The sequence below is a fragment of the Calidris pugnax genome, unplaced genomic scaffold, assembly GCF_001431845.1.
Source record: "Calidris pugnax isolate Ruff unplaced genomic scaffold, ASM143184v1 scaffold49, whole genome shotgun sequence".
Lineage (NCBI taxonomy): Eukaryota > Metazoa > Chordata > Aves > Charadriiformes > Scolopacidae > Calidris > Calidris pugnax.
The window spans coordinates 2,153,572-2,225,660 of record NW_015090798.1 but is presented as its reverse complement, the minus strand read 5'-3'; the positions used below and the strand labels follow the sequence as shown (position 1 = coordinate 2,225,660).

The window sequence follows — 72,089 nt, the reverse complement described above, 5'->3', positions numbered from 1 at the left end:
CCTGTTTCTTTTTCCCATCCTCAGCTAAAAGGTCCTCCCATCTTCCTCACTGCCCTTCATCCGATAAATGGTGGGTGGGGGATCAGAATTTATTCACTTGGGGGGGAAGGAGGGAGGGAATAGTGTTTCTTTACTGATAGCTTAATTAGTTCACTGTGGTGAAAGAGAAGTGGCCTCACTGACAGAAGGCAAATAGGCATGAATGGTGGGAAGGAGTTGCAGAGGGGAGGACAGAAATCTGTTCTGACAGCAGAAAGCAAGAAACTCACCTTTAGTGTCTGGTCCGCAGCTTGCTGGGTTAAATACAAATGTTCCCATTGGGTGGCAATCCCAGTGAATTCTGAACCACATTCTTATTGATTTTTATGGTGCCCTCATAGATATTACTCATATAACTCATAGCTGAATGTCCCACATATGTGTGAAAATCCATTAATACACAATATTATACTGCTTATTCTGCTTTTAGTTCAGCATGGTCCAGGCGAATTATCACTAAATCTGGTTCTTCTGCCTGTAAAATCAAAAAGACAATCAAATTATGGTGCTACAGAAGTGGGTTGAGGAAAATATCAGAGTAGTGGTTCTTGGCTGGATCATACCACCTTGGATATAGATAAGGATGGGGTGACACAGTAATGAAGAGCCACTCAGCTCCTTTTTCCTTTCTGTTTGGAAGTTTCTAGACCAAATGAGTTGCTTGTAGTCCAGAAAAGCTATTCTCTGCTCAAAGTCTCCATTCAAAACAAGAAAAAAAAAAAAAAAACAACTCTAAACCAAACTCAATGCTTATATTTCCTTCATATCTTCTGTGAACAGTTTTCTGTTCCTCAGAATCAAACTGCACCCTGATCAAAGAAGTTAAAGGCTCCACTAGATTTAGTTGCATTAGTTTACGATATCAGTACCTTTGGCTTTGTGCCTTGCCTTTCTGCTCATGCTGAATATGCTGGAACAGATGTATGCCCACCCCTCATCCGTCTTTCTTCATAGGTTTGTTTTTTACCATAAATCCACCGCTTTTCACTACTGGAATTAATATGTTGAGCTGTGAACTTGAGTGAGTCAGGTAACAAAGCATGTTTCCTTCTACCTCTCCTGCTATGGGCCAGTAAATTCTGGTAGAACAGATAAGTGAATATCATGTTTTATCCCATTAAATTCATTGGCAAACGCCTGTCAGAGCACTAAGAAAAAGAATAAGAAACCATATACTCAGCATAGTTTGGAGGAAAGAGGTAATTCTGAGGCCAAATCTTAGCCTTAGAACACAGAAAAATGCATCTATTTCAGATACTTTCTCTCATCTCCTTTCTCCAAAGTTCATCAAAACTATTTTTTTACATACAAAAGCACAATGTATTTGAAGAAAAAAGTCCATTATCCATTTATCTATGTAAGGCCATGAACTTTAGCTTTTAGGTCAAAGAAAGATACCAAAGATTTGTTTCCATAAAAGGCAGCATGAGACTGACAGGCACACTGACATAGGATTTATTTTTTATTCAATCCTATCTAATTATATGTGATTATATCTATTTCAATACATCACATAAAAACAAGCAGAAGGAAAGTTTTATAGTATGGCAATCATTATCTAATGCAGTATCTTTTGTCATGCACAATTCACATTCTTTGTACAGTATGACTAATACATGTGAAGAGTTGGGATGTTTCAATACGTTCCTTTAGAAACTGGGTTAAAAATAAAAGCTATGCAGTCAGATAAAAGTGAGAAATAGAACACACCAAATTTTCCAATACATTGGCTTTGCTCTGAGCTATCAGTGCCATCTGGTTTGAAGGCCAAATAATTCAAGAGAGGAAGAAGTATCTAAGAGTGATCTAAGACTAAGAGTGATCTCCTCTTGGAATAGAAGTTCTTAATACATTTGGTGTCTCTACTGCTGACAGGGGAAATAGAGTGAAGATGAAAAACAGGGTGTATGGCTGAAACAGAAGCACTTTGATCTTAGGCTGTGCTTTTAAACAGCTCTGCATCCTTCAGAGCCTGGCATACGTTAAATCAGCTCTTATGTCTCTCCATCTGAGTCCAGGGAGAATTGCTGCTACAGAGGAGAACAGGGTTAAAAAGGCTCAATGGTGAGTTTCAAAAGTTACCTACAGAGCACCCTTCAATCCAATTATGTTCATAACTAAATATCTGGCCCTGTACATCTTTATTATTCTTAATAAGCAATAGTTTCAATGATTACAAAACTGCAAGTGCACACTGAAGCCTCCCCAGCCCACAGATATATATTTATCTCAAAGATCAATCAGAGAATTATACTAAAAGTTTCTGGTGACTAAATTAATAGATTTTAATTTTTATGGATAATAGTTTGTCAGATTTATAAAACAACTATGGATTGTTATTTTTTCAAACAAGTAACTTATGGCAGTTATATACAACAGACACTGGGACACTGGAATGGGATTCCTCCCGCCTGAAAATTAGAAACATTGTTAAAATTTTTGTCATTCTATCTACATAGCATCTTTCAGTGGCAGCATAACCCAATGGTGGAAAGATGTAAGAAAGAGGTAACAATCAATAATGAAGACACTGTAGGACAAATTTCTGTACCTTTTTTTTTTTCTTTCTAGTGCTTGAAGGCATTACAGACTGTTACAAGGTTTTCTCCTGAGATCCTCACCAGCTAAAAAATGTTAGAGCTGCCTTGATCCTTCAGTTTAATTTTCTAAATCCTTGAGTGAAAGTGCCAGCTACTCTGCTCTACCTAGATCATGTGGGGTATGTGGGCGACTGAAACAAGTTTGTAATTCTGTAGCCAAGTTTATTGCAGCTTAGAGAAGCCAAACTACATTCTTCAGCTGAACTCACTCCTGAACTCTTGTACTGCCGCTATGTTTTAGCATGGCCAAGCACATTTTCCTTCTGCTTTTCCATATTTGACTATGCTCAAAGTGTTGCACGAGGAGGGCACAGCAGCAGTTATTCCACCTCTCTGCCTGCTGGCAGATCCATCCCTGTGTAGCTCCCAGGCTGACCCACATTCCTCCCTGCCTCCTGTGCTCTGCAGGAAGGCAGAAAGCCTGTCCCTGTAAACGATTGGTACAGAACTGGCACAGATTTTCCTCTTTGGAGTATTTTGCATACTTTTCTATGTACTTTCATTCTTACTTCTTTTCTTGTCGAAGAGATTGCCTGCATAAACTGTTAAGCGATAATACTTCCTGTTAGGAAGGGCTGGAGTTCAATCCAAATGTCTGTTCTGGTTCTGTTTTCTGTGTCTATTTTTGGAGAGCTAAGTTGCAGTCATGAAAGGAACCTAATCCACATGTACCTGTCTTCCCGATTCACATTCAATTGTTTAATTTCACCAATAGCTCCATGCCTAATTGCTCTCAATACTACTGAAAAATCCCAGTAATACAAATTCAGGTATTCCATATACTGATGGTTTTTTACATTTTCTTAGCTAAGAAGATTGGTTTCAAAATAAGACTGTATTTAACATATTGTACCTTCTCCCTGTTTGCTTACATATTAGTCGGGTCAGCAGTTTTGAAATAACTGCAGCCTTGTTCATTAATGTGTTTGTTGTCATTTTGGCTACACTAAACTTGGCATCGAATTACTCATCAGCATACTGAAAAGCTTGCTCTGGTGGTAGGAGGATAATCGAATTGTCAGCAAAGATCAGTAAATTAATGTTAGCGTTTCCTGTTTGAATTCTCTAGTTCTTCAAATCCTGTTCATAAAACAAGGAGAACGACTTAATGGAAAATGCACTAGAAGCCTGATTGGAATTTAAATACATGAAAAGTGCTCTTCATTGTAGCAGACTTAGGAAAGTGGTTGCTAAAATGAATCCATAAATGTTTTTACATATTCCTGTACCTAGTAACATGTTACCAGAGACTCAGTCATTGTCCAGAAAAAGTATTCTGTCTCATGTTTTTATCTGCTTTTTCCTGCCTTTCTTTTCCTTTCCTTGTTTTCTGTTTTATTTTAATCTTTTCTGTATACTTAGAGGCATTAGTAAAATAACTTTCAGTGCTTGTGCTTTGGCATGATATCCCCAGATAAGATTTTCTTTTGCCATTGTTATATACATTTTCAGGGGTAGAAAAAGTAGAGGCAGTCACAATTTTTGTGAAAATATTGAGTTCAGAGAATGTACCAGAAAAGCCCTAAACCCCTGATATTTCTTGTGTGCCAAAAATTTTCTTGTCTGGAAATTTTGCTTCCCTTAATATGCCCACCTACCCCACAATCCTTAAGTATATTTGTGCAGTATGCACTGGTTTTGAAACAATATGCCTAAGACAAGACCAATGACTAACTCTGCAGTCAAATCAAAGATATAGCTGCAATACAAGGTAACTGAGTCTTCACAAGACAAATGGCTCAGACATGAATACTGAAAATATTAGCATCCATCCATCTTTTCCCTGTCTTCCTTTGACCTCTATTGAAAAATGGACTCCCTTCAAAGGAGTATGCATTCTCTTAGCATGATGCTGCACCTGGAACTGAACATGGACTGGAGGGACAGTAAGTAGGAACAAGATGGTTATTCATGACCTTCCTGAAAATAAGAGTTTCTTACAAGTTACATAGATGCAGTTACACAGATGCCTATCTGTCCTTTAGTCAGATGGGTATTGGTGGCATAAAATTCTAAAACAAAAGTCTAAAAAATTGGTACCTCTGAAAAGAAACTACAAGATTTTATTAAAAGAAAGAAATAAATTTCATTGTGGAGGTGTTTTTCATGACCATGGTTAATTATTTTCCTTGCTGATTCTTCTTTTAAAGAGTTTTTTCTACAGTGTACTGCTTTTTTTTTTTGGAAGGGGGTGGGTGTGTCACGGGGTGATTGTTGTTGTTAACTACTTACAGCAGAGGTAAAGCCGCTACTGGTACTTCACCTCCTGTGTACACAAGGACAGAGTCTGGAGGCTGCTGTAGGATCCCTGCAGGATCTCAAACTCAGTTTGAGAACTGTTGCCTGCCAAGTGGAGTTTGGTTGGCTCTTGTCACTGAAGAGGAAGAAAGGAGTAGAGAGGGAATGTTAGTATTTGCAAATAATCCTAATATGATAAACTCATAATGCTGTATGCTCAAGGTCTCTGTAGGTATCTTCCTAGCATATCACACACTTGACACATTTGCCTTTTCTGGACGAGTGCTGTGATACAAAGGATGGAGTGGATGGGGCAGACTGGCAAGGGGTCTTCGACCAAGCATTTTTCTGCCTGTTGAGGGTATGTTTTTATGTATGGTTTACAATAGTATTTACTTAAAAAGAAATTCTGTCAGCTGGATTTGGACTTTCAAGCTCTTATGTCTGTTTTTTACTACTCTATGGATGTTTTTTCCTAAATGCAACCACAATGGTATAGAGCTGTAGAGATTTCTCTGTACCAAGAAACAGTGTGCCTTGAGTTCATTTGTGCTGAATAAGAACAACTAAGTCCTGTGGCTGTAACTGTTGTGTTTTCTGCTTCTTCCATTCAGGAAGAAATCTGTGTTTTCTGCTTCTTCCATTCAGGAAGAAGTCTGAAGATGCTGTGAAAAATAATATTCCAGAGGTGAGGGTGATTATGCAAGGAAGGAAGAAAGGAATGAGGGGCATTTGGAGGCAATATGGAAGTCAACGTCTTGTTAGAGCTCTGCCTCAAGCAGCATCGTCCACAGAAAAACTGATGTTCAGCAGAATCTCAACAGCTAATGCTAAAGAACATTATTCCTTAGAGCATCTGGAAGAATATAATAAATGTGCCATTTAGAAAGCAGGGAGATATATTGTAAATCTTACCCAGGGATCTCTGTCAAATAATGCTGTTTAGACTGAACTGCTCTGACCTTGAATTTGCATTCACACATTGGCTGCATAATGCCTTTTTCAGTTAGCAAGATGGCTAATGCCAAACTTGATCAATAAGATGATCAATTCTACTTCAGGTAGATATTTGTTTTGTCAAACAGCATTCAGTGTGTAACATTTGTTACAAAAATGGGGGGAAGAAGGTACTTGGTGGTCATAAAATTTGCTACATACCAATGGCTCAGGAAAAACTGAGTTACATAGAAGTGGAGCATTAAATGCAGTATACTCCATATAGACCAAATAATATTATTATTATCTTTTAAAAGCACCAATGATCTACATGAAAACTGAGTTACATAGAAGTGGAGCATTAAATGCGGTATACCCCATATAGACCAAATAATATTGTTATTATCTTTTAAAAGCACCAATGAAACAAACAGCAGCCTAAATTAAAGAATAAAATACAGGAGTAGCTGATTTTCCACAGGGTTATTCCAGTTTTAAATCAACGTATTTCACACCAAAACCTGATATAACATTACAGGCAATTTGACCATTAAAAGCACAAGAAAGGAAAGATGGGAAAGTCGTCTTTGGAAAGTCTCTAGAATTTGCCATGTTTAGTTCTTTCAGATATGTGCTGACAAAAGTCAATATTTTTACCAAATATTAGTTGAAAAATGCCTGATGATTCCAGTAAACAAATATTATTTTGTCTATTTGAAGTGAGCAGAATTTGAGCTCGCATTTCAATCTGAAAAGGATGTGATCAACGTTGAAAAGAGTACTTGTTTTTTCATTTTTACTTTCCAGCGTTCACAAGGAATACACCATCTCACCCCCATGTGAAACATGTGATTTATAGCTCCATAGATCATTGTGGGATACTTTCCTGAAGATTCAGGTTAATGGCTTCTTTGGTTGACAAGGTAACTGTTCTCTGTATGATGAGAGATGTCTGCATAAAGCAAGCACAAGAAGGTAAGTAGGTAGTTTGCTTACTTTCTAATTTGAGAATGCTTGCTAATTTTTAGGTTTGTGAAAACTAGGCAGACAATGTATAACAATGAAACCAGTTCTGGTTTCTCATTTGAGTAACTTAAAGAATAGATGTGAAATATTGTTTGTTCTTACCATACACATCTTTGAGTCATCAGTTGAGCTATTTTATACATTATTAAATACATTTAATTAAAATCTGAATCTTCAGCTGAAAATAATTTTAATTGCAACACGTGAAGGGGAGGAGGTGCTGAGATTTTACAAAGAGGTTGAGACAGTTCACTCTGACTAACCACAAGGTCCAGCCTGATATCTCAAGCAATTCCTAATCTGGTGCTATTGTCAAATGAAGGGAAAAAATGGGGGTTTTGTTCAAACAACAATTATTTCAATAGATTTAAATGAATGAACATGATGAATGTTACACCATGTTTGAATCTGTAAATACACACTTTACATAGCATACAGATGCCTGCAATTTTCCCTTACTGCAAAAAATGAATAGTTTTCAATCTATAAAGAAAGACATAATGAGTAATGTGGTTCATGGCAATACATCAGCTTAAAAACAAATTTTAAAATATATCATTTTGTTTGACTTACTGTCAAAAGAAACACGGTAATGTTATGAAGTTCAAGTGTTGTCTCGTAAGATGCCTGGGGTGAAATCTTGAACCCACTGAGATCAAAGTTCAAGTGTTGTCTCGTAAGATGCCTGGGGTGAAATCTTGAACTGAGATCTACAGGAATTTTGTCGTTAACTTCAGTGGCTTAAGTGTATATGTGTTTATGTGTCAGAACAGTGATCGGAAGCATAAAATCTCAGTCCCACTTGGGAGTCATTTCTGATAGGACAAACCTAAGAAATGACTCAATTAAATGCAGAAAAAAAAACCTTTACCAGAAGACATGTAAACTGCAAAACCCAGCAATTTAAACACTAATGATTTTGCTTAGATTTTTGCAGTCATTATGAAATGTTCACGTAGCAGAAATACAATTAATTTATTTCTAAATAGATCCAGAGAGAAAAATATTCTCTTATGGCTACAATTCCAGTAGATGTTGATTGTCTGCACTGGTACTGTGTTGAAATTTTCTTTTCAGCATTCGAAATGTACTATATTAATGTGAACCAAAGTCTCAACTTTTCACAACAGTCTTTATAAAAAACAACAGGCAGGTCCCTGAAGGCATAGCTTTAATTTACTTGTGGATTGGAGGTTATGACTGGTACTTACATTATCTGAACACTTCCAATAGTACTGCCTCCTAAACTCTATGCAAATACCTGTTTAGTTAAGACTGTATAGATTTAAAAATTGTAAACCTAGGTTATATTTTTCTGCATTTAAAGATTAGTTCTCATGTTCTGTGAATGGAAAATAATGTTGAAAAGCTGGAAAAAAAAATCAGCTCCATGTGAAACACATTTTTCTGCAGCAATAGACATACCATAAGTAATGGATTTATGTCCGATGCCTTGCACTATGAAGCAATTCTTGACAGAGATAAATCAGCCTGAGAAAACTGAAAAAAACATGAATCAAAAGAAAGGGGCGAAAGGAAAAGGTATTAAGACCAGATAAGTATAAAAATAACTAAGTTAACTGAATAAACATTATGAAAACAAAATATAGCCAAGGGAATAGTAAGGAAGTAGCATAAATACTTCAAAGCAAGTTTTATTTTCATGAAAAACAATACTATGATTAGTCTCAGTTTTCTAGCCTAAAGGTATTTTTCTAAAATTCTTTTGTACATTATTCATATTCTTAGTATAAAGAGCCATGTTGGCTCTGTTACGATTGGTAGTAGGGTAGCAACAGAAAGAGCTGTTTTGCTTTCTGCTTTGCATTCTTTCATTAAAGTGGGCTCGAATGGTAAAGTGGCAATGGAATTTGGCACTCAAGTGTCTACCTTCGGTCTCACAGCTAGAATTTGATTCCCAGCATTCACACTATCTTTTGAAAATGATGAGTCAGACAGATGCTGGCAGACTTCCAGATCTTGGTTACATGTGTGAAAGGACACTGTTTTTCTTTTAAAGAAGGGAAAGAAAGAAAGAAAAAAATCCCAGATGAGCAGTCATAGTTTTGTGCATAGAGAGAAGAAGGATGAACTGAATTTGCATTAGAAACCCTTGCACCCAATTAGGGAGCAGAGGAATGTACAGTAGTCATAAAAAGACATCTCTTGCATTTCCAATTCTCAACAGCAGGAGAGGAAACAAAGTTCATACAGATTATTTTTATTTTAAATACAAGTTATTTTAAGGTTGAAAAGAAACCTCTTTTTTTTTAATATTAAATAATAGAAGAAATATATAACTTGAAAGATATGAGCTCACTTTTCACCTTTGATCAACTACCAGTTAACATAACTATGTTGATCTCAGATATTCCTCATTTAAACTTGTGTGAGCTAGAGATATGATGTGAATATTGTCCAGGAAGAAACAAGTGCTGGTACCATCATCAGAATCATTTTGCTTGGTAAACAAAGGATTGAGGTGTGGAATGCACATCCAATCTGGATACCAAAACTCCCCCAAATTCTGGAAAGGTTGGATATGATATTTTTCATTTAAATCAAAGTCACTAATTTTCAATGAACTAGTGAAAGGGTGAAAGGGTTCAGATTCACTTTATGCCACACACAAGGGTGACCTCTCCTGGCCGAGGACAAAACTGTTAAATGTTCTCCCCTGACTTTTCGCTTAATTCAAATTATTCCCCTCTGAAAGGAAATTCTTCCGACTCCATTTCCTAACACTGTGGCTTTATTCATCAAAAAGAGGAAAATTCCAAATGCGGATGGTATTTAATCTGTCTATTGTTTTGATCTGGAGTATGCTGTGATTTATTGGTATTTATGGTACGTTCTAAGTTACCCCAGCAACAGACTGTCTGTCTCTATGATTGCCACTTTTAAGAATGAAAAAGTCCAGAGTGAAAATCTGCAAGCAAAAATTAGCGTTGAATTGTCAGTATTTGCAGATGCAACTGACACAATTGCAAACACAACTATGGATTCCCTACTGTATTTCCAAAGTAGGTGGTTTTCTCAGTAACCATTGCTGAATGTGGCTGGAAGCAACTTCAGGACCATCTGCAAAGGGTATCATAGACTAAATAGTGTTGGATGAGAGACCAGAAGAGTAAAACACAGAAAAGTGAAATCCTGACCAGCAGAGATATCAATGGGAGTTTTGCAATCAGGCTCAGCAACAGCACAGGTCATCCCTGAGTCTTCAAACAATTTACTTTTATTTTGAACTATTTTAAAAGTACAGTATCACATAAAATGGGAAATTATTTCATGTAAAACATTAAAGCAATAATACTTATTATTTTTCTAGTAATAATTTACTCATTCATCCCTGAGTCTTCAAACAATTTACTTTTATTTTGAACTATTTTAAAAATACAGTATCACATAAGATGGGAAATTATTTCATGTAAAAGATTAAAGCAATAATACTTATTATTTTATAGTAATAATTTACTCAGATTTTCCCAGCAGAAGTGTTTTAAAAATTTCTGCAAAACAGAAATGTAGATAAACTTGTAAATGATCAGTTTCCAATAATTTTGAAAACTATTTTCTTTTGCTGTTCAGATGAGAATACAGATGTAAAGTCTTAGTTATGGTTGGTGGTTACCATAAGACAAACATAAAATGCTGCTTAAATATTTTCAGTGCAATGGCTGAGGCTTCTTAAATATTGTAGCTGTTACAACAGATGAAGTTCCATCTGTGGTTGGTAGTAATGCAACTTTAATTCAATATCATGTTAAAGTCATTCTCTGGTTGCTGGAGTTTCAATCTATCAGGCGCTAAAAGGGGCCCTCTTCCAAAGCAAGGTTAGAAATTTTGTCCTGGGTATGACAAAACCTGTGAATACCATTGCTGAAAGCTGATGCTTTATGACATCAGTTCTCAAATTCAGAATTCCTGAGACATAGAAGCAGCACATGGCTAAATTGATTCTTTATTCTCAATTGCTTTCTGAAGTATTCTTTGCAAAGGACACCTGTCCTTATGTCTGAGGAGCTAATCCAGCATCATTGTACTTCCTGAATAAACATCCTGATTATTTTTAGAATTTTATCTACTACCCCATTGTTTTAAGCTTGAAATTTAACTGGATAGGATAATAAATCCTTTGGAAATATCTATGCTGTGATGTTAACTGAGGGCCTGAAATTGTACTTGAGGCAAAACATTCTATCTTCCCCTAGATTGAAGACTGATTTGAGAAGCCACAAAAGGATGAAGATATCTGAATTTCCAACAGGTACAAAGGGGACAGGTTTGAGTTTAGATCCCATCCGGGAATAGGTTTGAGTTTAACAGACTTAGACTATGCCGTGCTGTGAACTCCAGCCCAGCTTGGACACAGATAACAGAGTTGTCTAACTGTAATTTTATTGGCTCAATTCATCTAGGATTTCTCTTTGTGGCTGAAAAGGAGCTTTGAATACATAGGGAAGATTTGGTCACTGGGAGCCGAAATGCTTTACTTTATTGAGGAAACATCTGGAAAACTTAGATACTTTCATATACGATGTTGGCAACATCAAAGCAGCACTCCAATCATATTCAGATATAATTGGGAAGTCATTGAAAATCTTTCCATTGTAACTTCTAAAGTTCCCCAGCTGCTAAGAAAAACACTGCCACACCGCCACTGGCAGCCACACACAGACCTGTTCGAGGGCTCTGCCTCATACAATTCAAGTGGCTGGGAATCTTGCCGCTACCACAGGAAACGGGCAATTTCCAGGATACCTCTATTCAGGAGGAGAGCCTTTGTTAAACACTTGGCTTTTTGATTGAAAATATGGAGCATGGTGGGATTAAAGAAAATTAATTCAGCCCCTGAAATGAACTCTTGCAAATTTGAAGCTCGTTGCGTGGTTCCCCCTGTTTCTCTAGAGGAAAGAGAGACGGGGGGAGCGTCATTGTTGATAGCTTTCGGTTTAATTTTCTCACGTAAATTAATTCATCACGTCTAACACTGAGAAATAACTAACGGGTGAGATGAGTGTATATGTGTGGGTTTGAAAAGGAAATACTGGCTTGAAATACTGCTTTCTTTTTTGGTACTCAACTGCAGAAATCCCAGGAACCATTTGAGAAATGCTGCTCCACGCTGAAGGGCTAAATTTTTGGTATGTACTACTAGAAGTGTTTCTTAGTGCTATCATACAGTCTTTTGTCTGGCTTTGGTGTGTAGGTGTAGATTTATTTCTTCTGAGTGTTTCTATTCAGAGTTGAAATTTCAATTGTGCACTCAGACACAGGAAAAAGGAAAGAATGGATAAATTGTATGGAGGAAATATGATATGAAATCTGAGACATTACAGAATTCACTAACCTTCTGGCAACCTTACTTTATTTCAGATTTTACTATCCTGCATCTGAATTTGTGTTACATTTTGCAATGCAAGCAAAAAGTCACATTTAATAAAATATTTTAATTTTAAAAGACCAAATGCACATATAAAAGAGGGCAGTATGCAATAACAATTTCAAAACTCAGTGTTTGTATCACAATATGTACACCTTAACAGTGACAATTTATCGATTTAGAAGAACTTTCACTGAAAATTAAGAACTTTCACTGAGAATTTTACAAGAAAAGGAGTCAGGCATTCCAGGTTTCACTTTTCATCAATACAGAGGAAAAAATGATGTTGGGGATTGGGTAAAGGGCAATGTCAGAAAATTGTTTCTTTACTAATTTTTTTTTCCTGCAATTTATGTGTTAATTGGTCTCACTTTTAGCTACTCTTAGCAATAAAAAATTGCTTTGTTGTTAACTCTATAGGGAGAAAAAGACTACACTCCTCTTTTGAATCAGGCAGCATTGCCCTTCAGTCCCTTTAGGTGAGATATTAAGCCTTCTTTTTTCAAGAACCTGCCTTTTGAGCAATATAATCTGGTCTTTTTTTCCTTCCTTTAGACTGGACTGTGCTAAAGCCAATGCCAAGATCTCTTGCAGTATGCAAAGGGTCCAGGCAGACGTTAATCTACAGTGTGCCTCTGTTTTGTTCGCAGGGTATAACATTAAAAATACACTCAATGTATAAAACTTACTTCTTACTTGCAAATAGGTAGCTTTTTCCTGTTCTTGCACTAGGTCTTCCTTAGGAAATACTGGAAAAGATGCCTAATACTTCCAAATTTCTGTTGGAGTCAATCTACTTGAGAAATGAGGTTTTGGTGAAGGCTGGCTTTGGAGTTGCATGTCTGCCATTACAGACAGATTTTATATTATCCTTTTTAAATACTGTAGCTGTTTGTAACTTCTAGGATAGAAGATTTACTAGAATTGAGACAAGTGGGCTACAATAATTGAAAATCAGAGGTAAAATTTTTCCTAGATTTTTCTTAACTCAATGGAAGAAACAGGTCACTTGATCTACATATTTTAATTTTCCATCCCTCTACAATAAATGGCAAATGTTATTTCAAAATATCCAATAGAGCACTTACCTTTTTTATTTGTGATACACACTGCTGTGAGGCACTCTTGAATTTTTTCTATCTTCTTTGAGTGTTCCATTTTAATTTGGTAATTATCAACACGTGCATGCCTATAGCACAATTTAGTCCCATGAATTAGTCTTTAAATGATCCTATGGTCAGTGTAGATTGTATAGAAAACAGCAAAATTGAAAATATCAAAACTGAAGCAGTCTATAAGAGGAAGAAGAGAAGTCAGTTCTCAGGACTTTACCTATTTAAAATAAGGATATTTAGGTAGTACCACCTCAGGCAGTGATGGGACACATTAAACTTAAATACTGCATTTGACTTTCATACATTAGTTTGTTGGATATTCTGAGCACTTTTGTTCAAAACATCACTAATATCATTTGTCCATATAATGCAAATCTACCATCCTTTATTTCCTATATTTCCCATGCTTCAGACTTTTTCACTGAATTGCATAACCACAATGGTTCTAGAAAATAAGTACTTACAGGCTTCTATCAAGAGGTGTTGAAACAAACTCGTAAAAAACTTTGCCTGTCTAGTGTCTTCCCAAAATTCAGAGCAAGGTAATCCCTAGAATTACCTAAGAGTCCTCCAGAGTGTTAGATCCCTGGAGATCTGAAGACAACAGCAGTGGTACCATGTGGCTGAAGCACATCCCTTGAGCCTTGTGTGGTTTTAAACTAATCAGCACAATAAGAAAATGGCTCAGATATCTAGTTCATCAGAACAACTTTCATCAAGCTTGCAGTCTGACCTCCAAACCAGTCTCATAACCTCAGCCACTTCCCAATTTATTTCCATGGTTGAATCAAAGTAATTTCTCATTCATAGATGCATGGGCATTTGTTCCTATCCTAGGAACCCTGTGGTGGGTAGAATCTTCTTTGACAAAGTTAACCAGATCTAAGTTCACAGCTAGGTCTGTCCTTAAAGCTAGGACATACTAGATCTTCTTATAGTTTGTTCTTTGTGGTGGGTCTGTTGAAAGAATTTTAGCTTTTCATAAAGTAAATCAAGTGTCTAGAAGCCAATAAATATCTGTAATATCTCCTTAATCACAAACAAGAGATAAAGTAATATACTGTCCCATATCCAAGATTCCATAACTGTAAATTTTGAAAGCTTTCCCAGCACACACAACTGAGCAGTTTTACTAATCTGTCAGGAGAGGATCTTACCAGACAATCCTTTAACTGGGGTCAGGGTTTCTGCTTCAGACAAGATGGGACTGTGGAGCTTTTGAGTTCCTCCACTAACACACTGTTAAATCATAACCTCAATATATCAGATGGGTCAATCAATACTATACAGCTAAAAGTGCCTACTCATAGTGGCTTTGAGAAAACTGTGAGCTCTGCCTGAACCTTTCAGATAAGTTATATGCTAGAATGAAGAGGCCTGTGGGTTTAGGTCATCACCTGACATTCTGGGCAACAGATTTCAGGTCAGAAGCCAGGTCAGCATCCACTTCTCAGATCTGCGCTCCCACAGATGGTCAGATCTCACATGTCATAAATCAGGTAAAAGAACAAATTCTAATACATTCAGGAAACCAAGAGGTATATTTAAAAGTCCTATATCATCCTGTCCAGGATTTCCCTTACCAAAAGAAAGGCTTAACCTCTAACTTCAGATCTGGAAGCTATATTGTCAATTTAACACCTCCAACTTCGGCGATCTATTCATACAACAAGGTTAGTCTAGCCACAGACATGGATTTTTCAGTATACATAGTTTCATACATAGTCACCATCCACCTTTCAAAATTGTCTTCTAAAGTCCTTTTAGAAGTAAGCCTTCTAGTAGTATACTGCTTCTTTGATTCTTACAGAGTATTTTCATTTTTGTTGTCTCCCTGCCTGTTGTTAGCAAGGCCAGCCACAGACACAATTTGCTGATACAGCTACAGAGGGTACATCTTGAATGCCATACTTCAGACGTGGCAGACTGCTGAGTGTAAAAGATGAATGATAATTGGTAACTACTTCCTAAAGTTCAGATAGCACTACTCTGACATGGGAAGGGAGCCTCTCCCATCCTACTGGCATCCCCAGTCTTTCCCTTTATCAGCACTAACCTGCTTCAACCTCCACCCTCTCAAGGGAACAGAAAAAACCCAAAACCTTCCCCAGCCACAAACAGATATGTAAATTTCTATGACTTTTAGGGCTGGAAACTCACCAGCTCTGGATGATTCCCAGCACCTGTGCATGATTTCCTTACAAAATGGGACCAGCTGCCTTTTTAAGGGCCCCAGAACTCCCATGCTCTGTAATACTGGAGTGGGGGAGAAACAAATTTCTTAAATTTTACTTAAGCAAGCACTAGAGCGGAAGATAAATTAGAGCTTATGGACTCATGAACAGGAGGTTAAGCTGAAGGCAGAAATAGAGTAAGGGCAAAGTTGGGAGGGAGTAATGGGATCTGCTGTAAATCAGGAAGGAAGAGTGAAAAAAAGAACAATAACGCTGAAGGAAAACAAGTATTCTGAAGAAGATGTAAAACATAGGCTAGGAAGAAAAATAAGACTAACTGGGCACAAGTAAGGGAAGGGGCATGAGATACAGTAGAAAAAGGGAGACTAGAATTAATATAAATATGAGCAGAGAAAAACGTAGAAACGTAGAAAGTCACTTCTCCACATAAACAAGGAAAACAAAAGCACAACTGTTGAATAAATGTGTTATAATTACTCGTTTCAGAGTGAAAACTGGAAAAATTTGCTTGTAAAGAGGAACGACTTTAGAAGTTATTTGAAAAGTAGAGTTTGGACATGGTAGACCAGAACAGCTGTTCAGAAGCCATTACAGTCCATTGTGCAAATTTTTCTTAGTTCAGTGCTTATTGGCTTAATAGAGTGCTCAGCAGGAATCCTTACGGTCCCCTCTATTAATCTTGCTGTCAGCCCTGCACAAATTCCACACTTAAAAAAAAAAATATCCCCAGCCCCCCCTACACTTACAGCATGACAGGAATGCAGAGGGAGTCAGGCCCACTCTTCCAAAAAGAGAAGGGGGCTGCACAGTGAAGATATTGTGCACTGGAGAGGTAACAGGGGAAAAGGAGGCGCGTTGCTGTGCCTGGCTTCCTCTCATTCCCTTTCCCTTTATCTAAACACCTTATTTTTTCTGAGTCTGTGTTGCTCTTCACAGAACCAGTGTTTTCATCTCTTCTAAAGTGAAACAGGTCTGTCCCTTGTCACATCCCAAAACACAAGGGACAGGGACTTCTACTCTTCACTCGCCAGCCTCTTCCCCTCAAAATGATCATATAAGCAGAGCTGCTAGCCCAAGGACTGTCAAAAATCTTCATGTTTGTTTGCACAAAAGGATTACTGTGAGAGGGGACATAATTTTTCCCTCTGTGGTCAAAGCAGAGTGTAGTAGCTTGTTTTTTAAATTCACTCCAGTGCCCTCACACAGTTTTCGAAATGGTAATTCATAGGCAATGTCCATCCACAAGGCAATGAGTAGAGATGCATCAAACAGCTAGAGGAAAGGCTGCATTGAAATTGCACGGGATATTTTCTAAAAATAGCTTCATTACCCAGTATATGCAAAGTAGATCCTGAAACATCATTAATTTTATGTTCTCCTTCATTCCAGTGCATGATAAATTGTCAGACAGTTTTTCTTCCAAATTAGGTAAGCTTTGATTTATCTTTGAACTAGACTTCGGGCTGGGGTAAATTTTTTCTAATTGAACTGTAGTCCCTAGAAAAACTGCAGAGAGGTGTTGACATAACCTTAACTGCTGTGGTTCTGATGGTTTGTTTAGCATAGCCGTTTGCTATGGAATAGCGAGTTTAGAGAAAAATCTGTGCATATTGCACTCCACGAAGCATATGAAGATCTGTAACTTCATGCAGTAGTTATTGCAAAATTCTTGAACTTTCATCTGGTGCTGGTTGATCCTCTTTACATCATACATATCGAAGACTGCAATCTAGCTCATCCCACTATGCACCCAGAACTTTGGTATCACGGCAGAGCTTTGTCCTGGATCCTGCCCTGCAGTTCATCCTCCTTTGAGATTACTCTATGAAGAATGGTTAAGATTACATTAATTTCTTCTATCAATTTTGGAAAGGCTTTTACTTACCAGAATCTTTCATGATGCATCCTAGTTGTGCATCTGAAGATGAGGCTGAATTTTCCATGTGTTGTAAATGGGATGAATAAAGCAACAGACTACAGAATGCTATGTAAATTATTCACAGGATTTAGGATGTTTGGTTATGTCTTGCATTAATCAGTATGGTTTTAATCACACTTGGCACAAATGGAACACATTTTTTACTAAAGGATCAAGGAGCCAAATTTGAAGATAACAGACTTTTCGCATGTTTTGTACCTTCTGTCATGACAGATCAAGCTATCATTCACTGCACGATGTGTATTACTCTTTTAACAGTAATGTTAGTTTTCTTCAGGGCAATGTCATAACAAATAAATATAAAGCATAAATGTGATGTCTTTATATCCTTAGCATCTGAGGTGTGAGATCGCCTACATTAGCAACTGCCCTTGAGCTAAACAAGATAGCTTGAAAATTCAAATCTGTGGAAGATTTTACTGTTGTTCTTGTGGCTAAGAATTTATAGATAAACTGGTGCCAACTTTTACTATGTATGTAGCTTGGGTTTTTTGGATTTTGTTCAACTTCTAAAAGCCTGTTTTGACAGCACAGATTTGTCTATGGGTAAAATAGCTTAAAGACAGGCAGAATGCAGCTTCCCATGTATTTGAAAAGAACCTAAGCATTTGAAAGGCTTTCTTGAAAGAATGATTTAAAAAACATTATGGGACAGAAGTGGAGTTACTGGGAGTAAATCAGCACAGCTCTTTCAAATTCAAAGTAGCCACACTGATTTATACCAGATGAGGATCTGCCCATAATAAAATCAGTTTAAAATTTAAATATTTATACAACTGAGGTATTACAGAAAGTTTAAAAGTAAAAGACTTTTCTTAATCTTTCCAGTCAAAGTCCCATGACTTTTTGTGGTTACTGGTATGTTTCCACCATGCTATATTTTTAACTGAATTACTGGCTCTTAATTTGCTGCAGGCCATCATGTATCTGTATCTGTGTGCAATTCTGAGCTGAACAAATTAAGCTGAATAAAAATAAAGTTATTTCTTCTTCTAAAAGAGCTTTAAAATTAACAAAATATAATTGCTCTTGGATTACAAATACAACGTGATAAGTAGAAAGGCAAGGTTTGTTAACATCTAACCAGAGAAAAGAATTCTCTACAAAAAACCTAAGGAAATTTCAGCACACTTATGTCCAACTGAAGGCTCCCCATAAATTTAATGTCGTCACCCTTTGAGTTCTCCCTCTGGATGGTGCTAGGGGCCCAAATTCTGTAGACTGCTTTTCCCAGACATGTTCTTGTATTTATTGGCAGCTCCCCTGAAGTCAAAGTCTTATTCTGTGTTGGAGTTCCTGTGTGTAAACTGAAGGTATTTTAAGAAAAAGCTCTAGATTAAAGGTGTTTTGTGGAGGACTTCTAAGTCCAGTCTTGTGTCCTTGTCCATGTATACCTCAAGGAACATGTCATTCAGTAGTTTTAACATTTCAGATAATTCTTTGTGCTGATCCATAGTCCAGATGTTCCAGCAGAAGTTATCTGGAAGCAAATACTCTTTTTGGGACTGCTTTTTTTAAATACAAAATAATGAGTCAAGTCATCTGCCTGGAATAATGAAAAGAATTCCCCCTCCTCCATGAGAACAGCTCAGCTTAGTTCACTGATCTAGCAGAAAAAAAATGTAAATCCTCTGAACTTTCACAGTGACATCTGATTTTGGAAATACTTAGTACGAACTGCCTGTTCAGCCAGTTGTCCAAGTGCTTTTAAAAGTGTCTGGAGTTTCTTTACACGGATAAGTATATTAGGACTGAGTTTCAAAAAGTTTAAAGGTGCTTAAGCATTGCTGGAATGTCAGCCGTTTAGTCTTTGTTTTTGCTTACAGGAAACATACATAAGGAGTTCTCTATTGCAGACTTATTTCCAGGGCTTTTTCATACAAAATATGCCTGTACATAAACTGCACATCTGGAGCTATTGATATTTGGTTTTTATATGAGCTGAATGAGTTGCCCAAATGAGCATGCACTTTCCAATGGTCTTTTAGTCAGTACGTAGGTTACCCACCTTAGTCATACTATAACTGAACCCTTCTACATTTTAGTTAAAATTTCCCTTTGTAATTCAGACTATGATTGTTGCTATTCTGATTTTCCAGATGTTTTACTTGGCATAGGTTCATTTCAAAACTTTTTTCAGTACAAATATCACTAATCTGAACCATCCAGATCCACTAATTACAGATATTTCTGGAATCAGAACGACTTCCCCACACTAAGATCAGTATATTAGGTGCTTGTATATATAGAAAAATATGGAGATAAAAAATTAAGAGTTGATCCATAAATATAAAAACTAAAATAGCTGTATAAACTCCCTTCCCTCCAAAAATGTAAAATGGTTGTGACCTCTTTGAATAGTAGTTTCAGAGATTTTATTTAGGGTGAGATGCATTAGGAAATAATGTGTCTATATGTTCATATTTTTATTATGTATAACATTCCTTGAATACCCTTAAATGAAGTAGATTTCAAAATAGTTGCTATAATAGAATTAAAGTATTTATAGTTTTGTGTACAGCAACATATTTAGTGAAGTGTGTCTTTTGATCATATCAAAAGATAATGGTCTGAAGCATAACACCTCAAGTATACTAAGTGAATGTCTTTTTTAGGTACATATATTTACATCTGAATACATATCGCAGTTCATGCCAGGTCAGCTAATGACAAGGTAACAGATATTCTCCCCCACCCTGTTGCTCCAAGTAGAGGAAGAAGAGAGATAAAGAGTCATGAGTTTAGAAATAGACTAAACTAATAAAATGCTAAGATAAAAAGGAAATCATTAAATAGATACTATATATACAAATATAAAGCCCTATCAAGTTCCTAGGAAGATGTCAGCAGCAGGAACTGTGGAAGTTCCAGTCCAGACTCTGTGGCAAATGGGAACTGGATTCCAGATCTTGATTCAGGAACCCACAGATTGAGATCAAAGGTAGATGAATGGACAAGGTCCTCCTCAGATATGTCAGTGAAGAAAAATTCCCATCAAAGAAGCCAAGCCATTGAAAGTGAAGCCCAGACCTTTTGATCCCTCATCTTTTGTACTGAACATGTCGGATGGGATGGGATGGGATGGGATGGGATGGGATGGGATGGGATGGGATGGTCAGTTTGGGTCATCTGACCTCTCCATGCCTACCCACAGGTGCCAGCCCTCCACAGGGTAAACAACCAGATCAGCTGACCCTCGTTGCCAAAGCAACAAGGATAAGCAAGAGCCTCTCTCACTGAACAGAAACTTGGCTCTGCTGACTCCAAACCAGGACACTATATTATTATGGGCTCTTACAAGCTTTAATATATTTATTCTTACCAACAATCCTATCAAGAAGTCATATTACTTTATTAGTCTATTAAATTATTTTCCATTAATAAAGAAAGAATAAACAGTGTGCTAGTGAAATGCATAGATTATATCAATTTGGGAGAAATTACTTTCCGATTACAGTCACAATAATGTATAATCTTTTAAGATTCCTTTTGTTTTACTCACATACGCAGAAAGGCATATTCATTAATATATATATTCATAACCATTATTCTATAAGATTAACCTTTTCCTTGTTAGAGGAGCATGTCAAATTGCTTCAGTAAGATGAATGGTAACTTTTAAGCTACTTTTATCGGCATTAGGAGCCCTTAAGTGTGGCATCTGCAAGTGAGACAAGATAATATATTACAAAAGCTCAACATGCCTCAACTAAATGACACAGTCGCAACTAGTAGCTTAACAGACTCCCACATGCAGCCAGACCATAGACAATTAGGCAAATAACAAAAATTATGAATGAAACGGAGTGTTGGGATTTGTCCTGAAAGATACGGCAGTTGAACTTCAACATGAAACATTTGGGAAAGAATTTCAATGATGCTCACCCTGAGAGGAAAAAGCCTCACCATCCAGCCCCTCTGGGTTATATCCCAGGGGATTCAGCCATTCCATTTTATCTGGCTCCAGCTGTCGTGATCAGAGACTGGGCAACAGGTGTCCTGTCCCTCCCTGCAAGAAAGGGTCAAGGCTCCCAGGAAAAGAGGAGATTTTATAAAACACATGCATGGAGTCCGGCTAGCAGCTGATGAAGAGAAGACATTGCAGGTAGGAAGGACTTGCTAGCAAGTAAATAGAAGTCAGAAGGATACTTTTGAATGAATGATGCAAAACCTGTATGGCAAGAGAAAGAAATCTTTTTTTTTTTTAAAGGAAGGTATCTCACTGGGACTATTTGTGCATTACTGAATATGAATAAGAGACTTTCAAGTAATGGGAAGTGAACCTGGGGGGGGGGGAACAAAGAAAGATTTCTATCTCAAATATTCAATTTTAATCCAGGGTTCTGTTGAGACTATACATAGAGAAAAAGGTCAAACTTTCCTTGTTTACTTCAAAACATGAAAACACGTGCAGCTCAAGATGCCTTTCCTAGAATGTTTGCAGAGCCATTACAGCTTAGGAGTTTTATTTAGTTATTTTTCTCTTTTTGAGCTGAACTTCCCCATTTTTGTTCTTATCATCTATAGTACTTGTCAACATTTATGGCTTTAAAATGTATAATAGCTTCAGGCAGAATTAATTCAGTCATGATACTTCTATACTGAAGCAAATCACCAGTAAAATTAACACTCATTAAAAGCAAAAATGTTTAAAACCTAATATCTTATTGCAAAACTGTCCATTTAGTGAAACCCAATTAAAATGCAATTAGCTTTATAAGTGATGTATATAATATCTAAGAAGGTCAATTGCTTTGCACTTCATAGCTCTAATTTGTTTTCAGATTAGTTAGTGTAAGAAAATTTAGAATGGCTTTTAAACTTTTCTCTTTTAGGGAGTATTTGGTGCTATATGGTGCCTTTGCTTAAGCATTGTTTTAAAAGGAGAAACTGAATAATTAATTGTGAATAATTCAGTTTTTATTTGTGTGTTCTTCATGATAGCCCCGAATGGTAGAATTTCTAGTAATAAACATCCTTATTTAAAGAAACTCCTTGTTTTCAAAGATGTTAAGTAGATCTTTTAATCCACATAAATCAACATATTCTGACTTTTGAAGATACTCAGTCAAACCCTAAGTGGCTATCAATGGAAGGTTAGACACCTGTTTCATGGTATGATGAATTACTTCTCTCTAGGTAGCTATTTCTCTTTGCTGACATGTGAAAGATTTGGACAGTTAGCCAAGATGGATACCGAGGTTCCCCATTTCTTAGATGATTTGATAAGATGAATCTCCACTAACTGTATATAGCAATTTAATTTGGAGGAAAAAAAAATTATGATAATATTAATCCTTTGTACTAACTCCTGGTAGCAATAAGATCAATTTCAAACATTTTTTATATTGTTAAAAGATGAAAGAAATTTTTATTGAAAGCCAGTGAAACCAATTTACTTCTGATATAAATTATTTAACAAATTATGAACCAGCTGAGACGGAAGCTAAATTCTCAGCTCTCTCTCTTATGAGTCTTCAGTGTAAACTATTTAACATCCTTGTTTATCCCTACTGTTCATACTCCAAGGTTTTGTTTCTCCTTAATTACTGATGGGCTAAAAAAAATCTTTTCCTTTCCTTTGATATGCATATTTGAACTTGCTACCTCTGAAGTATGTAAGGAAAAGTGTTTCAATTCTTCTGCCTTTCCTGCGTCCGTTAAAATGCCATCTTCTCCATCCACAAATAGGTCTATCACTTTAGAATTGCACTTTCTTCTTTTACGTTTAAACTACATTAGTTGTTTAACTATGAGTCAAGGAGTTTTTATCCTTGATATCTCATACATTCCATTCTCTCTTTTACATTTACATGAGCACATTTCCATTGCTTTTTTTTTTTTTTCCTCCTATCAGCTGCCTTCACTTCACTTTGGAACCAGCAAGTTTATAACCAAAGTGTTTTTTTATTTTTTTAATATGATTTGGGCTGTTGATATTTTTAATTTTTAAATATTCTATTAATTTAAAGTACAAAGAGATTTAAAAAAATAAATTACAAATATTTTTTCTGTTAGTACTATATTTTCTTGTTTCTTATGTAGTGATTGTAGATATGACATTTTATTTACACCCATAAATTCCATCAAAGAGATGGTTGCTAGCAGGTAACTATGATTTTCATTTTTTTAATAAAGAGAAAATTGGTGTATTTTCTGACTTCACTGCTCATTTGTATCAGAGAAACATCAGGGAAAAATTACCCTCTGGCCTTATGTCTGGTAAATTATAATTACAGAGCAAGCCAGACATTGTCAAGCTTGGAAGAATTTAAATACCTGTTGTTTTGAAACTGTCTTTTTGTCTCCAAAAGTCTTGGATGAGTTATTTGGTAGTTTCAGAGATAGGTATCAAATTTTATGTGAATGTGTTTTGTTATGGAACAACTGTACCTGTGTGAAACCATTTTGGATGCTTGGGTTTTTAATGTTTACATACCCTTATGATAATCATGATAAAAGTATCTAAGGAAGTGGGGTTATGTGAGTATATATAGACACATATATATATATAAAAATTGCATTTTAACCTAAGTCATATGCCTGAGCCCAGACTTGTCCCACATCCAAGGCATCTGGGTGCAAGCCCAAGCTCAGCCCCAGTTCTGGATGTGCTCTGGAGCATGATGTGGGAGACAGTGTAGGGCCCCTGCTGCTTTCAGCACACACTCAGTCCTCCTGCCCCAGGCAGCAGAAGCGTGCACGAGAGAGCAGCTCCAGTTGTTCAGCATGTGTCCTCCATCACCACTCAGGGTGATGTCAGTCGTCTGCCCGCTCCTTGGCCTCCTCCACCACACGGTCCACAGCAGCTGTGCTCCCGGGACCTGCAGCCAGCCTGAGCGGGGCACAAGGCAGTTTTGTGTCATTCACTTGTGAGTTTGGGGCTATGTGCCCTCTTCTTAATCCAGATTCTTCAAAGATTCAATGCGTTTGTAGTCTATAGGTATTCCATGAGATGGAAAACATTGCAGAAAAGCAGGACTCGACCTGTTAACTTGTTTCTCCTTAATGACTGTGTTTCTAATGGGATAGCTGGTTTGGGTTTGGGTTTTTTTTTCTGGCTTCTCATGCCTTACTCTTAATGAAAAAGGAAAAGGAATAAAAAAGTGAAAGAGAAAAATAGAGCCTTATTTAAAAGCAAGTATATTGAAACTGATTAATACCTTTGTGCTTAGTCTTTTAATAAGAGAAGTATTTCTTGTGAGAAAAACAGGTTAACATCAACAGGAAATGAAAACATCTCCCAAAGTAAGCAAAAAAACCCAGAAGTTATTATTACCTTCTCATCTGCCTAGATAACTAGAAGTACTCTCAATGAAGTTATTTCTCCAGTCTTTTGATAATCTTGTCATTAATATTTTTCAACCATCTAGACAAATAGTAGCAGATATCAAACACATTTTTTGTAGCCCTTAATTACTATCAAAGTAAGCTCAGGGCACGACTGGTTTTTAAGAGAAACAACCCATTATAAATAAGTCTAGCTCTGTTTATGCGTTTGTGACTAGAGTCAAATGTAGCAGCTTATGGCAGCGGTGGTATGTACATCAAATTTGTAATCACAACTCGAGAAAAAGAGTTGGCTTAAAAAGATCAGAACTCTAATTTTTTATTTCAGTTGACTAATACCCTTGGAAAATAGCTTCATGGTTATTTTATTTGATGATAAATTTGTAAGAGTCTTTGCCTGTTGGAATGTGGTAAACAAGAGGGATATGGACAGAAATAAAATCTAAACAGAACAAAAGGTCTACAGAGGACCTCTGTGACAGTTAAACCCCTTTATTGATTGATGTAGCATTTAGTCTCTTCAGTTAGGAGATTCGTACTTGACACTGTTTTTACTGTCATCTTGTTACATAAATTTCTTAAAATAGGGAAAAAGAAAGACCGACTCCTGAGTACGTAACTTTGGCAAGAGAAAGGAAATGGTTAAAGCCATGTGCTTACAATATCTGAGTGATTTTCATGAACAGTGAACCTTGGGTCTCCAGTAATACTGTTCAAAGAATAGCGTGCTTCCTACGGTAGATAAATATTAAAAGATCACGTGCTTTTTCTCTTATTATTGTTATCATGGTTGATGATTATCATAAATTGATATAGAAATGGAGTCTGGATACATTCCAGAAGTTCAGAAAGAAAAAAACAGTTCAATCACTAAGTATTACCTTTGGATTTCAGATAAGTGGAAATAGAGAACTTGTTATGATACTTCCTCTGTAAATGTATATTTTGTAGAAAATATGCATGGAATTAAAAAGGACATCAGCTGAAAATGTATTCATGTAGCTGATCAGTGCTCATGAAGTGTAATTAAAACTGATAGTATGACCTGACAGGATAGGGGAGGACAGGGTGCCTGCATGAAAATTTAATGGAATATTTAAATAGGGGTTTTTTAAGTACTGAAATAGATTCTATTTTTTAATAATTTTTAATTTATTCTGTAAAATTCTGTACTGGTAGCAAAGTCATTTTATGGATATTTTTTTTTAAGCCAGGTTGATTATTAATGGGTAGCAGGAGTATGATTTTAAGACTGTTTCTATTTTTCTACTACTTTTATTTAGTATTTCAGAACCACAGAACGTTTGAGCAACAGGCAGTTCAGTTCAAGGTTGGATTTCTGAGAGAATGGAGGGCAACTGCACCTTTAGACATCACAAAAATTTTGGAAGGGTTGGAGGAAAGGACCAAAAGCATCCTGAGTATTTTCTTTTTTTTCATTTTGGGAGGATTTTGCAGAATCAAGGGCTGTCAAGAAATTATGCGTCTGCTGTTGAGAAGGGCACCACCATTGAGAAAGGGCAGCAATTCTGCCAATGTGTCAGACCAAGATAAACATTTGGAAGAAGACGAAATTACTCAAACACAAAATATTGTAATGTCTTTGGATACATATTTGAATTATTTTAAGGACTGCAGTTTCTAATACTCTTTATCCCTATGTGTCATGAACCTGGGAAACAATTAAAAGGGGGATCCCATGATCAGAGTTCATGGCAGTTTTTCCAAGCCTAAATTCATGTAAAGACACAGAAAGGATAGCACCTAAAGGAAGGAAGACAACATATTCCTGCATTCTTAGAATGCATTTCAACATCTAACAAGATTTTAAAGTATTGTTCTTTTGTCTGTGTGGGTTGGATAGCCAGATACTGGCAACATAAGGCCATGAATAAATACACAGTGACTGTTCATTGTTTTTGAAACATTTTTGACCTGGGAAATCAAGGTGGTAGTTAAATGACAGGAAAACACATACACTCTAAAATAGAATTTGTAATTCACTAATAATGTCTCTCCAAATCACACAGAGGCTAAAATCCCTGGGAATAAATCAACAATTTGGTCAAAAGGAAAATTAAATTTACCCTCAATCCTTTTTGTGTCGGTAAAGATACTGACTCCTTGCTCACCATGAGAATGACTGCAAGGCAGGCAATGCCCTTTCAAAATCCAAAGCCCCTTTGCCTTTGTAGCATATTTTGTACAATACCAAAAACTTAAAAGCTTATTCCTTTTTGTGCTTTCGTGTCAAATTTCATCCGTTCTGTCACAGCTGCTTCCTTACAGTTTCAGGGTTTTCAATGACCTTTGTGGTTGACCCTGACCCATTCTTCCTGTTTCCATGATGTGGTATCATGATGATTCCATGAAGTGCAGTCCCTGAAGGGGTTAATGCTCCCCTGCCATTCAACTGTTAGTTTCTCTTGAATTTCCCACTAGACTGTCACAAAAGATAACAGAGATGTAATAAAAAGGTCATGCAGGTGCTCTCACAGAATATGTTATCAAGTTCTACCAGTGAAGGAATGTGAGTAGGCTTATTTGAATGAACAATGAGGAGACAATAAAAGAAAAGTCGTATTATAGACAGCAGGCAGGTTCGCACTAAAAGAGTAAACAGGATTTACTGTATTCAAAGAGCTTGAAAAATTACACTCATTAACCATGTATCAAGTAAATCGATAATACCATTATGTGTTACAATGCGAATTAGCTTTAACAGCTATTTCGTACAATTCAGCAGGGACTCACAGCTAATTCAATTTCTATTGCATTGTATTCACACTAATATTGCTTCAAATTGGTATTATTTTTGTTTTGCCCTTCATCTATTTCCTCACCTTATTCAATACTTATAAGAAAATAAAATATAGCCATTAAGAGGTGTAGGTTTAATGTAAGGCTCATTGCTGCTGCACCCTGTGTCAAAACGGTGATGACCAAACCTTTTCCTTGTATGTACTCCTACTGATGCCTTCATTAGCTGGTCGGCTTTCTATTCCACAATAGATCAATGCCAGCTCCCAATGATTCCTTAAAACAGGTCATCCATGAGGACGTCTCCAGTAAGGATCCTTCTGTCTACCCCTGTCCTTGCTTTGGCTTTGTCAGAGGCTTCCTGGATGACTATTACTCTCAAATGCAGCAGCTGCATGCTTAATTGGGAGCCAGTAAACGAAAAAAACTTGATGTTCACACCTTTACTGTGCCGCATGGTTTAATTTAATAAATAAGGGCAGGAAGGAGGGAGAGACACGAAAGGGTGCTTTGTGAAAAAAAATATCTAATGAATATGGTTTATACGGATAACTAATATACCATGGACAAAACAAAGCAAAATGTAAGTCGTGAATTGTGGCAAGACAATACAAGAATCACATTTAAGACTTTGAGTGTGTGAGATCTTGTGAGAGAAGTCTCAGCCTTTATGAGACAAAAACCAGGGCAAATATTGAATCAAGCATAACCAAAAATGTCTGTCATAATAACATGCCAGAAGTCTTCCACAGGGTCATTTCCCTTGGTAAAGAGATCATAATCAATTTAATTTATGATCTAATTTTACTTCTTTTACTACACAGAGAATTTTTTTAATAGAAAAGGAAAGGGACACCAAGTGATTTTTTGTTAAACAATACACAGAGAGAAATGAGGAAAATGGAGAGATTTAGGGAAAAAGGGAGAAGAATTACATATCGTATTCGTTGCATCACAACTGTTACTCTTCTAAATTTTTTTCCTATGCTTGAACATTTAATCCTCTAGGCAGAGATACAAGGTACTAAATCCTGAGATATGTAAGATTGCTAAATCTTACACAATAGTCATTAGTTCACATCCACAAGCCATTTCCAGTATTCTGGTATATGTTGCAAGTGAATCATACAAGCCATATATGCAACCCAGATCTCAAACATTGCTTCACAATGTATTTAACCTGTGATAAGTCTAGTGAATCCTTCTGAGTTGCTTCTGTCTCTGAAATTTGAGCCTGCCTTCATTCCTTGGGTGCTTTTATCCAAAATGCACTTTTACACTGCTCTAATCAAATTATTGAAAAAAACAGATATTTCTTATTAGTCCACAAGTGGAAGTCTGCAAATAATCAAAATTATAAATGTCCTTAATTGATCATTAGAGTTTATTTATCGAATTTTTTGTTTGTGTCAAATAAAAAGAAGAAAAAAAAGATTGAGTAAACTCTTCGTCTAAGAGAGTCCAAAACCAGGATAATAACTGCTGGCAATTGTTTGCTCAGTACTGTGCATTGCAAAATAATCTTTTTTTTGTCTTTTATAAGACTAGCCAAATAATTGTTTGTCATATGACATAGAGTGCACGCAGATTTTCTTTGGATCCCAGTTGTCCTCTCAGATTTTTATCTACACAGTGATTTTTGGGGGATCCCAGCAAACACCTGGTTTCAAAATTTGCTTGTTGCAGGTTCTTTGCACGTGATTGTGAGTTTAAAGTTTGACTGAATAATAAGAGAGTAGTTATTAGGTAGTATTGGCTAGTTAAAATATAGGAGCACATGTGCTGGTTTTTTATGGGTTTTGGGGGGTTTGGTGTTTGTTTTTTTTTTTCCCCTGAGGGAATGCCTAACTGGATGGGGAAGCAACCGTACTGCATGCTTGAACTGGGGGTTGTTTTCAATTGAAAACAAAGCTGCAGAAGGTCAGAATGAGTCACTTGTATGATATTACAAGTTTCTAAATTGGTTGTTTTCTTGGTGGCTCATTAAGAGCTTGATTTAATGTTGCCAGTCTTTTACATGTAGAATATTGCTTAATGTAAAAATGGGTAAGAAACTGTCCTACCTAGGCAAGGCCCAGAGCTATAGGTATTAGTTTGTCTTCAAGTTTCCCTGAACAACATTCCTACTCATCAGAAGACTGAGTAGGTCAGCAAATACAGTTAATTTCTTAAGAATTTATGAAATCTGTGCAATTAACATGTCACTTCAATTAAAAGTAATAATAAAATTAAATAAAATTTCAAAAAGTAGAGGGAAAATGTAAGTCGTTTTGAGGGAAGTCAGAAAGCATGGAACTAAAGCCTAGAAGCAGATGAACAGAACATGAGAAAGAAGGAAATAACAAGATCAGAGTTGTCAATATGTGTTGTGAATAAACCCTTTTGCCACCTTGCCCTTTTATACGCAAAGCCGCTGTTTGCGACCACATCCTCTCAAATGCAGGGGGCAGACTGTGATTCCACTAAGCCAAAACAACAGAAACCCACAGGATGGTAACATGCAGACTACACTTCTGTCTGCATCACTCTCTAGTTTCATGCATTCATTCATCTGCAGCTGCCTTCCCTCATCTTCGAGGCTACATCAAGGCTTCCTGCTGCCAGGCTGTGGCGAGACGTCTCGGCTCAGCCGTCCTGGAGGGAGAATGAAGGCACCCATGAGTGATTGAAGGTAACAGATAGATGGACTAAGTGCTCAGTAAACAATACATGTGCCTATGAAAAATCTGGTGCCCCAGGCCAACTGTCCATTTGGCCCAACCCCAGCATTTAACAGTTGCTCAAAAATATTTGTATTCCATTATAGTTCATTTTTCCCACATATTTACTGTAAAAGATTGCCATTATGGGTTCCAGCTTTTGAACTGGACTGACCTATCTTGTCAAAATCAGAACCATGTCAGCAGAAGCTGGAGACTCTTCTGAAAACTACATGTGGAGCCTGCTGTACATGATGTTTTTCAATACAACTTGTTTTCTCCCCTTGTGTAGCCCGCTGTCTGATGAGCACAGGGAGCTCTGTGAGGAATGTGTGTGCAGCGAACAGCAGCAGAACATGAGGACAGCATGCTGAGTTAGAAAATTCCTTTTTTTTTTTTTCCCTCTGGTAGAATATGCCTTGTCTTTCCCCCACCAGATACACACACAATCCTGTATAGACGAGTAGTTGAAAGGCACTTATTGTTGACCTATTCCTCTTTCTCATTGCTTGTTTTGGGGGAAAGAATTTAGCCCAAAATTGAGCTGTGCCATTCTCCTATTTTTTTAGATGCTATTTTCTGGAGAATAACTTAGAGTAAACAAAACACTGGAGACTGGCTTGCCAGCTAGGAAAACTAATTACATGAAAAGATAGGACTATAAGATTCTAAGACTGCTATAGCTTCAGAAAGTACAAGTAATGTTTAATTAACTATATGTGAATTTCTAATCCTTTTTCATAGCTCTGCACAGAATACATGAGTATAATTTTGTCAGACTTCCATCTCTCAAGTCACCTTTGTTTCTGTCAGACTCTGGGAATGGATTTTGTCATGTGTAAGCTCAAGAAATTCATTGTAAAGGCATGTCCTTCAGACAGCATTTGTCCTACCTATTCTCAGCATTGGTGAGGAGCAGTCAGATGCTCAGGAGCCTTGCAGTCAGATGCTCAGAGGGCTGCTCTCCCAGCCCAGCACCGTGGATGTAGGGTGTCTACACTCACAGGCCATGAGTGTTGAGCTCTCTCATCCTCCCTGCAGGAGAAGGCAAGGTAGAATTTTCAGGTCTGCTGTGTTTATTTTATTTTATGTGATTATGTGTGAAAAAGCAGGTGGAACAAGGGAGGGTGGTGATGTTTGAGGCACTTCTTGCTTTCTGTAGGTGCTCAGAGGCTCTAACAGCGGTTTGTGGTGATCTTCACAGCCCTGTTTCCTACACAGTCATGCTTCCTCCTAATGGAGCAGCTGGGAGGTGACTTCTCAGCCAGAATATTCCTCCTGAAGCTTCTTCCTCAAGTTGTGGCCCCTTACTCCATCAGCAAGTGAACTGAGTGGCTCATGCCCCTACTTTCCAGGGTGAGCAACTCTAAAGCCAGCAGGTTACTTGCACATGTCCAGGTCTCCCTTGAGCTGTGTGTGATGCTCTTTTAGCCTTAATCTAGGGGGGTTTGTTGTTTGTGAAGTCTTTCTTCAGGTAGCTTGAAGCTTGGCACATTACAGTGTGACGCTAGGGTTGTGTGGTATGTCCAGTAGTGCCACTAAAGGGAGTGTTGGGTAACCGTAGAAGGAAGATCTGCTGAAATGGCATCTTAGTGCCAGCAAGTTGGAAAGACCCCAGCTAGGTGTAGCTTCATCCTTTCATCCATGCTGTCTTCAAGGAGAGGTTTCCCAAGCAAATTATCACAAGATAATTATCTGTCTAGTATTATCTGTAGGTTGCAGCACAGTACCAGCTTACTATAAAGAGTACCTATAACCAAGGGCTAATTTAATAAGATACTTTTGTCCAATTTTGTCCAATTCAAACTACCATTTGTCATCCTCACATCTGTTTATAATATATTTCATAAGAAACTTTGAATTAAAGATATAGAGCTCTCCAACAGAGGCATATTGGAAACAGGTTGGCTCTTCCAGGGCCCAGTAGAATTACAGGTAATGGTGAATGTTAAAATACTGTCTTGTAAGATTTTTTCAACAGACTTATTTATTGTCTATTACCAACTGTTCTGAAACTGATTTCTACTACTTTTGCACCCTTCTCCTGCTTACCTTTCCATTTATTCCACTCTTATTTTGCTTATAGGTATTATAAATGTTAGCAGCAGATATTAAATAAAAAAGTATATGACAACTATCTAAAGTAAAAATCTGTGTCTAGAATTCAACCAATAAATGATACAGCAGAAGATAGTGAACCGTGATTTGGTATTTCTTTTATTGTTCTAAAATAATAAAAAAAAACAAAAAAAAAACAAAAAAAAAAAAAAAAAAAAAAAAAAAACAAAAAAAAAAAAAAAAAAAAAAAAAAAACAAAAAAAAAAAAAAAAAAAAAAAAAAAACAAAAAAAAAAAAAAAAAAAAAAAAAAAACAAAAAAAAAAAAAAAAAAAAAAAAAAAACAAAAAAAAAAAAAAAAAAAAAAAAAAAACAAAAAAAAAAAAAAAAAAAAAAAAAAAACAAAAAAAAAAAAAAAAAAAAAAAAAAAACAAAAAAAAAAAAAAAAAAAAAAAAAAAACAAAAAAAAAAAAAAAAAAAAAAAAAAAACAAAAAAAAAAAAAAAAAAAAAAAAAAAACAAAAAAAAAAAAAAAAAAAAAAAAAAAACAAAAAAAAAAAAAAAAAAAAAAAAAAAACAAAAAAAAAAAAAAAAAAAAAAAAAAAACAAAAAAAAAAAAAAAAAAAAAAAAAAAACAAAAAAAAAAAAAAAAAAAAAAAAAAAACAAAAAAAAAAAAAAAAAAAAAAAAAAAACAAAAAAAAAAAAAACAGAAGCCAGACACATAAGTGGAAATATCTGTGCTATTCCATACCAGCTAGAAGAGCTCACCTGGGTCTCAGCGTACAGACACTGACATTTGGAGCAGGAGGGATAGGGAAGCCACTGAGAATGGTTCCCAGAGTGCCAGGGCCACCTCCAGCATCCCACATTCACACATCACACCATCCCTGCCAGCCACCTCCTTCCTTGTCATATCTCATGGACGTGCCACCTTGCAGACAAGCCTAGCTCGTGTCACTTATTGCTGGTTCAGCGTCTGACTCTTTAGTCACAGCTGAGATCAAATGGGCAGCTGAAACAGATAGAAGCAACTTTCCTTGCATAAATTATCTGGATTTAAAGCAGGTGAATGGCATAAAGATTTTTACATACAGGGTGATGGGCACACTACCAGCTTTCACTTCTGAGGCAAAATACGGATAATTTTTTTTAAGTGAATTTTTATGTAAATATGTAGCTCTCCTTACTCTTGTGAATAGTCAGTTGCTATGGGAATACTGCATCCCAGGTTTCATATTTTACCTCAGAAACATCTCCACATATCCTTGCTATCACAGGCCTTAGGCACCTAGAAGAAAGGGAAAAGAAAATAAAGTAAATAATCAGAAGACTGTATGTGTTTAATGACATTAATTTCTATCTAAAATACACTTTGTAGATATTCCTTAGAGGGCTCTCAAGAGTATCTTGTCATATTGTGAGATTTACTAAGCACTGATAGATTTCTAATGACTGATAGAGACTGGTATTACTTTCCAAGTGATTGGTGTGGTTTCCTTTCATCTTTGAGTTTCTATGAAGCAACCCCTAATTTAAAGTCTAATATCTTTCTTCTGTTCCCATATGCAGCAGATGGCACATGCGACTACATCCTACTTTCTAATTCCTATGTGACATTTATTATTCATCAGAAAGGAAGTTAAAAAATATTATCTTTCCAGCTTCTGGTTTGGCTAATCGTATAAATTAGACAAAATATTGCTTAAAAGAAATTATATTTGAAGACATAAAAAATATTAAAAGTATAGCATAGGGGCCACCCAGTGGGGCGGCAGTGTATTGTTCTGTCAAAGCGTAGTTCAATTAAAAAGCACAACTGTTGAAAACTCTTGCTTGCCACCATTGTCCACTATATATTTCTGCGTTCATCTGGTGGTGTTTCTCCATTGAGTACTAAGGGAATTGGAGTGATACTCAAATACTGGGTACCATATATTCAAATATACCCAATTTCCTTCTATTTATGATTACAGATTCATTTTATAAGGTTCTAGAGAAACGCTTATCAATGCCTCTTTCCAAACTACAGGCAAGGTTGTCACTTAGTCTTGCAGGTCATTATCTTCGCATGTATCTTTGGTTAAAGGGAAATATTCTTGACCCATTAATTGAAAATCTGTATTTTCAAGTGAGTATGGCCTATGTACCATAGCACAGTGACTTAAAACGTGGAAGAGTCTTGGACAGCAAGGTAAAACTGCCTGAGAAATAAAAAAGAATTGCATGCTGGTAGCTTATTTTTTCTTTAGACTGGAGTAGTTCTAGTGCTGGGGTGTCAAAGACACCTGAATGTTAGAGACACAAATTCTTGGTATTCAAGAGGGTTTTTTTCTAGCAAATGACATTTTAAAATTAATTTTAAATATATATATATATTGTAAAAGTAACAAGATCTTGTCCAGCTTACAGGGTATGAGTTCCAAGTTTACCCAAAACCAACTTCCCTGTAAAAGTTCTGATCCTCACCTGGAGTTTGTACGCTTTCTGAACTGTTTCCTCTGTTAATGATTGAAAAAAAAAAAATAATGGAGATGCAATTGCAGCTTCTGTTCTGGTCTTCAAAAAAACCCCAGTAGAATCAATCTAGATTTTAAGGTTGGTTTAGTTTCCAAAATAGTAAGGTGCTTTGGGTTATGCCTTTCTGCTATGTCTGCTCAGCCTCTTGAGTGTAAAGAGATCGGTTCCATGGTAACATATTTTTAAACTATCATGTACAGCTGTTCTTAAATACAAAAACAAGTCACTGTTTAAAATATCCTATAAAATATCTGGCCTAAAGAAAAACAAAGAGCATTTCTTATCAATTCACTCTATTGCTCCTGAACTGTAGTCATAATTACTAAAAAGACTAACGTGTGGCATCTGTTTATCCCCATTATAGAAGTCACGTGTATCTTGCTGCATACAAATAAGCATTTAAAGGAGAAAAGTGCATGTGTTTTAACAGATTCAACATTCTTGAATTCAGAGCATATATATACCAGTTAATCTTGTAATTATTCTTCACTGTGCACCGTCTCCCTGTGCGATCATAGATCAAAATGTCTTAGTTACTGTTTTGATGTTGATAATTAAATTCCACTGTCTATAAAGTTAGATGTGTTTAGCAGAGGCTGCACTAATGTATGATTTTAATCTGAACTACCTTATAGATAGTCACCCTAATAATAGAAGAGTAAAAACAGAACAGATGCTAAAACTTTCTTCCCTACTCATGCAGCACGTACTTTTTGAAAATTTTTAAGCTCTGGAAGGATGCCAATGCTTTTTCTCATAGTTCATGCCTACTTTGGTGCTCCTCAGTGGTCAACTTTTAAAATTATCCTGATACAAATGAATCCAGGATCTTCATGTCTCGGAGTCATACTCTTCTCCAAGAGGCTATCATCCTTGTTACACCTTGCAAAAACAGAATATAATTCCTTGAAAATAATCAGAGTAAGGGAGATGGTATGAATATTACCTCTTATGAATTTGAATGTTTTTATGAAAATGTGTGGAACTCTGGGGCAACTTTTCCAAAGAGGTGTCCCTGTGCAAGTAACCTTGAAACCTTCAGAGTTACCTTAAGAGTTGTTGTGGTTTTGTTTCTTTTTAGTGAGAAAAAGAAATCAGACTGATAACATAAGGTTAAGTGGTACTGGTGTTACCCAGGTATTCACTCATCCTTTCTTCTCCATGAATCAAAAGGCTCACTCATTTTACTTATGCTTATGAGATTTTAACTTTTTTGTTAGTGAAACTTGGATTAACTCTCATGAGGCTTATGGAAGTTATTTTTTAAAAAAATGTAAAAAATTTTTGAAATTGACTGCTATCTTTGTCAGTAGAGCAGAGCTTTTTTATTTTCGAAGTAATGTCAAGCAGTAGAAACCCAAAGTACCACACTTTACAAATAAATCCCTTCTATGTAGGCCTTTCAAAGTTTATGTGGTGATAACACTTCCTATTAATACTTTGTTCTCAAAGGCAGTATATGTTTTCAATTTGAATCAATTGTTTTCTTTACCTATGTCTCCTTCCAGTTCTTAACTAGTTATTAAAATAACCGAAATTTATTTTCTTTAATATGAAAAATCTACTGACATGGCTTAATAGGATCATACTCCTTAAAGCTCCTGGAAGTTATTTGCCTTTGAGAGACAGAGATAAATCAGTAATTATTAGTCCAAGGATTCTGTAGGTTAATCTAATTAAGAATCCAGACTTGTTATGTCTTGGTTGGAGTCCTAGTACCAAAGGAATTTATAGCTCATTTCACTATAAATTTGTTTTTGCCATCTGCCTACAGAAAATAAAGAAATAAATTGCTACAGTACCTACAGCTTGCATCACACTTTCACAATGCATCCCATTTTTGCTACTACATCCAGATGGGCTGCTCAGTTTCTATGTAGTTAGTAATATTCTTCAGACCTGATCATAATGGGATAAAGATATTTGTAGTAAATCCTGTAATTTTTACATGTATTGTTTTGGTATATTCAGAGTGACTTTCTCCCTCTCACACTTTCTCCTTTTCTTTATCTTTCCCCCTATCTCTCAAACACTGTACCTCAGATATCACTATCATTCATGGTGGTATAGAAGTTCTGATAAACATCAATGTGGTAGCATGATCTTTCATGTCTTTATATCCAGAGTACTAAAATTCTTGGATTTATTGATATATATGCATATAATTTTCTCACTAAATTTGATTGCTATATAATTGCATCATTTTTAATGTGACTTCTGGTCTACTGTGGTTTTGGAAAACCACAGTATTTATATAAAATTCTCATCTGTTTGGTAGTAACTGCCCTCATATTTATTTTTTTTCAAATTTATGTTTCTGAAAATTTAAGATAAAAGTGGACTTACAGTCTATTTCTACAGAACCTACACTATGAATGTTCTTCCGAGACAGGTAAAATATCCCATTATTATTTTGGGTCCATTTATTTTAGATCACAGCTTTCATTTAAAAAAATCCTCAGTAAATCTGTTGGTTGAGGAAATATTTCCCATGTATACATGTTTTTTTTCCTCTTAGCTTTTCCACGCTCTTTCTACTCATCAAACTTGATTCAACTGACAGGTAGGGAGGAGTCCAAATATTACCTTTTTTCCCACTGATTTTAGGCTGAGAATTAGAAATTCAAAAAACAAATTCCATCAGACATTTCTGAGGCCTTAAAAATCTTCAATTAAACTGGGCTAAACAAAAAGGCAAAATTTTTGCATTTGATTATATGAAATCAGTCTTTCCATTTCCCTTTAGTATGATCCCCTTCTTTGTTTTTATTCCTATCAAAAAGAAAGGAAAAGCCTCTCAGAAGCACAGTGTGCACAGAATGTACCTTTTAACTCTGATCAGGGTGGAACTGTTCACGGCAAAGTCCTTCCTATGCTGTTGCAGCGCTCGGCATCCATGAATCCAGAACTGCTCTTGTGCAGATGGAGCTCTGAAAACAAGGCTGACTTCCAAATCCATTGGGTTTTGTCCCCTTAATAAATATCCTCAGGAAGGAAAATCTAATGAAATGAAATTAAATGATTTCACAGGATTTTGTCTTTTTATCCCAGTAATCATTTGGCCTTTCTGTTGAGGCTTTATTATTCTCAAACATAATTCTATATGATTCCCATGCAGATGAAACACTAACACAGATGATAATTTAAAACTCTCCTTATTATTCCTCATAAGAACTTCAATAAATCATTATAGTATTATCATTATTCAGACTTGTTTTGACAAGGCTACAACCTTCATGTTTCAAAATGAGTTAGGTCTGAATTTATCTAAGCCCAGGGTACTTTATGTGTTCTGAAAATGTCATGAAATTTTCACTGCTATATATCTTCATAGTGCTAATTTACCACCAGAACCATATGTTCCTAATCTTATATTACACTGTATATATATATACACTGTATAAAACACTCAAAATTGTGTTCATTAAAAATACGCCTGTGGTTAGGTCAGCCTATCTATATTTATTTTAGGTAGGAGGTAGGGTTCATATTCTATTGCTAGCCATTTGGTAGAGACTGTAGCACACATAGGAATGGCACAGAGGAACTGAGAAAAAAAGCAAATGTGAGTACAAGACATTTTTTTGTTCCTTAAAAGGAAAGTTCAGATTCTTATTCAAAGGAATGTGTATACATTAAACATTTGCTACGCTCCCAAAATATAACTTAAATTTTGGCACAGAAATAAAATGCCAAAGGTGACGTTTCAAAGTGTGCATTTCTTTTCATAAATATTCAGGGTTATAGTTTTTGGTTTTTTTAACAGGTTGGAGAAAAATACTGTCAAGCACACTGAAGCAAAAAAGGATCCAAAAGAAAAACATCTGGCAAAACCAAGCATTTTGAACATGTCAACTTATGGTTGACTGTCCTACTCTCCTACTCTCAAAATGGTACGTGGAGAAATTTTTGCATATATGATGTTATATGTAAGAATGTTCTTTAAAGGGAGTTCCAGTGTATTGTCTGTTACAAGAAATGCCATGCAGTAATGTTAATTTATTTTTGGTGTTGTTGTTTAAGCAAGTTAAATAGATACATAAAACTTACATGAGTTGTTGGCACGCAAGTTATTGCTTCCTGGGGATTGCAGCAAGTTACTGAAACCTTTTTGAAATGATGTCAGGATTTTTTGTAATTGAATATGCATATTTTACATGTTGGAGGCTGAAACACACTTTTTTTGGCAGGCTCTTTCAACAGATGCACATGCTGGGGCCCTATTCTAGGAGGTCTTACAGCATACGTAAGTCAATATTTGTGCATAATTTATAAAACTGAGCAGTGGAACATGGCTTTTCCATCAAATTTACACGATCATATTTCCCTCACTTTGTATTTAGCTTAAGGAAAACAGGATGTAGAAGCCCCAAAGACATCAAGATGTAATAAAAAAAAAAACCTCAAAAATTAAAATGTAGGATGAGGAACTGAACACTATTAGCTAATTCTAGTAGAGATTGACTTTTTTTTTTTTTCTGATGGAAAAGCACAAATGGAAAACAGAAACAAAGAAGAGTATTGAAAACTTGTAATTAGTCTTTCAATCCATACTCTCAAGTCTCTGAATGTTTCTCTTTAATTATCCTGTCTTTCAATTTCTTTCAGATTTTTGATGAAAGAGATAAGCATAGGCAAGGTTGTACTGAGTAGAAACCATTTTCAAAACATGTCTAAAGTGTTTATAACATTAGTTAAAGAGTTGCCTACATATCTTTTAGTTCTTTATATTGCCTTCATGCATTCCAGCTATAAGAAAGGGAAGACACACAATAAACATGCTTGTGAGGAAAATGAATTGCTGTGTCTCAAATATGATGCTATAGTGACTGAAGGTCACTGAATTCAGCCCACTAATTTCTAGTACTGCATAGTCATTAGAAATCCATTGAAAAATTATGAGTTTAATACATCATTAGCCATTTTCTATACAGAGCAAAGGCTGCATAGATATTAAGATAAATATTAGTTGACTTTTTTGATTTGCTGCCAAATTATCAGCAATGAAAATATACCACACAAACTAAACAAAATCTTAAAAAGATAAGTAGGGGATAGTGATGTTTTCATTAATTTCCTATACTTTTATAAGCAAAGAATAAGAGTCATATGCTACTGGGCAGAGAATCAATAAATATTATAATGAATATCAGCTATATCCTGTATTTCAGCTATATCCAGTGAATGCTTGGAACAGGATAGAGCAGGAATATCAGGTCCAGTATCACATCTCCTCCACAAATCCATGAGTACACCAGGGCAAGGGGTTTTGAGCTATTATTATAGAAAATAAACTTGAACTGTGATTGCTGTGGATTAGAATATATTTTATTAATAACAAATTATAGTAAGAGCCTTAACAGAACCATGCTGAAATATTTAAAAAGCCAATAAACTATTATGAGGATCCTTCATTTTAATATTTTTTAAAACATGTATTCTTCCATTTGGTCAAATTTGAAAGACAAGGATAAGACCAATGGTGTTCCTGGCACAGGTATGTGAATGTAGGCACAATATGGACTTTAAAATGTACTGGCTTCTCTTCTGCCTTCACTTTTGAGCGTTTTGGTTTTGGGGTTTTTTGTTGTTGTTGTTTTGGGGTTTTTTTTGTCAAGTTCTGTTTATAGGTTATCGCTGATTTTATGTTGCTACTTTACCATAGGATCTAAATATATGTTGCATTATCACACAACTCAAGGTTTATGAGAAAAGTCTTAATGAAGCCTCTATAGTCTACTGGTTTATTTTGACCAGTGATCACAATGTCATTGATTATTTATTATTCAGAAATGTAGGACAAAGTAGAAAGCAATTTTGGTCATCCTAATCTGCCATCAGTTGTTTTCAGATGCTGGCTTGAATTTGTTTCCTATCAAGAAACAATGACAGTGTGATGACAAAACCTCAGAATTCCTCATTCCAGGAAAAAATAGTTTATATATTAGCTAAAGCTTTTTGAAGTACAAATCTGAGAACTGGGTTATTCCTTTATTACTAGTATGGTGAAGATCTTTAAGTGCCTTATCTATAGTATCTTGTTATTTCTAGTTCCAGAGCTGGGAAATACTAAAATTTTAAAAAGAAACTAAAAGAAAATAAAAAATCTGAAAAAAAAAAAAAGCTATCATGATTTCTAGAGTTTCAGAAAATATCTTGCTTTGGTTCTGTTTATATTGCCACAAATTGTATTGAGTAAATAGCTTTGCTTTGCAATGAAATTTTTTTCATTACTGCTGCTATTAAGTAAAACTGTAAATATCAAACCACATAGAATTCACTGAAAACTGGAGTGAACTTAAGATTCTTTCATGTAAACCTGAGTGGATATCCAGATCTTGTCCAATGCACTAAAAACTGAGAGAATATTCAGCAATCTCAATTTAGATTTGCTTTTATTATGGAGATCTATTTATATAGCTCTAGTTTTTAGTTTAGCCTTTGTCTTTTACACTGCATAGGAAAAAAATTTGGTAACAAAGATTTATTACTCCACAGATAAGAAATGAACAACAACTCTGACGGCTTCATGAGAAGTTCATGCTATTGCATGATAATGAAGAACAACTATTCTGGTGACAAGAGTGGGGTGCCAATTTTAGTAATAGTTTTCAGTCACAAAGCTTGGATTTGGACATGAACTTCCTGAAGAATATGAAATAATCAAGTATAGTCTTTAAGCTTTGGCTCCTCTTATAAAAACAAAAGCATTTCAACATGAGAAAGTACAGGTTTTTTACTAAATACACTATGTATTGTGCTGCTGTGCACATTTTACCTATGAGTGAACTGATGTACATAATGACTTCAGATCACACTGCAAAATCTGTGTGTCAGGAATATAAACTAGCTGTTGTCCCTAATTATAGCCAGCAGACCACATTCCCATTAGTCAAAAGACTTTTCATTTCATGTCTGGAGATTGGTACTAACAAAATATTATTTTCAAAAAATCCTGTCTTGAAATAGCTAAAAGAATCACTGGGAAAATAGACCAAGACTTAACTACTGCTTTCCCATTCCTGGCAAATTTTACTAGCATTCTGCTGCATACACTGCTTTTAACATCTTGCTGTCATAAATTTCAAATAAAATTATAATGATGTCAAAGATATGGTGTTAGATCTGGCATCAAGAATACAGTTTACATATACAGTGACAAACTTCCTTATATAATAGAGAGAAGGAGCTAAGAAATCAGCTTTATCAAGCGTATCATAATGCAAACAACTAGAATAATGAGTCTAAGGACAATTTCCCAGTATGCAGATGTGATTAAATTGGGTGGAACATCAAGTAATGAGGAGTAATAAAGAAGGACTTGAATCACTGAAGAAATATGCCTGAGCTAATTTATAGTAAATAGGCTTTGACAAAGACGGATGTATCGTTAGGTGCTAAAAGGAAAGAAACCTCATCTCTGTGAATAGAAAGGTGCAGAAGTCTTCTCCTTTCAGACAGATAATCCACACCTCTGCCAATACCCTGTACAGTGTACTTTTATATAAGTAACACTTTATATATAAATATTGCTCCACAGCAAATGTTACGTGAAACGAAGAGAGAGACTGTGGAGTATCAAAAAGAAGCAAATAAAAAGGTAAGAAACACCCACCCTCCCACCCCCGCACCCCCAAAACCAGAGGAATAAGAGTGGGAAAAACTGGAAATACAAAATATTTAAAGTTCTTTTGAAATGTTCAAAGCTAGATTCAAACACAGATTGAAGAGAAGAATTCTGCTTTAGCAGAAAGATTCAGTAGATTAAATGCTCGGTTCTTCTCTATGTCTAAATCCTTACTATTCTTTGTAAGATTACCAAGTTCTAGTTTCCTTTTCAAGTGGAAAAATGTTGCTGAATGTTACCTTTGAAAACACAGCACCTTTCTTCTGCTTCTCTCTCTTTTCTACAATTCCTTCCCTATATTGAAAATTTAAGTCTCAATAGAAATAATTTGGAAGTTTACTAAAAATAAGCATTTCATACTTTAGCTGCTTGCCTACAATTTGAACCAAAGTAGCCTAGAAAACTCATTGAAATAAGCAACCTGAACACACACGCACACACGTATCACAATGTACTGGCATTCTATTGAAGAGGTACATTTGGTGACTTCTGGCCTATATGTCTAGATTTCACCAGACCTTTTTTATTCACTAAGGGCTCATCAGTCACTCTAGAAGGTCTTTCTGTCCCTTTTTAATTACCCAGATTTTCCTTAACTGCAGTCTTATTCTCTCTCTTAATTTACCACTGTCACCACCCCTGGCCTGAAGCCAACCCCAATTTAACAATTTATTTTACCTTCAGAGTGAGCTATCTTAATCAGTTTCTCTCTCTCATCTCTTCAGCTGATATCTGTGCAATAGCCACAAATGAAACCCAATGTTAAATTTGTGCCAATACCTCCTCCTTCTGTATAGTACACAGAGATTCAGAAAAAGGAGCACTCTCATTTTGTTGCATCCATTGATTTCATAGGGGTTCTGAAATGTAAATTTAAAGTCCCCGAATGAAATTAAATAACCAAGCACTATCTACGCCCTTAATTTGGTCAATGTGAGTAATTCCCAAAGTTACTGAAACATAATGTAAAGCAGAAGAATGACATTTGTTTTCCAGTTCTACTTTAAATTTCCTGATACTTGAATGCATTGGCTGCTTGTTATAGCTATCAATATATCTGTGCACTAAGAAAGCAAGCAAGCTGGGTAAGTGTTAGTGCTTTAATTTTCTTGACTATTGCAGCTGGTCATTGGTGAAGTGGACTGTAAACTCAATGTTTTTGAGATTTCCTATTTGTATCCATTCCTCGAATAAGTCTGATGACATACTAAGATGAAATACAACAATAACAAGCAGAAAAGAAATGGTTTTCATTTAATCTATTGCCATACAATGAGTGAAATATTTAACATAATAGAATTTATGCTATATTATTTCTAGTACTTTCTTTGCTAAGAGAATTGAAATGACAGTTCTTTATGTTTTAGGCTTTCATTGTTAGAAAATTGTTGTACATAAAGTAATAGAGGGTACACAAACCCTGCCTGTCATATTTTGTCTCCCTCTTTCAAAATAACTTCATCGACAAGGAAACTGGGTTTTGTTTTGTCTCTGACGTTGATTTATACCAGTTCCCAAGGGAAAGGGAAGAATAACTAATTTTTTTGTCAAGAATAGCAACACACTGAAATAGGCATCATTATGATGTTATATATTAACTTTATATAATGGTTGAAATTAAATTTCACTCTGAATAAGGCATTGGTTATGTAAAAGTATATAATCAGCAAATTTCCATAGTAGTAAAATACTCTGAAACCCTTAAAATAGAATGTAATAAAGACAGGGCAATATTTGTATTTCCACGAGTAAAAATTCATTTGAACTAAATATTATAAAATAACTAGATATCTGACAACTATCTTGATACTAATACAGTATTTCTTCAGGGTTTCTGGCAAACCTCAAGAGGCCAAATGCCCTTCCAGAAAAACAGCATGATGCAAATATGACCAATCACATTTTACTGTGATTATATATGTATTTTCCATCAAGAAATATTATATTTATTGGGTTTCAGCAGGGATTTTATACTATCAGGGCATTCTTGAAAGGGAAACTCAATAGCAGAATTAATGTAACATTGAACAAATATGTCTTGCGAGAGATGTGACAAAAAAAATATTACCACAACTAGGTTACTGCTGTGCTAATGCCAGCACTGCTTTTGCCAAGTCATCGCTTCCCTTTGTTTCTTTATACGTTCTCTCTGTATCTCTTGGCTAATCTGATGACACTTAGAGTGTTGAGATTGTCTTTTTGCTGTTTTGCATATGTCTAGTCTGCTTCTTTGATGTATAGACACATATTTCTAGCAGTAATTATTATTAGAAGCAGTGCTGTTTAAACACATGTTGTGGTACTTTTCAATTTTCTTACTCTTTTCTAATAAGCAAATGTATGAAGTCAGAAGGAGCAGAAGATAACAAGAATTTTAAATTATATGATTTATGTCAGAGAGAGTGCCAATGAGTCACTCTCTTTTGGGTAAATGCACTGTCTGGCTTAAGTTTGGGGTTCAAGTAAATTAGTAATGAGAGTGGAAGCCATAAGATTGTTCCAATAAGAGTCCCTTTTTTACCCCCACAAATAAACAGCATTTTATCATTCTGGAAAATCAAAGAAATGAGACCAAACAGAGTTATATTATGATCCATTGAATAACTGAAGTCAATATAGAGACACTGATTTCTGTCAACCAAGGATACACAACCAAGGAGTGTTCAATAGGTGCAGAAAAGAAAGTCATACAACTGCTCACGTATGGGTTACTTAAGTGTCATTATCTATACAGTGCTCTGACCATATCCATAGCCACTGAAGGTAAAACTTCATAAATTATTTATTAAGCTGATGATATTCGTAATGTTCTGTTAGAAAATTAAATGGATCCTTCCCCCCCTCCATGCTTTCATTTTCTGTCTCTGAAGCATCAGTTTTAAACCACCTGACAGAAACACAGACATGCCTTCAAGCACCAACAGCAGGATTTGCTTTGATCCTGCTCTGAACTTTATGGTTAACCATCTACTTAACCACCTGACTAAACGAACACATCACTGAGTGCTTGCTCTAAAGCTTCTCTGTATAACTAATGAAAGAATTATAAATGTCAGTACCACAGGAAGATGATCCTTTTTTTAAAATGATACGAGTATATCATCAAGCACAGTTATTAAAAGTGTTTTTCCAAGTGAGATATCCCAGCTTTGGGCTTTTTTAAAATAAAAATTATTGTTATTATTAATAATAATAATTGTTATCATCATAATTTCCATGCTAACTCTACCAAAAAAAACCAACCATATTTTTCAAATGCATTCAAACAAATTCTATTTCCAGATGCATGTCTCCGGGCAGAATATGAGTTTGAGAGAAATTCTTAAGTAATTCTGGTTTGCTGTGTACACAGAAAAAAGCCCAGCCCAAAGCACATCCAAAGCTTTCTGTCCTCTAATTCCAGCATGTGGCTACTTCCCAACTCTGCAAAGGATGTTCGAGCTCAGGTAGGAGTGAGCAAAGAGGTTAGTACCTTTTTAAACATCACAATCATTTTCCTCTTCAGACACTTGGTACAATGACAAGTAATTTATTTATTTTTTTGCATAATAAATATTGGTTAGTTTTCATACTAGCCAGAGGGTATCTGTCAGTTTGTAACATGATCTTGGGAATAAATGAAGCATCTACTGTCTTGTAAAATAGAAAATAAAACACTGTTCAATTTATGAAGTTCCCTGAGGTGCTGGGGTTGAATATTCAAGTAAACTCAGAAAGCACTGGACTAAGAGAGTTTTAAATGTGCCTTCAAGAGCCACAGTGCTTGCTCCTAAATCCTGAGTTTGTTGGCTGTGGCAAAAATATTTCTCATTTGCTCCCTTTAGGCTTTAGGAAAATGGAAAAAAAATCCCAAAACAAAAACCCAAAGCACAAAGAAACTCATTATAGCATCCTATTCTATGAATATAAAACCACTTCTACTACTTGATGATACCAAGAGTAATCAGTATGTTGCACAATGGAAGACCATGAAAGTTGCTAATAACTGCACTTTTAGTGTGAATAGTGATAATCAGAAGTGTGTTTTGCTGGGATCTTTGGTAAGAATTGACATGTTTATTATTTTTGATTGACATCGATAAGCAAAATACAATCAGTTTATTACTATCTTGTTCTTATTTACAATTGTTGCTGTTCAGAAATTTCCAGGAACGTGGAAAACTTTTTTTAAAATGGCAATTTCAAAAAGGGAATTTCAAAAAAAAAGAGAGGCTTATAAGATTTAATTTCTGATTCTTTTTTAATTGCTTGTTTGATGCTAAAGTACATTCACTTTGAAATCTCTAGTACAAAGATTTGCAATATTAATAGCCTCAAGCTATTTTGGGTCTCAGTCAGTCCTTATGGAGATAGTTTGGGCAAATTTTCTCCTCCCCACCCTACCCTTAGTTTTATAGTAAACCAGTGGTTTAACAAGGAATTTTACTAAAAGAATGACTCAATTAGGATCATCATGTATAAAAATTCTTATATAAATAATTTTGTACGCTATGAATATGAAAGACCTACAGCTGAAACATTAATTATTAAATAGGAAGTAATTAAATGAAAGATTTGCTGAGGCTGGAATACACTGTAAGGAAAAGTGAAACATCTAAATCTTCAATGGAATCATGACGTTTTCTGTTATTTGCAGCCTAACATTTCCACATATTCAGCTCTCTAAGTGACACTTCATCTTACTACAGATGAATGTTACCTTCAGAAGACTTCACTAGAGTAACCTCTAGAAGTGAACAAGCCTGTGCAGCTTTTGTGTCCCCCTTGGAAAAACTGCATGGACTAGACAGCTGCAGACACAATACACAGCATGTGAGTAACCACGAATTACTTATGAAAGTATAATTTAGCAATGTTGTTCTGAATAATTTGTGTCTGCTGCACTTACAGGCATTTTTCTGCACTTATTTCTTCTAAGAGTCTTTTGGGACAGGTAAAAACCCAGACAGATTGAACTGATGGAATGGGATTTGCGTCTAAACTGAATGCTCCATGTACAGTATGTGTCTTTAAACAGCAGCAGGTGACCAGTATTTTGAGCTGGATACCATTTATTTTTTTAATATTGCATAAGTTAAATTGGAATGAATGAACTGTGGCAAGTATTCTGTGGTTACTATTTTTGAATGATAATGGTTCAAACATAGATTCTGAATTCGATACTATATATAAAGAAAAAATCTTTTCCCCTATACGTTATTTATTGACCTGTCTGTTCATTGAAATTTTTATATTGTTTATATAATGGTGATTGTTCACTTTTCCTTTGTTCCAGGAACTCAAAATAAAGATCTAATATTTTCTGTATTTCTCTTGATTGTTTCCAGATATTTCAGCGTATGCTTTTTTGTATGCTGTTTTGTGTAGTGAAGTATGAAGGCTGATTTATCTGCAACAGACACACAGAGGGGGAGGTCTCATCAGGCACTTGGGAAAGAAAGTACACTTTTCACAAATGAACTGTTAATTTCTTTCCCATTTCAGCACCCATGTACTCAGGGACGTTGGAGCAGCTGTGATGAGAATGATGGATGTTCCAAATTTGTTGCCATTGAACTCCTCCAATTTTAAAAGGTCACAGAGTGAAGAAAATGAAAACCCTGTGTTTTGGCAGAGACAAAGTTACCCTGGCATGGCAATCATGCCAACAAATAGCTTTGTGCTCATATCTAACACAAAATCCTAAATTTCTAAAATACCTTTTCATCATTTTTATAAGGCTGTTATCGCTTTAACTCTTTCAGAGTTTGATGTATTATTATTGTGCTTTCATTTTTCTTGTGTTCAAAATTTGATCTCAATGTATTGGTATACTTCTAATCTTTTATTTCCACATATTTTGCATCTCTCGAGTATCCAGGTATCCCAGGCTTTCCCACACAGTCAATAAATTCATTCCTTTTTTACCACTCTTCGTTCTGTATCAGTTCTGTACCTGTGACCTTAAGAAAGATAATTCTATTAAAATTTTCCTTTTTTCAACCATAGTTACAAGTAAATGCTTCTTTCTCTTCAGTGTTAGTCTTTATTGTCTTCTAATTGTCAATCATATTGCTGTGCATATATCTGAAGTGACCAGTACTTTCAGTTAGTATCTTACATTAACATTTTCTACTCATTACCTTCTTATGCAGTCCCAGAACCATGAAGGTAATTAGTTGCCTAACTCCTGTTTAGGCCTAATTTGCCAGTGAAAAAAAATGGGAATACAGACCCCTGAATTAGAGTCAGGTGCACAAATACCCTTGTGAATTTTGCTCAGTAGAACAGAAATATTCTCACTGTGTAAGCTGCCCAGTTCAGATGGGATTCTAAGTAGATGGGATTCCACTGGGAGTCTGATTTCTTTTGTAGCCAAGGGTAAGTATATAGTAAGTGATGATTCAGAGGGTCCAAGCTGCAGACCTAAGTCATACAGAATTAACTTTTCTTGTTAGTGCCCACTTACATCTTTGTTATTTTTTAACCCTTGTGACTTGAAGCTGTTCCAAGGCTCGTTCCCCACACTCATACTGGCAGAACTACAGAATCCCACAGCCCCCACCTCTGAGGTAGTACTTAGCTGCATCCTTTTTTCTTCCCTTTACACACAGTAGAGCTTTCCTCCTCTTGATCGTTACAGATTTTATTTTTTTTAAGACCTTTTGAGTTAACCTTTACTGAATAAGGATGGCCAGAACTTTGCACAGCATTAAATGAGGATTCACTAATATCTGGCACATGGTTTTAGTTCTTACATTTACAGGAAACCTTCATACAGACACATGATAGGATTGAATTTTCTACAGCTGAAACAAGAAAAATCTTACTGCATCGTTCTGCAGTCAGCTGATATATCTTGATCTTTGAATAAAAAGCAAAGATCCAGTATTTGTAATGAGTCTTTGATGAGTTCACTTCACAGGGAGAGCCTGTTGTGGAAAACTGTTGCAGTGTTCTGGAGATAGTGACCTCCAAACCTCACTGGTCCTACACAGATTTTAAGACATGGTGTCGGCATGGCAATATATGAAGAGAATAAATAATAAAAAACCTGAAACTATCTATTCTTATTGCAAGAACTCTTGTGTAATGCAACTATAGAAGGACTACAGGAGTAACAATTAACATTTAAGGGATTAAAACTAAGTATCAGTTATGAATCCAGGTAGATTTATAGCTTCTGAACACATAATCTACCTGGATAAAATCTCAACCACTAGTCTAGCTTCTTTAATTGAAGGACATAAACCTACAATTAAGAAAGAATTTCCCTGACAAGTATGTATCATCAGAAGACAACATATGAAATCCACATTAAAAAGCTTCTTCAGATGACTGAAACATTTGCTACTGAATATTTTTGCAAGTGAGAAGCGGTCTAAATGGGACAGATTTAATTTAATGTGAAACTAAATTTTTGTGGCAAAATGTATCTGAAGAAAACCAATGCTAATTATTATAAGGTATCTGATGTAAGTAGGTAGATTACTATTGCTAGCCCCAACTCCTCTTTGCTGAGGAAAGGACTCAAAACTATCTTTGTGCTGGTAGATTCACAGGAGATGCACATCTCAAATACTGTACTACAACTTCCTCTCATCTCCTCCTCCTTTCAGAAGGGATTTACTAAATGTAGAAAAAGCATGAGAATTGTAACATGGATGATGAAAGACGTACCATAGGCCCAATACAAGGAGTGATTGGAAGGGTGACCCAAGATCGTACTATGATAGAAATCTATAAAATCATGAAAGTAAAAAAAAAAAACTAAACCTGAAAAAAAATCAAAATGAAGAAACACCCGAAGAAATGACAGAGCAGCAAGTAAAAAACAGGAAATAAGATTATTTTTTCTCTTAGCCAACTTTTGCATTGCTCAGTATCTGGACTAGTCTAGCACATGATGAAATATCAGTTATGGGTATACTGAGATCATTGAACCACCATCACATGCTTCTGATTTAGCTTTTTCCTTACAGCTTTGCTAATCTTAAGGTTTCTGCAATAACGGCTCAAGAGGTTTTACAGGAAGCCATTTTTGCTTCCCTGCTCCCTGTCTTGTGCATTACTTTTAGGACCGAGAGGGAATAAGAAGACCTCAAAAACAGCTGAAATTTTAAAAGGAAGTCAACTGAGTGGAAAAGTACAGTACCATGTGACTAATTTTATTTGCTTTGGAAATCTGACTCCCCGACATTGGGTGGAACTGACTCCCCTGCATTCAATGGTAAAATTCCTCATTACCTTCAAGTAGATCAGGAATTTACCTCTGATTTTCTGAGACTCAGAGGTGAGTAGGTTTTATTACCAGGTTTGTGTATCTGTTGAAAGGTTTTGCTAGTAGCTCATTGTACCTGCACAAAATTAGGTATGCTTAGACTGCAAAAATTAATTCAATATGAAACTTTGCAAAAGAAACAATGTCTGCCTATTTCCAACATTTTTCTGCAACTAGATCTCTGCAAACCTGTATAGACTTTCTGAAATAGAGTTTGTACCTGAAAGAGCCCAATTTTCCCAAGGTCAGATTGCTCTGTGAACTCAGATATGATTTATGCATGGTAACATAGATCAAAAGTGTGTCAGAAGAAGGACATAATTATACGAGACAAAATATGAAAAAATAATGAGGTCGTTTCCTATTCAGGTATCTATATACAGACCTTAATCCTTTCCAGGGAAAGGAAGACAAGAAACATGAGTGCAACAGGGTATTTCAGATCCAATTTTATGTCTTGTCCTCTTGACTCTGAAACAAGGATTTTCTACCAAAAAAAAAAAAAAAAAATTAAATTTTGGACAGTACTGACCTTTTCTTTCTGAGTTTAAGAAGATATAAATTAACCCATATATAGAAATATAAAAATAAAAGTATAAATATATGTAAGATGTAAATATAGACTGGATAGGATATAATATCTGGATGAGCACAATCTAGAATACAAGAAGAGTTACTGAAATGTATGAAAACCTCAATCGTGTGTGATCATATGATTATAAATAAGTAGATATTAAAGGATTCTGTTATCACAACTGGAAAATATACACTTTTTTATTCATGTCACTAAGGCAATTATTAAATCCTGTAAGTACGGTGTAGCTTTAAAATTAAGCATTACTAACACACTAAACCTTTAAAGAGAACAAGTCAAAGACAAAGTCAGATTCAAGTTATAATAAGGCAAACACGACCTTTTAGTAAGACTAATTTGAATAATTCCCAAATCTGATTAAAAACTGAATAATACTCAGTAATGTCACAGGTGAGGTGAAATAAACCCATAGTGGGCTTGGATAGTGGGGTTATTTGCAAACCTGGAAGATTCACTTATACTGCACTCGGGCTCCCCCGCCACACCATTTTCCCTACATCTCCAGTCTCCACTTGCAAGGTAGATACTTACCCAGGGAAGTTGGGCATAGATTTGTACCCATATGTGCCGTGATGCTGCTTGCAGGTACCTGTCTTGCGCACCACCAGCCAAGGATCCTGAGGAGCTCCCAGCATTTGTGTCCACACAGCTGTCTGATCTCTGGGACCTTTTCCTACTTCCCAGATCTTTCCTCCAGCCACAATCTTCACCTTCCGCTTCCTGAGCCTCCCTTATTTTTTTCCAATATCACTTCTTTTTGGGAATCCCTCTTCTGTGCACCACCTCTTCTTTCCAGGACCTTGCACCCCAGTTTTCCCAATCTAGATAGTCTGGATAAGGAAGCACAACACATAACTGGCCTTCTAATTGGTGGTTTTCTCTCAAGCCTCTTTCTCAATTGGAAGATTCAGGAGATGACACTTTTCTTTAGTCCAGGTGTTATAAAAAATTATAGCCAGCCCACAGTAGCTGCACCTGGTAACTAGGAAGCTTCTGCCTGAGAGTTCAAAAGTTCAGCTTTGGACACTCATCCCTCCCAAGCACATATACTCAATTATCTTCTGCCTGGTAACATTCTCAATTTGAGCTATACCTACGACTATGCTCTTTGATTACTTTCCTGCTGAAGTCAAAGAGTTAGTGATTCTTTCCATAGCTATAATATAAGACTTATCCAACTTAGAAGAGCAAGCTGGAAGGGCCAATAATATTTTATAATGCAAGCATCCACTATTCTATCATAACTGAATATATGGCACACCTAAGAGTTTGACTGCTATAGAATAAATAAATCAAATTAGACAGTATAAAATATACAGTCACAGAACATTAGACTTGGAAAGAAGGCTCATTTGCTTACTTAGTTCACCCTCATGGATAGCAGAATTAAACCATACATTTTGTTGAACTTTATGCAGGCAGGTTTCTACATGTCTATAATTATGAGATTTCCATTACTTTTCCTGAAGTATTTTTTCATAATCTACTCTCTTGGAATATAACTCTGACACTGACAAATTTTTTTTCACATAAATACAGTGAGACCCATTGATAGTTGATATCACCCAGTAATCCACCTCTCCAAGCTTGGTTGGTTTTGGCTGGTAAAATTTATGGTATTAAAAACATAAATGTCTCTTTTTGAAGCAGATGCTCATTTTGCACTCAGGCACAGTGTAACCAATTAAAATTGTCCTTTACAGGCTAAAGACTACAGAAATCCATGAAAAAAAAATATATAGTGGTGAGCTTTCATACTGAAAAGAACCACAACCAAATATTTTGAGCATAAATCACTCTTCAGACAGACTGAAACCTTATATAAAATTTTGACACACTAATTGTATCTTATCTACTTACTAGTGATAACTTTAAACATTTAAAATCTCATAAAGTAATTAAATTTTAAAAATTTATCAGTGTCAATATTTGCTTTATTCTGGCGTGGTGCAGACAGTTTCTGGTAAACTTTCCTTCTCACCTCAAGATCTTGAGAGTCCTGGAAGTTTTCATTGTGTCAGTTATAGGTATTGATACAGACATTGTAACATGTAAAAATTAGTCACCCAGCAGGAGACTTAGCATGCAAGCTAAATACTGCACACAAAGAAGGTAATTGCCTACATCCAGAAAAAAAAAAGAAAAAGATTTCCATAGGAACTACTCTGAAGTTGTGACCCAAATTATGGCTTCTCCACCCCTTGGAAATTCAAAGCAGAGCTCACTTCCAGAAGTGCACATGTAGTAAAAGAGGAGATGACTTTTTGCACGATATCTACATGGTTAAAGAATATAGGAGAGCTTGCTTCCAGCCAGCCTTTTCCTCTTAGAGATGTGGACCTGCAGTTTCTATTTCTCCAAAGCATGTCTCACTGATAGACTATTGAAAGCAACCTGACTGAATACTGAGATCCTTACAGCCAGTGAAAGCTGGACAGCTATGCAAAAAAAACCCAAAAGAAACCCCAAAAGCACACAGGAGGTTGGACCTACATGCTCTTCTTAAATATAGAGCTGCTGAAGTGAGGGCACAATGCTGTTACTGCATGGTACTATTCAGTGGTATTTTAATAAAAAATTCATAATCAAACAAAGATGGAAGCCCAAAACTCTGTCAGAGTTAAATGACAGATTCTACCATAAAATCTATGCATCTTTCATTTCAACATTATTCTTTAAAAGCACTTCAGAAATTTATTTCATGCCATATACACATTTTTTTGACATATTGCCCAATTTGTAATGGAAAATGATTTGGAAATTATAAACTTGGCTAGAAAGGGGTTTGGGTACTTTTCTTTCTAACAGTATGTTGTGTGTTATACAGAGCAGCCATCTTTTGACACATCATGTACAAATGTGTGCTGTCTTTTAATTCCCTCTCCAATGACTTCTGCCATCTGCCTGTAGTTCCAAATGTCATTTGGGACAGAAAAATAAGAAAAAGAAGGAAAACCACTGAAATCAAAGCATCAAAATATAGAGAACAATATTAATATTGAGAGATATAAGAAATTTTTAAAGAAATCAACAAAATTGATTTAATGAGAAGAAATAAAAGAAAAAATTAAAGGAGAAATAAGATTCAATGTATGAGAAAAGAAATACTGAAAAATCTAGTAGTGGAAAGAGTGAACAAGAAAACAAATAGGTGTATGTATAGTATAGGGGCATTAAAATGGATAGTATATTATGAAAAGGAGATATAAAAACCTACCATTCATGTATTTACCACACTTAATGACATGAAGAGTAATACTGGAAGAGATTTACAAACAAATGAATTAGTTTCTTCATGTTTTTTTTAAAGATTTTAATTCTTAAATTCAGGTAATTCTTTTTAGAGAAATATAAGCAGATCAATTTGAAAATTTTTGAGAAGTCATCACAATAACTAAACAAAGTTGACAGCCTGCATCTTAAACCTTTCTGGAACTTCAAAATAGCTGGTATGTTTGTAAAACAAGAACATATTGGCAATGGCTTTTTTTTAATCAAACATATCTTTGCAATATCTGTGCCATAGCACATCACGGCTGATTATACCATATTACAGTATGTGTTGATGTAACCATAGCAATCATTAAATTCATTCTTGGGATTTGTAGGACACATGGATTCTCCAGACTGTTCAAACATTTGTTCTAAAAGTGCAACATTTTCTTTTTTAAAATGATTTCTTTTTAAAGAAAATTCATAGTTTTTATAGAATGTTCAGATCCTAAAGGAGTTGTTGTGCATATATAGTCCTGTCTAATGTACTTATTTCATGCTTACATTTCTCATTTACTGTTAATCAATCTGAATTAAGAACAATCTACTGTGCCCGCTACGCATGATGCCTGGCATTGATCAGTTCACTACACACTTACATTCTGCTTTAAAACTTGATGTGGAAGATATAAGCAATAATTCCCCAGGGAGCCAAGAGTCAAGACCTCTCAGAAGTACAACAGTAAGTGATAAATTAGATTGTTTAATTATAAACATGAGTACCGGTTATTTGTAATCTCAATAAATCATCCAACAATATCTTCACCCAGTAGAATTTTAATTCACCCTTTCAAGGAAGAGCCCTGACCTATAATTTGCTTTTATTGAGCAAATAATGGAAAGATCAGATGATGAGGCTGAAGGGAGAATACCCAGATGTTAAGAATAAGTCTGTTATTTTACTTTGCAATGAGAATTTTTAAATGCCAGCATTTAGGATGTGTTGAACTGTTATTCTACACCATAGCGGTACAATTTTTGTAAGGAATATGAGGACAAGTAGTCAGGTACTTGTTAAGTAATGCCCAGAACCTCATAGGGTAGCAGGCAAGCTAACCATCAGACCTTTGGAAATGGAAATATGGGATAGCTTTCTAGAACATGCTTTAGTTTTATGGGATGAGCAAAGGAACAGCCACTAGAGTTTTGGAGTCATTTTTCGTTCTTTTTTTGTGATCATGGCAAGTATCCGAAGCCCAAACATAACACGGGATCTGATGATAATTGGTTTTATAAGCTTCTGTGTGATCAGTGGCTGAAAACAATTCTGACCATGTAGCGAATAATGCAAAACTAGGCTTATTTATACTGATCAAAGTCTAAATGCAATTTATTACTTTCAAACATAGTAGCAAGTATGGAATACTTCAGAGTGGAACAGTATACAAATTCATTTGCTCTTTTTTGTTTGCCAACTAGACTGTGAATTAATTTCTGGGTAATTTTTATTGCAAACCCCTCTGGCCAAATTTTTCAGATCTGTTATCTGAAGATGGGTACTAAAATAATAGCCTGATTTTGACTTCCGATAAATGTGCCAAAATTCCACATACAGTTTTATATGCAATTAATATAACTACATTTCAAACTGAAAAAAAAACCCTCTAGAAACTGAGTCTGTAATATACAGTAATGGCTTAGAGAGTGTCACCCTCCAAAGAAGCTGTCTGAACTTCACAAGAGTGGCATCCTTATGCTCCATATCTGAGACATTTAAGTGGTTAAAAAGTGGTTTTCAGGCAGGGCAGAAAAATAAATAAATAAACCAGTGTTATTCTAGAGTTAGTGCTTCTTACAAGGCTAAGTAAAGGAGTGGTCTGTATCCATCACATAATGGCATTATAAATCTTTGTACCTTGCAAGGCAATGACATGAAAAATTAGACTGAACAAGCCAGAGATGCACTATTTGTAAGCCTCAAAGGAAAGGTTAATGCAAGTTAAATATTGACATGTCAGCAATAAGGATTATAGCAATTATAAATTTGCACTAATGCCAGCTGCTGTTTAATTATTATGTGACACTGACAGGTCAGCCTGGTAGATTGACAGCTGAAGGCATTTGCCTTATAGGAATTATTCAAGATCTTTGGAACAGGCTCTGATCTCTGTTGCACCAGTTCAATTCTACACACAAATCTCCTAGCGTCAGGGGAGTTAATTCATATTCCCAGTGGCAAAAGCAGAATCTGCTACTATGTCACGTGTTGTATTCATTTTCCCTAGTGTCAGGAAAGTGAATAATTAGTTATCATGTAAACACGCAATAACACACTTCCTCTCTTCTTTCAAGTCACTCTTCTAAGAACTACACTTAGAAGAGAACATATGTAAATACTGTTAACATATGCCATAGAAAAGGGGGGGAGGGGAAGTAAGAAATGTTAATATCTACTCTAAATGGGAATTTTTTCATTAATCTCAGTATTAATCACAAATCTTGAGCTTTTTGTAAGTGTTCAGAAAAAAAATGAAGGAGACAATGAAGGAGAACTTCACAGTTTTCTAAGGAAAAGATCAAGTAATGATTAAAACAGGAGTATTTCTGGAGTATGGGAAAAAGAGTAGATTGAACTTCTCTGCTGAAATATACTGGGTCTGATTAAATTATTCATCTGGGGAAATTAATTCAATGACTGCCATTTTGCTGCATTTGCATTGTTCACTAAGCGATCTTGACATCTAAAAGCACGCTGAAATTATGGCAGTAAATGCCTGCAAATGACCAATGCAAAGCCTCTGAATCAATTAGATTCTAATTAAACTTTAACATACTGAATGAACAGGATTTAGCTTGTGAAGAGGTCTTATCTTAGTCCCTTTACACACTGGTGCATTTCTAAAAGACTCTATAAAATAGAAAATCGGAACAGTCATACCTTTTCTCCCTTAAAATATATGAAAAAACCTCCAATTTACTGACTTCTATGGGAGAAGATTAAAGCAAGTCTTGTTGCTTTTAAAAGTTCTAGATAGTACCTTTTCTACTTTCAGCACCTAAGTAAAACCGGATCCTGTCCCAAAGCCCCTTAGAGTTCCTGGTTAAACTGCAGTTTTTTATGACAGACTTCTATGGGTTTGGGAAGTTATTCATCTGTTTACCTGTAGTAAGGCATGCCTAATTCTGAATACAGCAAATGTGCTGAAGTTCATCACATGACTTTGTCTTAATTACTTCACTTCATCTGTTTCAGCTTCATCTTCTAGGAAGGGGCTGCTAGCTGAGCCTCAGCACTGGTAAGTGGAACTGCATTTTGGTTCTCATCTTGCATTAAAACTTGTTGCTTCCAATCCCTCAGTAAAAGAATTATAGATAACTAAATGGGTTGGGGTTTATTGGTTTTTAATGGAACATTCTAAATTTTACGGAAACTTATTGCTGGAGGCTTCTGCATGGTCTTATTTCTATGTCTCCCCTCTTCTCACACCCAGTCTTATGAATTCACTACTGGCATGGAATCAAGGTTTTAACCATCCGTGGGATTCACTACAGCTCTTCTATTCTTATCTTCAATTTTAATTCCAATGTAAAATTCTTGGTAAGATGAAACACATAAGATCAGTGGTACATGACTAAACTGTAAAATATCTGACCTTAAGCAAGAATTGTTGGAATAGTTCTTTCCTCTCTTCATTGAAAATAGGATGTTTCACTTGTTAAAAGAAAAAAAAAGTTAAAAGTAACCTCCAACATATTTCAAATGCAAAACTATTTCATGTTAACATTTTATAGTTACAAAATTAAAACAACCCAGAGACAACCACTGCAGCACAAGGACCTCTGAACTTTAGATTTGGGTCAAACTTCGGCAATAAGATACCAAGACTGTATTGCATGGGTTCAGTATTGTAAGAAAGAAAGTCTACATGAAGCTCATGAAAGAAGATTGTGGCTCCTTGCTCTGAACCAAAGCAGAATAAATGGTGACAGTCAGTGGATTCCCTTAAAAATATACTTCTGATCCAAACCAGAACAGCAAAATAGACACATGCTATAGTCTCATTCCACTGTGTTCTTCACAGTACATGAAGAACTGAATTGAGAGTTCTTTATGGCAATATACGGTGGCTGCATACCATACTGCAGCAGCTCTAAAGCAGACCAAGGAGATGACTGAATCAGTGTCTTTCACACAATTGTTTCTTGAGCTTTAGAGAGGAAATTCTGTAGAAGTTCCTTCACTGCAGTGGTTTAACAAAGATTATTTTAAGAGCTTTCATGTGATCAAAATGTAACCAGGCATTTGTATTCTTATAAAAGTTTCAGTCTTAGTAACTAGCCTAATGTTTGCAAGTATGCTGATAGAATGAACTTAGAGTCCTCTCCAATCAGACAAAAAATAGATTAATCAGATGATGGCTATGGCAGCTCTTTTTCTCCTGCACCCAAACTAACAACAACATCATTTGACTTAAAACAAATATATTTATAAGTGTACTTTCAATTAAATGGGGCAGGCTGTATTTAAATTAGAATGTTTTCTCAATTTGAATGCACAAATCCAATTTGTGCAGAAAACTAAAGACATTTCTCCAGTTCAAGTGTGGAGTTGTAAGGGAATTATGGCACATACTCCAAGGGCAAAAACCTTTAAAAGATTGACCAATCTCAATTATGTTGTTAATTCATGACTGTGCTCATATGAAAAAAGTCATAACAAGATCCAAGGGGTTTGGCAACCGAGAGAATGCTTCTGCACCTGGCATTGTACATGCTTGGCATCACAAACAGGCAGAAAAGTAGAACTCTGCATTTTTCTGGAGCACTTCACTCTGTTATAACAGTGGCAGTGAGTGCTGCAATAAACTTCCCAGGGGAGGGAAGAGATTTCACTAATTTGGAGGACAACTGTAAACAAAACTGGTTACAGCAATTCTATTTAATTTTATTTTTGATACAAAGGTCGTTAGCCTCAAGAAATCATAAGCCCATCTTCATAATTCATCCAATCTTAACTTGGTTCTCCAAAGATTAAATATTTTTCATTTGCTGTTTAAAAGACTGTCACGTTGTTTAAAGAACAAGACTTCTGCTATTTGGTAGTTATAGGATTAATACCACTTTCCAAATCTACTTAAATGAATTCACATAAAGAAAAATAAGATTTTTGCTGTCTTTGTGGTTTTAATGCCAAGTATACTTTCTTTTTAGAAAAGCATGAAATTTTAGGTTTTAAAAACTACTAAAAAGAATGGAATATATTTATACATTTCTAAAAACCAAAATGAGATCCAAAATGACCAAACACATTCCTTGATATTTTTTTCCTGTAGAAAGAAAAATGCTCTACAGAAAGCTGGAAACTGCCAGTCTGAATCATACCTGTCACATGTCTAATCTTGCATGCTGTCTGAAACAGTGTCCAACACCAGTCTGCAGATGTTACATTATCTACCCTACTGCCATTTTCTTAAACAGAACAAATCTTCTCCTTCTTCCCATTCAGACATCCCAGCTCTGTGAGCTTTCTGAGGATGTGTCTTTGAGTAGAGACACCCAGGACTCTTTCCTGAGTTGATACAATGCCCCTGAAATGTGTATAGGAAGTTCAATTTCCTCTATTGTGCATTAATTAGTATTTTTTTTATTTCTGTTTGATGTGATGCTACCAAGTTACTATTCACATAATCTTCTAATATTTTCTCTGAATTTGACTATTGATGAAATAATTTCTGATCTTCAAGAAAAGTTACATTATTGATATTCACTGTTAATATTTACAAATATATTAACACTGGACTTTTCATTGAGACTTGAAACATTGTACTGTCAATCTGATGTGATAAAACCTGACCGTTTACCATCTAGTTTGTTTCCTCTTGCCTTCTATGGGAGACTTCTGAGTAAAGGCTTGTTTCTGTACACAAATATTCCTTTACCAAAATGTTCAAAGGACTCCAACAATACATCACTTCTTAAAATCACTATATCTGTTACCCTGGAAGAGACATCCTACTTCAAAAAGTGAAATTGTTAAAAATAAACTTCTTAAAATGACTTGGCTGCAAATAAAGTAGAAAAAAACAAGTTCTTACTCCCAGAGAGTTTTTTAGCTGTATTGTGAAAAAACTAAATGTATCCCTGAAAATCCTTTGTGGTATAGAATAAGGTTAGAAAAATCATTGAACTTCTCAGCAATATCCTTAACTTCCTCCAATGTTCCCTCAATCACACTTAAATATACAAGAAAAGGCTCTGAACAATTTGGTCTGGCATTTACTGTGCAGTTAGAGTAATTGTTATGCACACAGCACTGAAATGATGAATAGAAGAGTTTTATTATGATTTACAACTTTGAACACAGCAGAGTTTAGTAATGTCAAAGATAAGAACTGAGCCTGACAGGTAGTTGAAATCAATGAAAGGCAGAGGCAAACCATGAGCTGAAACATTTTTTTCGTGCTTTTCATGTCGCTTTATGTGTGAAAATCTCCCTTGTGTGTTTGCAAATTACAGAATTCATAATATTTCTGGGATCACTGTAGGAAAACAGGGAATGAGAAGCAGGGAATAGAGTGAGAAAATTTTCTTCTTTATTGCCTGGTGTGGAAACTTTGCTGCAAAGGGTGGGGAAAGGATTCTCTGCTCTTCACCTTTCTCTATAGCTTGGTAAGGCCCTGGGGACAAGGATTACAAGAAACTTATTTTTACCACAAAGGTATTTATGGAAAATCCTTTTTCAACATTCTCCTGTTTGGTGGATTCCCACCAAACCATGGCAATAGTTAGTGGGGAGGTGGTATTACTGCCACCCAGTTTATCAATAAGCATGTTTTCTTTACTCCCCTGTTCGTTCTTATCCTCTGGTTTTCATTGGTCAGAAACTGTGTTTATAAGGAGGGGTTTATTCTGCAGGCACCCAAATGCCTGGATCACCAAGAGGTCTCTGTGGAGCATTTATTATCAGTTTGAGATTTATTCTCTTTATCCTCAAGAAAATGGAATTCAGTTTGCATGCTTACAGTTCCTACACACTACAATAATTGCAATGATCACTGCTATCTTTTCCAATTAATCTAAAAATAAAATTAGGTTTGTTGAACAATTTATATTCATACTAGTTGGCAAGAGTTGTTCTTCTTTATGTCCTCCTTAACAGTGAAAGTTTATCCACTTTTTCATCATTAAGGATAAAATTTCAAGGCTTATAAATATCCTACTCCTCATACTTGTCACTTCTGAACATTGGCACAATATAAACTGTCCTTCAGTCTTCTGGATTTTTTTCTGCTATCTCTGAGATTTATTACAAATCAACACTATCAAGCCAGAGATGTCATCAGCCAGCTCTTTTGTATGCAAGTCTCCCAGCTTGACCATTTCAAATGTTTATCACCACCAGATGTTATATAACATCTTTGTTATTTGTTAGTAGACAGTATCTATCTATCTAGACAACAGACAACTTAATTCTTTCCAAATGTAGGAGTCTTCCTAAACTCTTTTACTTTTATTTCTTACAACCTTTTAATCTTCTCCACTTAGTGAATGACCTCTCTTTCATATGATTTCTGTTGTTCTAATGAACATAATATATATTCTTATTATATAAATCTTAGCACAGAATATTTGATTTCACTATCAATAATCTACATTTTAAAACATCTATTTTTATTGGTTAAAACATGATTCTGTTTTTAACATTTTTTATATATAGTGTTTACCGTTTGACTTCTGCTTTAATTTCACCACCACACAAATATTAGGCATGCAGCCTAATATAGAAAAAAAATGAGAAAGTCCCCTTTCTCATTTTCAGAATCATATTTTGTCATTGAATAAACTCTTTTTGAAGCATTCTGAATTTTATTCACATGACCTTTTGTCTTCTGACTGCTGTTGTAATTCTTACTGGCAGTTTGTTTTCTGGTCTGGTTAGACACCAGTAGGGCAGTACATACTAATGTGTTAACTTTTCTAAAAAGAAATAGCACATTATTTAAATAAATTTAGAAGGGTAATGTTTGATATGATGTATAAAGGAAAGTCACAGAGATGTGAAGGAAGGCAGTATCACCTGTCAGTCTTGACAATTATAATTCCCTAGTCTAAGTCAAAACTCTTATATATTATTTGAATAAATGTTTTTCTGCTATGGATATCCTAAATTTTTCCTGCCCAAGGCTAACAACTCAACAAGTGCTGGAACTGGTCCATCTCTAGCACTCTGGAACTGCTACTCCACAGCAGACTGTAAACTTCCGAGTGTTACAGCGTGGGGTGAAAAGGAGCACATTCTATGTGGCACAATTACATCAAAATAAATATGGAGTGGCTGTAGTGGTTATATGCTCTGCAATCTGTTCAAAACTTAAAATGCTCTATTTTAAGGGGCTTGTATTTTTCTTTGATATTCTTAATCTATTTTCCTGATCCTTTAAAGCAAATAGAAACCATGCAATTCATAAAGGAATGCGTGTGCACAGTCTTAAATATCTGCTGCAGCACTTCTGCAAGATGTCAAATTTGTAAATTACAATCTCATTCCTGCAGATATTTATGAGGATATTTAGCTTTACACTAAGTAAATAAACACACTGAAGATAATGGGAGCCATTACTAATACTATACACAGTTTGCATATTGAGACATACATAATTTAATAATATTTCATAAAGAACTATTACTGCTAATAGAGTTTTCTTTTATATTAATCTTTCACAGACAATCATTAGTAACTAACTCCAATCTCTGGCTGGCTAGGACACTCCTTTCAGACAGATGCAGCCTCAGAAACACACACATTCATCTTTCGTTGGCTGGAAACATGAAAAAATGTAGACAGGAATGAACCTGGAAATGTGCAACCTAAACGTGTACCTGAAAATTCAGGAGGGTGCAGGTATTCAGCATGAAAATTGGATACCTGGCCTGCAACTAGCACATCAGCTCTTTCTGTAGCTCTTCTGACTGTTGCCTTGGATGTCTCTTCCTAAGACAATCGGAAGTGATAGGATTGCCGAGAATGACAGAAATAACTGACGGTTCTGTTTATTAGGCAAAGTGGAGTGGTTTATTCCATGGATAAATAGGCATGGATGCAAAGAACACTCTCCAGACAGATTCAAGAAAACAAGAATTCCTGCAGAATCTAAAACCCATTTCAAACCCATTTTCTATGAAAAATGTGACATGCCCCAAAATAAAGTTACAAAATATTGCAGGCATTAAAGCAAAAAAAAAAAAAAAAAAAAAAATCGGAAGTGATAGGATTGCCGAGAATGACAGAAATAACTGACGGTTCTGTTTATTAGGCAAAGTGGAGTGGTTTATTCCATGGATAAATAGGCATGGATGCAAAGAACACTCTCCAGACAGATTCAAGAAAACAAGAATTCCTGCAGAATCTAAAACCCATTTCAAACCCATTTTCTATGAAAAATGTGACATGCCCCAAAATAAAGTTACAAAATATTGCAGGAAAAAAAAAAAAAAAAAAAAAAAAAAAAAATTCTAATTTTCTGCTAGAGTCTGTTTAAGTGTGATTTAATTATTTTGTAAACAAATTTGGACATGAAAATATTCCAATAGCAAAATAAGCAAATATTACACGTGACCTGCATCACACTTTCAAAACATTTCTAGTAATTTATTGACAGTCTTACAAAAATTAAGCCATCCTAAAGTCCTAAGAGGGGAAACTCTGGCTTTAAATGAATCCAGTTAATTTTAAACTAAGCAAAAAGAGTGTAAAACAGTCCCAAGACTAATTCAAATAGGTATACATTCCACACTTATGGTTCTGGATAGTCGCTGAAAACAAAAAGGGAATTCATTCCTGCAAGTATCATCAGGAAGCTGAAATATTAACTTTTAGTTTCTTCATAGTGCAAATCCAAAGTCTGAGATGATTCTTACTTTTTAAATGGATAATACATACAAAATAGGAAGTTGAAAAATTCCCTATGGAATGCATATGTAAGCCTTTAATAACCTGTAATGTAATAAAATTATTACATTTACAGCAATTCAGTCTGCTTTGAATGGGCTCTCCTTAAGGCTAGTAATGAAATTGTTCCCAAAACCTTGTTACCTTAACACATACGTATATGGAAAGACTCAGGGACACTCACGTACCAGTCTACCAACCAGGAACCTGCCGGTTTGTATCTTGCACAATTAAATTTCTAATCCAACCACAAGTTCCTTGGCTAATGTCAATCAAGACAGCCCGGCAGATGTTTATGGAGGGAGTATCTTCCTACCAGTGCCCAAGCACTGGTGGGGATCTCCAGCAGTGGTCCTAGGGAATCCCAGACTTTCAGGGCTGCATACTACATTAGTTTGAGAAGGAAAAGAAATTTTTGCCTCAAAATACCTCCTTTTCTACTGAAAAAGACATTGATTTTCCAAGATTTGTATTTGATATGTTGATACGGAAGCTCATCCAGCCTTTCCCCCTTCCCTGCAAATTAAAATAAGTTGAGACTTTAAGTTAACTTCCTTTCTCGGTCACACATGTCCATACCTCAGCTAAGGCATCCATACCTTACACGGGTTAGTGTTACCCTGAGCCTGAGTGGGTGCTGAGAGGGAAAGATGAGAAACTTACCCCTTGAATTCCACCCACCAGTAGCCACTGTTGATCTGGAGATGAACTGGTGTCTGTTCCTTCCATGAAATGTTTCTCATTGTACACAACATGGGTTTTAAAATAAAAGTAACACCCAAATCCCTCAGACTACTTCTCTATTGAAAAGCTTGGCAACAAAAATGAGTGCATATAGCATATGAACAGACGTAAACACGCATTTATAAATGTGTAGTGAAATGCCAATTCATCTGGCAAATACAATTTTCACTGCAATGTACCTTTTCTTATGAAAAGTTCTATATTTTAAATATAAGTCTGGAGGACAACTCTTTCTTTTCATTTCAGATCTAGTATAGTACATGTAACAATCTTTGCCATCTCATCCAAATTTGAAAATGTTAGCGAGGCTTTTTAAAGATAACTAATACCATGTTGCTTTTGACAAAGTCAGAACCTAAGGGGTTATATATATTCATGAGTATTTATAAGATAACATTTAATTTTCTTTGTAAAAGACCTTTTGACTAGGTAGAATGCACATGGAAACTTCAGTATCTTACAATGAAAACATTTTTCTTTTTATGGGAATGCAGTGATTCTTCTGCTTGCCCAATGGGATTTGAATTAGTTTAACAAAATGTAGTTTACCCATAACAGCTGCAGCCTGCACCTGTGCAGTATTTCAGAAAATCATTAGGAATTGTATATTACTTTTTCATTGCTATGTTGTGGGGGAAACAAATGGGCGGAAAGTGGTTACTGAGACCTAATGAATAAGAAACTAATGCAATATCAGTTTGAAGAGGTATTTATTTTTTGAGGTATGTAACTAAATGTACAAAAGAATCAAGTTTAAGGAACAAAAATGCCATATTTTCACACTCTCTTCTGAATTGAAACAGCAACTAAGCTGGATATAGAATGTTTGATGCCTCTAATTTCTTTCAAAGTGAATTTGAAAACTTCTTAATTTTTTTTTCTCTTTTTAGAATCAGCAACAAAGGTGTTTACTTCATTCTAGATTTTAAAGGTATGGACACAGAGAAGCCTGATGTGTAGTGATTCAGTCATTGGGTGAATTAAGCTCCTATGAGGTGATGGGTGTCAACCCTCAGTGAATCAGACACGGGAGGGTGCTACGCAGCATTCAAAGCTTTCTCCTGCCAGATGCTGATCTCCCCGACCACCATTCAAGTCGTGGTGAGGTACAAGGACTCATAGCACTAAGGGAAGAGCATCGGACATTTTAATATCTGCCAGGGTTGTATTCAAACCTGGTTTGAGAGGCAGGGGCTGCCTCAGCAGAAACCACACCAGGTCAGAAAGCACAGGGTGCGCGTTGCTGCTAATGGAAGGGGGCAAGAAGAAAACAAAGCTACCCTACTCGCTGTACCCTGCCTCCATCCCACAAACAAATCCGTGTTTGCCTCCTCTCTAATTTTTTGTTAGCAACAATGTCAGATGGCACAAGCCATGCCTTGGAAATCCAACCCTTTCCCTGAATTCTCAGACTCCCTTTTGGTGACAAAAATGTAAGCCAATGACCATAAATTTCTAACAGTATTCTTGTAACTGCATTTGCAGCATTTTAGCATTTGTTAAAGACAGAAAATGAGAATAAATTAAATACATTTACTACCATCCATTTTTGAAAGAGGCCTGCGGTAAGTTGCCCAGAAAATAAACATAAGTCCAACCCAGTTAAAAAAAAAAAAGGAAGAAAAAAATGGACAGAATGTATTCCCATTAAATGCAGATACAGTAACAATCTTATTTTAGGTTTTTCAAATAGCTACAAAGAAATCACTTAAAATAAAACATAAAAAGAATGAATGCTATTAGAGACTGTCACTAGGCTTGACAAGTTAATGAGGGTTAGATTATGAGAGTATTATTGTTTTAGCAGAGTATTATATTCCACTCAGATTCTCCTCCTGACTTCATAGACAAAACTTGCTCAGAAATCTGTGCCAACTATTACATTAGGTTAATGGGACCCTGACACGCGAAACAAGGCAATGTAGTCCTGTTGACCTACCACATGGGAAAGGAATACTGTAGCAACAAATTCAGAAGGGACACTAGACAGTTTTATATTTTTTTTCTTTTGAAATGAGAGAACGAGGTAAAGTGATTAAAATTATCTGTAATACAGTGAACAATTAATTAATTGTTGTACTCCAGCAATGAACATTGTTGTGCCTCTAATTTTCTTTTATCTTTAAAAAGGTAGAATATTCCCTAGAAGACCCAACAGCTGAGAAAAATCTCCTAAAGACACTGCTCTCACTAGTACTTTCTTGAACACCTGAAAATATGTTTTCCTTTCTCTCACTTTAAAAGACAGATATAATGCTTTTGAGACTAGACACACGAACAGCACGCCTAAGACCTGCAAAATTGATTAAGTTCCAGACAAAGCAGCCACAACTGTTGGAGGGGTTTTTTTTTCAAAACCGGAGCTGTGGCATTGTTGCTATTTTGTTTCACATAATCACTCTGCGGCTAATGCATTCCCCTTGAATGCAGAAATTCACACTGAAATATCTTCAGCCTGACTGGGCTGAATAGCCACAATCTGAATCCCAGGAACCGTAAGCCTGAACTGTCTGGTCCAAGAGCAGGCATAGCAAGTATCTCGGAACGAGGTCTGTGAGAGGTATGTAGGGCATCCTGGAAGGTGGTACCAGACAGCAGAGGAAGCATCCCCAGACATGACCTTGTGGCAGGGATGGGCTCCATTGAGCACGCTGATGAGTTAAAAGGACAATCCACTAAAGCAATTGCTATAGCCCCTCCTTCTGCAGCTGTGGTGGATTCAGATCTCTCTCTGGTTATGTGATGCTTGTCCCATATCTAACTGAGATTTCTGATTCTTTCTTGAGCTTGCATTCAGCTGAAGAGCATCATTCTGAAAATTTTCCTTTTGGCTACTTAGGAGGAGAAAAGATCGTAAGAAAAGAAAGAAGGGCTGCGGGATCTGTCTTTACATATCATATTGAGGCTCTGCTGAGATTCATTGGCCTAGAAAGGGAATATGACTCCCTAGCACTGTCACTATGTCATTTGCACAGAGCGGGGAGACTGCTCTAAGTAGTTTTTTCTGTGTTTTATCATGTTTCTCTTTTGATTATCACCTGTGTCTGTTACTTTTGTTAGTGGGATGTTCTGCTTTCCATACTGTCCTGCTATGTCTTCCCTATAAGTAACTGCTCTGCTGCCTAAATAACTAATAATACAATTTATACCCATGAGTTTCAGTCTGGTCTTTATCTGGCATAACCCCTTAATCATTAACCCTTGTCTCCTCCCTCTGGCACGTAGTTTGCTTTACTTTTGCCTTGACTGCTGCACCTATTGGAACAGCTATTCCCTTCCCCCTTTGTGCCTGGTTACACTCCCTGTCTCTCCTTCCCCCTCAGACACAAGTGGGCCTTTGTTGTCTTGTCATAGTTGAGATCAAGGGAATTGAGCCAATTTTTGCAGTCCTTAATCAATGACTTGCAGGACAGTCGCTTGATTAAGGAGTGTGAACTCAGGATCTATATAATGTCTGACAGTACACACGAAGCCTGCCTGTATCCAGAGAGAAGGTTACACTATTCTTCCAGCTGATATGACCTTTTTCTGATCTTAAAATATATGTAATTTAACTATGCATCTCTTCCTACCCTTTTTCACATCCTGATGATTTTAAAACCTATTATCAGGAAATAGGTTATAAGAATCACTTTCCTAAATAATTTAATACTTTTAAAATTAGCTATGTATCACTCTTCAGTTTCCTTTACAATGATTTTCTACTGTATTTCTTCTCTTTACAGGAAGAGAAAAATTCATTTCTGGAAAAAGATTATTTTTATGAATGTATATATATATTAATATAGATTAGAGCAAGACAGAAAAAGGTCAGTTAAATTGGAGAAAAAGTCTTCAGTAAATTAGTATCATCTAACTTTTAGGTACAGGCAATTATTAATGGAAAAAATTGGCTGAACTACACAGAGCAAAGATTTATTAATGGAACTATATGTGTGGCAAAACTAATTTCACCTGCTTTTGTAGGAGAGCTTGGACTTTCAAGCTGTGTCTGGGCAAAGAGCCATTTTGAAAGGCTTTTAAATCATGTCAACAGAATGCAAATCAAGCAAAAATGTGAAACGCTACTATACTAGGTACATCAAGTGTTCAAGCTTTGTGCACCATTCCATTTTATCACAACACTGTAAAATTTTTCACTTATCCACAGTATTTCAGAATGATAGCACGAGAGCACATGGACTTTTCCTACAAAATGCAGGTTGATCAGCTTCGCTTTGGCAGCAGCACTTGTTTAATCAGCCTGCACTGACATTTTGTGAAAGACACTCATGCCATAGTGTCCTGAGAGTGTGGCCTCTCTGGATTTTATTCTTGTTTGATCATTGCTCAGAAGTGCCCCCCACCCCATTACTCCTTAAGCTATGCTCTGTGTTTTTTTACTGATGGTATTTAAGCTGACATAGCAGCCGAAATGACAAGCAAACAAAGCCACAGAAGCCCCTCTGCTTACAGCCAGCCTCATCCTTGACAGTTTGACCTTGTCCTGCTAATTTTAACTGTCATGCCAATTGGATTTGAGAGCCAAAGCACAGATGAAATCAGTAATACAGAAATATTGTTCACATTTTATGTCCGTGCTCCTGTTTACAAGGAGAAAAGGTAGAAAGAAATCATGTTGCCCAGTCAAGTTTGAGGATATGGAGGTCATTTTGCCAATAGACGTATTCACATGGAAAGAATACTATTAAGTTTCACTCTGTGAAATAAGCTTATCAGACTGCAAAGAATAGATCAAGGTCTTCTGTATTAGAAAATGATAACCGTAGTCCTATCAGCAGGAGCAGCTTCTATAAACCTCTCTGATGACTAAAACAATACATTTTAATTTGCTTCTGATAAACAATGTCTCAACTGTGTCTTCAATACATTTTTGTCATAATATTTCTTATATGGATTTCGAAAGTTAATTTGGATATATTTGTTCCTAGTCATTCCTATGGTTTCCCAGCAGTGCCTCTCAAAGGCATCATTTTCTCTGCAAATATTTTTATACCCATTTAAATATAAATGTGTGTTATATACTTATATATGTGTATACTTAAAATTCAATAACTTTTTTATTTTAATATTTGCTGAAAGCTACTAACCCAGTCTGCATTTTAATACATTGTCACTTTTGTAAGACAGACATGAACAAAATGCTGAGTTTCAGGTAGGCAGATGAAGCGTGGACTACAAGTACAATTTCTTCCTTGTTAAACTCACTGTACTCAGGGAATTCAATAACTCTATGCCATCTAACATGAAAGTGTCATTTGAGATCCTGTTACCAAAAGAAACAGGAAAATCACTATGGCCATAAGTGAAATTAGACAGGAAGAAAGGAAAAAAAAATAATATGAAATAGAAAGTAATCATATTTCTCTATATTCTGTTCTGTCTCAGCTGCCAATTTCTTCTAATTAATCTGCTGAGTGAAGTGGTATTTATTCATTACACGAATTCATGGGAAAAAAAAAAAAATCTGGCTCGTGTCACTGGGGACTTCCATAGGAAAGTTCCTGGTTTTGCAGGAACTAGAAAATCTCCTGTATCTGTTATTAAGCTTAGAAGTTTTCACAAGGATTTACAAAAGAAGGATTTTTCATTTTTTTCCTTTGACATTTTCTGATAGAACAACTATTGACAAAATCTGATACATTTCCCTCTGTGCTGTGCTCCTATTGAGTTTGTGTTTACACATGGTCTTTTGCTCCTCAGTAAAATATTAGGAAGAAACAAAAACAAAAGTCTTGAACAGTTCCTTCCCCATCTGTCTACAGAGCTGTCATCTCAATCAGTGACTGACACGTTCACGTGTTCCTGAAGACGCAATAACCATGCTGACTAGAGATTGCAAGCACGAAGGATATAAAAGACATTCAGCATTTATCTGCATGATGGTTACAATATTCATTTCCGATCTGACCTAAAAGTAAAGGGGCTATCATTTTGTTATTTGTTTGTACAGTTTCCTGATCCCTGCTGGAGACTCCTGAATGAGACCACTATAGAAATTAGAAATAATGATTCAACCCAAGGAAAGGTGCTTTGTTCTCATTCAGACATACTTTTTATAGGCACCATCAGTGCCTGGATTTAGCTATTTAGGCACAGGTCTATAGAGAATCCTATTGTATAAGTAATGGTTTTTGAAGAAGTGGCAAAGGTACAAACACAGAAAAAATACGACAAATCATCCATTAGAACGGAGGGTTATAAAAAGGCTATGACTTATATGAGCAAAATTCTAATATGGTCATGATGCTGGCTGTTTTTTTTCTTACAAAGTGACAAATTAAGAGTCTATTACTCTTCCCTGGCTCCATTGACTTTATAGCTATTGAAGTCAGGGGACTTACAGAGGTATAACACGGGTGTAAGGGAGCAAAGAATCAGACTCATTTTCCTGTCTGTATACAATCTAAAGGATTCAAAAGCACCTTTTGTGTTCATACTTTGACCCTGATAAACAAGGGAAGAAATGGTCCTACCCACTTGAATAAAAGGATGCCACAATTCAGTTGATGTAATAACAGTTCAAACCTTTCCTTTCAGCATTCTTGTAAGGACAAGACAACAAAACACAACGAATAAAGAAAATCCAGGGACTTAAATTATTTCGTATTATGACTTATTTTTATGAAGAACAGCGCACTTCCACAAAAAAAAAAAAAAAAAAGACTTTACTAACAGAAGTGAAATACATCCATGTAAACCATACAAACCTATGTAAGTTGAGCAGTCATGAAATTTCCCAGCAACTTAAATAAGATTATTCCACCAAACCTTTCCTTTTAGGAATCTGATTTAACTTGTATAAGAATAAAAATCGCTTTTAAGTATTTTTTTTTTTGAATGCTGTCTAGTCCTTGAGAACATAATGAATTTCCTTTTAAACTTACTATGACCAAGTTATTCTG

General features: G+C 35.7%; 1 long non-coding RNA gene across 1 annotated transcript; it reads left to right on the top strand.

The window, feature by feature from the left end:
- Positions 1-21,471: 21,471 nt before the first annotated feature.
- On the top strand, positions 21,472-48,410 carry LOC106885138. The gene is made up of 6 exons (XR_001411388.1): positions 21,472-21,579; positions 38,563-38,689; positions 42,337-42,396; positions 45,706-45,869; positions 47,060-47,235; positions 47,908-48,410. It is a non-coding gene; the product is annotated as an uncharacterized LOC106885138 (long non-coding RNA).
- The last annotated feature ends 23,679 nt before the right edge of the window (positions 48,411-72,089 follow it).